General features: G+C 42.8%; 1 long non-coding RNA gene across 4 annotated transcripts; it reads right to left on the bottom strand.

The window, feature by feature from the left end:
• Window positions 1-18,291: 18,291 nt before the first annotated feature.
• On the bottom strand, window positions 18,292-66,455 carry LOC140064897 (uncharacterized). Of its 4 annotated transcripts, none has more exons than XR_011847826.1 (3): window positions 66,270-66,455; window positions 58,480-58,653; window positions 18,292-20,808 (listed from the first exon to the last, which is right to left on the bottom strand). It is a non-coding gene; the product is annotated as an uncharacterized lncRNA (long non-coding RNA). The 4 variants fall into 4 exon arrangements; XR_011847828.1 differs by lacking the exon at window positions 66,270-66,455 and adding an exon at window positions 65,016-65,088; XR_011847825.1 differs by lacking the exon at window positions 66,270-66,455 and adding an exon at window positions 63,003-63,367.
• Window positions 66,456-72,089: the final 5,634 nt, after the last annotated feature.

Genomic DNA, 72,089 nt, shown 5'->3' with positions numbered 1-72,089 from the left:
TGCAGGACCGGTCAGCATGAGGGAGGGGGATGGAGGGAACAGGGAAGAGGGGTAAGAACTGCCAGAGCTGTGATGACCCCGGATTATAACAGACGCCCCCATGGTTCATTACTCTTTGCTGGCAGGGAGCCAGATATACTTTTATATACTTTTAAAACTGAATGCAACTAAGGCTAAATTCACACACACGTGTATCTGCCGTACCGTAGCACGGCGGCACATGTCGGTGCTGGGGAGGGGAGGTATACAGATATATGGAGCACGGTCCCGTAATCCAGGGAGAGATAGGACACGAGTGCGGCACCGTACCGTTTATGTACGGCGCCAGACTCCCATTGCCATCTATGGGGGATGTATATACACCGTATATACTTTGGCCGTATATATACAGCCTCCATACGGCCGTGTTAATGTAGCTAAAGATTGTTAATTATAACAGAAGATTAGTATTTAGTGTTAAACCAGTCATCAGGTCAAAATGTGAAACCCTGATGACAGGTTCCCTTTAATTCACAAAATACTGCTCATCTAAAATCCCCTATAAAGGAAAATCGTGACCTAGCTCTCTACAAGTGAAATGGGGGGTTGTCATTTGTTGCTAAAATTCTCCAACAGATAAGTGAATATGGATACTTTGGATACGAACATTACATCATTATGGAATTCAGACAAATCAGTTGAATGCAGGATGATTGGTATACCCAAATGAATTCTGGGAAATCTTCTTTCACTAATATGAAACAAAAGAAGATGATGGAAATGAGCGAGTCATATTAAGTAATGGCAATATTCAGCAGGAACTGTCACATCCAATTTACCAAAGGTTTCTATTTTGATTTCGCAAAACAATAATGATGGAAAAGAAGAAATTGATCTAGAAACAAAATCGTGGCTTTTAGTCTTTTACTCCGGTTTAAAGGAGACTTAGCAAAGGAAAATGATGGAATCCGGAATGTGCATGGAAAATTACAAAAGAAACATTTTCTATATCTTAGGCCTAGTTCACACCTGTGTCAGGGACTTCTGTTTTAGTCAACAAAGAACTGGAGGGAAAACAGAAGCCCTAACACCTTTCCGGCTCCCCATGGACTTCAATGGATTTTCCATTACCTAGCATTACGCTTCTGATATTTAAAGTAGACATAAAGAGGTACCCCCCCCCCCCCATTAATAACAGAAGGTCTAACAGGACCATGTGTGAACCTTACTTTAGGCTGAGATGTAATTGATAGAAGCTATGGGCCAAAAGCCTGAGAATGCACAACTACCAGTAGAGACGAGCGGACCTAAACCTTCCGTTCCTCCTGTTCAACTATATTTTGGCAGATTGGCTGCTGGACATATTAACACCCCTAGCAAATAGCCATAGCTCTGACTGGCCAGGGGTGTCCCCTTGTTCAATCACAGCCATGGCTGGTAGCTAGGGGCGTTAATTGGCTGGATTGCCTGTTCGGCAACCAATCCTGCAATATGTCCAGGTCACACAAGGTGCACCCGAACCTGGACGGGAACTTTTTTGTCCGCTTCTAAATCTCTAATTATGACATACAGTATGTTAAAGGGAACATGTCAGCAGAGACCTTCTTTTAGACCCCATGCCCCCACAGATACTAAACAGCATATTCCCAAAGGTTTTTTTATAAAAGTTCTGCATTTTTAGTTTATATGATAATTCCTAGGTCCCCAGGGTGTGTTTAGCAAGGAGAAGAGTCCCCCGCCCCACTGCCCAAAAACACTTTGCATCTGGTACTTATAGAGATCAGTGGACCCATTCAGGTTCGGGAGTCTTGAGCCAAACCTGAAAGTTCGGTTTGGAGATTCAAACTAGAATGCTCAGCCCCACAAATATCCTCAATTGGTGGTGTTACCCTTAAAATCACAAAAACAACCATAGGGACCCAAAATCAGTGCCCACATTTCAGTTATGGGTCCGCTTAACACTAGTTATTAAGTTTTCAACGTTTCAATGTTGATTAAATAGAACACGTGACTACAAGAAACTTCAAAATATATATTTCGTCAAAGTGCTTCTTTCTCCACTTACCTTTAATCTTTGCTGAATTCCATCTTGTTAGCAACACGGACAGAAGCCTACAGAGATGTCATCTTACACAGATCTTCTATACCAGTGATGGCGAACCTTTTAGAGGTCGAGTGCCCAAAGTGAGACCCAAAAACCACTAGCTTTTCCCAAAGTGCCAACACAGCAATTTAGGCAGTAACAAACTTATTGCTACCAGAATCTTTGAGCTTCAATCCGAACCTGTCCACATCTTCTCACTCTTCGGACAGGACCATGCAGCACAGGATGGGTCACTTTACAATAGCAGGGCACTACTTGGACTGCCTGAGACTGCAGGAAGATGCCATGTCTGGCAAACTCTGTGCCTGAGAGACAGCCGTGTGCCCACAGAGAGACCTCTGAGTGCCATCTCTGGCACCAGTGCCATAGGTTCGCCACCACTGTTCTATACCAAAGGAAGGGTCTATGTGGTGTTATCAGACAATAACGATAACGAGTACTGAGGACTCTATAGCAAAATTACCACGGAAATATTGGGGCACATTTACTTACCCGGTCCTGTCGCGATCAAACGGCGCTTTCTCCGACGAGGATTCAGGTCTTCCAGCGATTCACTAAGGTCGTGCATCCGATGTCCCCCAGGTGTCGCTGCTGTGCCGAGGGCCCCGATGTCCACCAGGTGTCCCTGCTGTGCCGAGGGTCCCAATGTCCACCAGGTGTCGCTGCTGTGCCGAGGGCCCCGATGTCCACCAGGTGTTGCTGCTGCGCCGAGGGCCCCCCCCCCCCCATTTCTGTCTCGTGAAAGCCGGCGCGTGCGCCAAAATCCTGGTGGAATTCAGTGCAAAACGGAAAAAGTCAGGAAACCCGACGAAAGTGTGGCCGCGGAGCCCTTAGTAAATGAGCCCCACTATCTGTGTAGCTCACTCGGGCTTGTTAGGTTTTCTTGGCTTGTAGTGCTGACAGGGAAGGGAGGGAAAACCACTTGGTACAGTAGTTATACTCCATGAACAGAGGAATGCGTTCCAGCCAGATTGTTAGGACTGTCTCCACCGTAATCACCTGACTTAATACCTGTGGTACTCTAACACATTGCCATACATTTTACAGTGGTTGAGTTTGGTACTGCAGTTCTCTGCAGCTCAGTCTAAATCAAATGTATTGGAATGAATTAGCGAATCTACTGCATTGTGAGTAGTAAACGACGCACAATGCTGGTGGCTCTGTGTGAGACTGTTCTTTCTGTAAAGGCTTTAAAGAAGCTCCATGCAACAAGGAGACAAAACTGTTCTACAAAAAATCCTAAAAAAAAAACAGAAAGCGCCGCCACATATTTCACTTACAAAATAATTTTTTTTAGTCTTTTATTACGACAAAATACAACACTTATATTGTTCCAAAATGTTAAAACCTATGATTGCTGTGAAAGGGAAAGTCAATATTCTTTCTTATTCTGCATGATATAAAGTGAACCAAAAAGTAATCAAATACTTTAATTGTTCCTACCTACAAATGGCAACAATAAAAATAACACATCCTTCTGTTAATGAAAAATAGGATAAGGAGATGACACAAGAGCTTACAGTCTATGAGGATGAGGGGGTGACACAAGAGCTTACAGTCTATGAGGATGAGGGGGTGACACAAGAGCTTACAGTCTATGAGGATGAGGGGGGACACAAGAGCTTACAGTCTATGAGGATGAGGGGCTGACACAAGAGCTTCCAGTCTATGAGGATGAGGGGGTGACACAAGAGCTTACAGTCTATGAGGATGAGGGGGTGACACAAGAGCTTACAGTCTATGAGGATGAGGGGGTGACACAAGAGCTTACAGTCTATGAGGATGAGGGGGTGACACAAGAGCTTACAGTCTATGCGGATGAGGGGGTGACACAAGAGCTTCCAGTCTATGAGGATGAGGGGGTGACACAAGAGCTTCCAGTCTATGAGGATGAGGGGGTGACACAAGAGCTTACAGTCTATGAGGATGAGGGGGTGGCACAAGAGCTTACAGTCTATGAGGATGAGGGGGTGACACAAGAGCTTACAGTCTATGAGGATGAGGGGTGACACAAGAGCTTACAGTCTATGAGGATGAGGGGGTGACACAAGAGCTTACAGTCTATGAGGATGAGGGGGGACACAAGAGCTTACAGTCTATGAGGATGAGGGGGTGACACAAGAGCTTACAGTCTATGAGGATGAGGGGGTGACACAAGAGCTTACAGACTATGAGGATGAAGGGGGTGACACAAGGGCTTACAGTCTATGAGGATGAGGGGGTGACACAAGAGCTTACAGTCTATGAGGATGAGGGGGGACACAAGAGCTTACAGTCTATGAGGATGAGGGGCTGACACAAGAGCTTCCAGTCTATGAGGATGAGGGGGTGACACAAGAGCTTCCAGTCTATGAGGATGAGGGGGTGACACAAGAGCTTCCAGTCTATGAGGATGAGGGGGTGACACAAGAGCTTACAGTCTATGAGGATGAGGGGGTGGCACAAGAGCTTACAGTCTATGAGGATGAGGGGGTGACACAAGAGCTTACAGTCTATGAGGATGAGGGGGTGACACAAGAGCTTACAGTCGATGAGGATGAGGGGGTGACACAAGAGCTTCCAGTCTATGAGGATGAGGGGGTGACACAAGAGCTTACAGTCTATAAGGATGAGGGGGGAGCACAAGAGCTTACAGTCTATGAGGGTGAGGGGGTGACACAAGAGCTTACAGTCTATGAGGATGAGGGGGTGACAGAAGAGCTTACAGTCTATGAGGATAAGGGGGACACAAGAGGTTACAGTCTATGAGGATGAGGGGGGTGACACAATAGCTTATGGTCTATGAGGATGAGGGAGTGACACAATAGCTTACAGTCTATGAGGATGAGGGGGTGGCACAAGAGCTTACAGTCTATGAGGATGAGGTGGTGACACAAGAGCTTATGGTCTATGAGGATGAGGTGGTGACACAAGAGCTTACAGTCTGAGGATGAGGGGATGACACAAGAGCTTACAGTCTATGAGGATGAGGAGATGACACAAGAGCTTACAGTCTATGAGGATGAGGGGGTGACACAAGAGCTTACAGTCTATGAGGATGAGGGGGTGACACAAGAGCTTACAGTCTATGAGGATGAGGGGATGACACAAGAGCTTACAGTTTATGAGGATGAGGGTGTGACACAAGAGCTTACAGTCTATGAGGATGAGGAGATGACACAAGAGCTTCCAGTCTTTGAGGATGAGGGGTGACACAAGAGCTTACAGTCTATGAGGATGAGGGGGGTGACACAAGAGCTTACAGTCTATGAGGATGAGGGGGTGACACAAGAGCTTACAGTCTATGAGGATGAGGGGTGATACAAGAGCTTACAATCTATGAGGATGAGGGGTGATACAAGAGCTTACAATCTATGAGGATGAGGGGGGTGACACAAGAGCTTACAGTCTATGAGGATGAGGGGGTGACAGAAGAGCTTACAGTCTATGAGGATGAGGAGGTGACACAAGAGCTTACAGTCTATGAGGATGAAGGGGTGATACAAGAGCTTACAATCTATGAGGATGAGGGGGATGACACAAGAGCTTACAGTCTACGAGGATGAGGGGGTGACACAAGAGCTTCCAGTCTATGAGGATGAGGGGGGTGACACAAGAACTTACAGTCTACGAGGATGAGGGGGTGACACAAGAGCTTACAGTCTATGAGGATGAGGGGGTTACACAAGAGCTTACAGTCTATGAGGATGAGGGGTGACACAAGAGCTTACAGTCTATGAGGATGAGGGGGTGACACAAGAGCTTACAATCTATGAGGATGAGGGGGTTACACAAGAGCTTACAGTCTATGAGGATGAGGGGTGACACAAGAGCTTACAATCTATGAGGATGAGGGGGTGACACAAGAGCTTACAGTCTATGAGGATGAGGAGGTGACACAAGAGCTTACAGTCTATGAGGATGAGGGGGTGACACAAGAGCTTACAGTCTATGAGGATGATGGGGTGACACAAGAGCTTACAGTCTATGAGGATGAGGGGTGACACAAGAGCTTACAGTCTATGAGGATGATGGGGTGACACAAGAGCTTACAGTCTATGAGGATGAGGGGGTGACACAAGAGCTTACAGTCTATGAGGATGAGGGGGTGACACAAGAGCTTACAGTCTATGAGGATGAGGGTGTGACACAAGATCTTACAGTCTATGAGGATGAGGGGGGACACAAGAGCTTCCAGTCTATAAGGATGAGGGGTGACACAAGAGCTTACAGTCTATGAGGTTAAGGGGGTGACACAAGAGCTTCCAGTCTATGAGGATGAGGGGGTGACACAAGAGCTTACAGTCTATGAAGATGAGGAGGTGACACAAGAGCTTACAGTCTATGAGGATGAGGGGGTGACACAATAGCTTACAGTCTCAACATCTGCAAAGAGTTTAATGATGTTTACTCCAACATGAGGCTGTCTCTAAAATTTTATATTAATAAAGCAAAAAAAACCAAAAAAGCTTGATGGGTCATAATGGCCTAAATAATCTAGTTATTAAGGTGAAAAAAACCCTGAAATATTTTCTTACGATTTCACTGTATTCACTGAATTTTTATGGATTCTGAACTGACTCAAATTAGCCGGCTCCAAGCCTTGAAGAAGTGTTTTACATGAGCTGACACTCTCTTGATGTAGCGCATAATGTAGTCTATTCTTGACCATACTGAGGGTTCAAACAAGCGCCTTCTATCCTAAGAACATAGCGTTAAAAATGAGAGCGTTGGAAATTCGCTAGGGAGACATCCAGGCCGGCTGCTTACCGTTGACAGGCTGAAATAAATAAAAAGCACACATCATTTCTAGAGGTGAAGAGAAGAAAATTGAAGAGAAGAGAGGAAAGAGAGTCAGTGATGAAAACACCTTCTGGCTCACTCTGCTTTCAATTTCCTGCTTTAATTTTGCATTTACACTGTCAGACAAAGTTACATCACGGGAAGGAGCCACCGATCACATCAACATTTTTAAAGATTATTTTTTGGATGGTACCATCACTATCTATTTGGCTGGAGACAGTTCTCATCTACATCATTTGCATAAGCTGTCAAGTCAGTGGAAAATTTACTGCTACTCTCCAAAAATATTAGGGGCAAGGCAAATGGGATTTTTAAAATTTCTTTGTTTTCTTTATGATTGAACTTTTTATAGAATGAAGAAGCTATTGGATTTTATGTTTTAGATATGAGCTATTGCTCTTAAAAGGATTTTCCCACCAAGATCACAAGATTTGGGGGGCGATGGGATCTGAGGTACCTCCATCGGACGCCTCGTCTATCCCCGAGACAAGTGAAGCAGACGGCCGTGCATGTCTGTTCTGCCCCATGCATCTTGATGCTCCGCAATCTTCGTTAGCTCCATAGAGATGAATGGAGCAGAATGGACATGCGCGGGCGGCTGCTCCACTCGTCTTAGTGACCCCATCACCCCCGGTTCTAGTGATCTGTGGGGGTCTCATCACTGATCCGCAAGTTAGACCTTATCCTGTGGATAGGGCCTAACTTGTTTGATAGGAAAACACTTTTAACATAAATCACAGTCAATGGGCGGGGATTTATCAAGTGTAGGTGCTCCCCTGATCTGGCGGATGGCCACACAACCAGACGATTTTATGGCAGGTCCTATTGTACTATGACTTACACCAGGAACTTGCCATCAAAGTGGCAAGAAGGAGGGAAATAGTTGCAATTCCTGGCTTTCCACTTAAGAATGGGAAAACTTGAGTAAGTTGTAATCATTCATGTTGCTAACCAGAAGATATTTCCCTCCAGAATTGGGCTGTGGACACCCTGTACTTGCAGTCCTTGAAAGAAGAGTAGCAACTTCACGGACATCAGTGCAACACAGATCCACTAATAGTGACTGATGAAACCCGATGAGAGGCCATTGAAGACGTGGCATGAAGTTGTCTCTAAGAGAACACTGGTGGACAGGACCTGACTGTGACTTTGAGCACAACTCTTGTGTGATGCACCAACAGATCCTGACTTTGATGATGTGCCATTAACCATGTGAGCATCTATGTACTCTGCCACCACCTTCTTGTAACGCTCAAGTGTATTGTGACACTAAGTGCGTTCTGCAACCCTGAAACATCTATCATTTCTAAGGGTGTTTTTAAATCCCTCTGCAGTGCCACATGACGGAGTAAATTACACTATTAGGCTACATTCACATGATCCCCATGGACTTGCTTGTGGCCGCATATACATCTCCTTTGGCGGCAATAGACTCCTGGCGGCAGTACGTTGCCACACACGTGTGGTGCCATAGAAAGATAGAAAGATTTGTTCTATCTTTCCCCGTGTGCACAGCCGCATGCCATGCGTCGCTCACCCCTCCTCCTCTCTAGCATTCGTACCGTATTCCCGTCAGGCTACGGCCAAGAGAGCATACGTTCATGAGCTTGTAGCCTGTGAAACTTATGGATGAAAGGGTCATGTAGGGCAGTGATGGCTAACCTATGGCACTGGTGCCAGAGGTGCCACTCAGAGCCCTTTCTGTGGGCACCCAGGCCATCACCAGAGAGGACTCCACGTATCTTCCTGCGGTCCCAAACAGCCCAGGACTTGCTGTGCACAGATCTATTTTATAGTGACAGTGCTACCTGGGACTACTGGAGGAGTGGGAAGGTGAGGACAGATCTAGATTATCATTATAGCTCCTTCTCCGGCCCTGACAATTCTTCCTGTTTATGGGACCCTGGAGGGAAGCTACAATGATCCTCCAAATTTTTTTTATTTTCTGCTTTATTGGTGTCCTCAGGAGGATGATATGAATGAAATATGTGACAGAGCAGGGAGTATAAATCACAAATTAAATTTCTGCGTTGGCACTTTGCGATAAATAAGTGGGTCTTGGTTGTAGTTTGGGCACTCTAAAAGTTTCGCCATCACTGATCTAGAGTAAGGAAAACTCTAGATTAAATGTGCCACACAACTACACAGAGGCACATTTGGCTTTTCCTAAGCAATGCCCTACCCCTAAAGCGTATGGCTATGCTTAAAATGGTAGAACAGGGAGCCTATAGCTCCTTTCTCTGGCATCCTGTGGTTGCCGATACAGTTCCAAGCACATAGGTTGACATTCCCATTCTCCTGATCTTGTTTTGACAACTCGTCGGTTAAGAATTGGTTGCATTCCATTGATCTTCAGTGCCCCAGAATTGCATGGGTGCATTATGGGTAAATTCTGGTCTGCAACAAGGTAACAGAAATGAAACAATAATGATAATTGAATGTGTTCCATATGCATGACATATAATACATTATTGTACCAATCGGAGTGGGACCTATTTGCTCTCTTTTGGGTCTTGCATTCACCAGTTTGACTCTGACTTTGCCCAGTAACAAATCACGGCGGGTCGCGCTATTCTGTTGCTGTGCAAATGTAAAGAAATAGGAAATGGGGTTATTTGAAGTTCAGCCTGCAATGTATTCCTTAATAGCCCACCATGGCTTTTATTAGCCACATATACAAATGTACCAGTTTACCCTGTTGAGTCATATCATTTCGCAGCGGGTGCGATTGCATGTGACTTTATTTTTCATACTTACCAGAAAATGACCTTTCCAGTATCTTTCCCTAGTAGAAACATAGCGATGTCATTAAAGCCGTGCCGTATGTGGGACCTGAATACATTTTTAAGCAACGATATTAAAATGGAAATAAATACAGTATATTTATGAATCAGCGGCGGGGACGGCTCTTAAACAAAAGTCATCTAAAATAATGGAAAAAAAAGGATAAGTAGAAAAGCCCTGAACATTTAATACATTGTTTAATAAAGGAAATTCATATATTTTCTTTGGCGCTGTATGAAGCGAATGCAGATCTTGTGAATCTATGAAGGATCACGTCCCATCGGGTGCATGGCTAATGGGGAGAAAGCCCCTGATTACGTAGCTGTGTTGGACCAGAAGCTCCAAGCCAGAGACAACTACATGTATAAGGGGGTTTATTATCCAGAAGACCTGTAATTACCTCTACTGGACCCAATAATCATGTGATTGTCAAGTGTACTAATTTCTCATTTCTATAAGTCTTATGCAAGGTTGTAAAAGATAATCTTAACCTCCAGTGCTACCATACATAACACAGCTTCCTCTTCATCAGTGTCTGACTTTTTGAGAAGCCTATTGACTATCGATGAGCAGGCCAATGCTGAACATTGAGTTTTCGGGTCCCCAAGCCTGGACTTCAGACAGGAGTTCGAGTTCAGCTTTCAGCTAATCCCCCTAATGTTAATACCTGCGATTGGTGCTGGGTGTCCGCTAATACCTTCTAGTGATCTGATGTGGGATAATAGCCAAACCAGTTAGACTTCACCAAAAGGATTAAAACCCAACTGTAGACACCCCCGTTTTGATGTTATTAGGGCTTGTCAGTACCAGTTTGAGGCCATGGACATAGGAATAGTGTTGAGTGGACCTAAACTGCAAAACCGGGGCAACTCGCCCCCCCACCCACAATGTTTGTCATCTACGGTCATTACCCTTTAAATGGTGCTGGAAAAGTCACCTCCATAACTAGTGGGGGTTTTGTGTTTGGTACCCAGATCCAAACAGATTTTTTAAATTCTAGTTTGGCCAAACTCTGCTTCACTGGAGGCATTTAAACAGTTACCACCCGCCATTAGTGCCAGAACTGTTAGCGGGTGTTACTGGTAGGGGATTGGGTCTGGGTTAATTGGTCTGCTCATCACTAGTCAGGAATTAGTTAATTCTCCCACATCATATGACTCGGGTTCTTGAAAGTCAGACATGGATGTAGAGGGAGCTGCCTTATTTAAGGTAACTTTAGAGGAATACTTTATTTCCCATCCTGAAAAAAATATTACCAAATTCCTTACCCAGAATCCTTATTGGAGTGCAAAGCAAATCTCTAAGAAGGATGAATTCTTTCTTGACCAAAAACATTTTGCAACAATATGAAAATCTGCCACTAAAGTCAGCTTAGAATATGAGCAGACTACCCAGATTCTGCAACCTTATGGTGAAAAAACATTTACACATACACCTCATACATATATTTGGGGAGATTTATCAGGGCTTGTACCCCAGTTTTCCCGCCTATGAGTATTGCGATTATTTACCTTCTTACGCCACTTCCACGCCAAGTAGGCGGTCAGTGGTGTGATTTGGGGGCATTTGGGCCAGAGCAAAACGTCCCTGCCCGATGCCCATGCACCTACTATAACCAGCGCCTGTTGAAGCCTGAACGGGAACTTAAGGAAGTTAGGTTAAAATTCTATGCCAGACAGGACCATCCATACAATTGTATGACATGCAGCTGGCCATCAGAGCCTCGTGGTTTATCCTATGTGACAGAGGGGCAGATTTACTTATCCGGTCCATTCGCGATCTCCGACGCTGATTCGGGTCTTCCGGTGATTCACTAAGGTTGTGCGCTCGATGTCCAACAGGTGTCGCTGCTGTGCCGAGGTCCGCCGGAGTCCACCAAGCTAAGCTGGGTGCAGGTAAGTACGTGTCAAGCACATTTTTAAAAAAAAAATACAGCGATTTTTCCGAATCCGTCGGGTTTTCCGACGGCCATGCCCCCCGATTTCTATCGCGTGCATGCCGGCACCGATGCGCCAGAATCCGATCGCATGCACCAAAAACCGGGGCAATTCAGGGAAAAACTGTAATAAAATAATAAAAATTTTTTAGACACTTGTGCATCTAGCACCAGAATATGATAAGTTTCCCCCATTGTTACCTATTCATGTGATTAGTGATTAGGGTCTGATCCCTGGGGGTACTGTAGTAGGGGGTCCCATGTCCCCTGTTTGAATGAGACAATGGTCAGGTAAGTGCTGATCCTCTGTGTGATAGAGATAACTGAGTACAGTACTTGCCTATCTTCGTCAGGCCCATAGACTTGGAAGGATGCATCAGTGCGCATGCGCAATACACTTGGTTTGAGAGTGAAGCTGCCTATAGCTAAGCAATGTATCTCTGATTAGTTATGTAAGGCGCATCCTTTCAACAACATCGCTTTCTCCAAAGGGTACTTAGGCTTTAATATAAGTTTATCTATGGTAATTTAGAGTAAAGCGTAAGTGAAGACGCTCAACATTTATTGAAAATGCCTGATAATGGCTTTCATAGCATTACCCCTGTATTTTTGTTCTATTATTTTATTTGCAATAGGCTTTTACTTGGACCCACGAGTGCCATGATGAGCATTATTATTGCATTATTTTATATTTTTCAGTTATTATCATATTATGAAGTTATTACTTGTTTTTACCGTATACTTTCACAATATAAACTGAGTATATAAACAATTGCAGGTCTGAACGGGATGAGATCATCTTTAAAAATCCTCTTCTCCGCTGAGTCTCTAAAATATGAAATTTCCTGGTTCACTGCAAATATAGAACTTGGGAATTGAGTCGTAGAAGGTCCATGTAACTTGCAGCACTATACTTTGCATGAGGGTTTGTTTTGTACAGAGCTAAAATATTCCACCTATTGAAGAGAATGGAACTTCCTATGTCTCTATCATATGGATTTATATAGATTTCATAGCAAACAAAAAGCATATACTGTAAATTAGCTCCATATAGTATGTGTGTGGTTATTTGTCCCATATGGCACATAAATATGTTTTTATAGTCTGCGTATGAAATATGAGAACATTTTTAAAGACAATATTAAACCAGATATAGAGTTGCACTAGTTTCCTATCGGTACTTTTACCCCTTGGAGTTTTCCTTCCCATGTTGTACAGGATGTCCATATCGTGGCTACCATTACTGAAGGCAACTCGTTTTTATTGTTGATGCCAAAACTTAAAATACTATGGGAACCTTTGCACAAAGAAAATGATAAAATAAAACACCCGCAACTGGTTTCCATAAAACATTCCCTACCACTTTATTTTATAGCGAAGGAGAAAGATATTCTACAGAAGTTTACAATACAGTAAAGGGATCATTCCCAACAGTTTATAGTGTAGTGGTGGGAGAAGAACATCTACAACAGTTTATAGTGTAGTGGTGGGACAAGATCATCTACAACAGTTCACATTACAGTGGAGGGAGAAGATCATCTACAATAGCTCACATTACAGTGAAGGCGGAAGATCATCTACAGCAGATCACAGTACAGTGGAAGGGAATATAATCTACAACAGCTCACAGTACAGTGGCAGGAGAAGATCATCTACAACAGTTCACATTTCAGTGGAGGGAGAAGATCATCTGCAATAGTTCACATTACAGTGAAGGAGAAAGATCATCTACAGCAGCTCATAGTACAGTGGAGGGGGGAGATCACATACTATAGCCCACACCACAGTGAAGGGGGGAGATAATCTATAACAGCTCACCATACAGAAGAGGGGGAATATCGTTCACAGAAATTTAAAGTACAGTGGAAGATCTATAGCAGGGAAGTCTTTTTCACAAAGGCCCATATCAGCTTTATGGTTACTGTGCCAACAATAATGGTAAGACGATGCATGTAACTCACCTAAATGTAGGTGAGTTGTTATGGTATAGTAACATTTATACCATTACCATTACCTCTCATGGCAGTAACATTTCCCACAGTCCATTGATCTACTTTTCAGAATTCAATATCATAAAACTTTCAAACTTATCTTCCAACTTAACCCCCCCCCCCCTTCCCAAACATTAGGAGATCAATAACCTTGCTAAACTGTGGCAATAAAAACAAAATTTTACTTCTCCCTTCTAAGAAAACTTATTTGCATATTCCTCTCCCAGAATCTTTTGTAAATCAGACATGCCATAAAACTCCCAACACACCTGCAAATGCGGTCTCCCCTTTCCCTATATGCAAAGATAAAATCTACGACCTCTCTTGTATCCAAACTTTTGTAGTGTAATCTGAGGATCTCTGGCTATTGCCACCCTACACATCCCAACAGTCATTGATGATCGGGACACGCCAGACTTTGATGGAGAAACTTGAGTTCTTGAGAGAATAATAATAATTCTTTATTTATATAGCACACACAGATTACACAGAGCTTGTCAAATCAGTTCCTGTTCCCATGGGCTCACAATCTAAACAACCTACCAGTATGTTTTTGGAGTGTGGGAGGGAACCGGAGGAAACCCGCGCAAATACGGAGAAAACAGACAAACTTATTGCAGATGTTAACCCGGATGGGACTTGAACCCAGGACCCAAGCGCTGCAAGGCTGTAGTGCTAACCACTGAGCCACTGTTTGTATGTAACATTGATTAACAGTGGTTATCCATGGCAACATATGAGTTAACCCGGATTCTCCCTTACTTTCCCCTTACATCCTCATTTATATTATTCCTAGCGATGAAGTATCCTCCTGACAAATGGGTCTGTTAATGAAATGCAAGCAATTAAACTAAAAGCCATATCAAATGCTCCTCGTCACTCCACGCTGACATTTAATTGAATTTTTTTTCCCTGCCATCCCCTGTTCCCCTCTTCTTCTAGCTCCCGATAAACATACTCCTTCACAACAGATCCTTTTTCACTAAAGCCACAACACGCCGATTCAATCAACTAATTGATGCAACAAAAGCCTGAACGAAAAAAAAAAAAAGTGTAATTAAACCACAAATGAAATGGAATAACACTACGACCGCCCGAGTTATTACTTAATAATTAAAGGCAGGGCTGTCTGTCTGTCCCTTGGTGAAAGTCCGGGATTATGATGAGTATATGAGTGCCCTCCTCATTACCGTTATGGTTTTCCATGGTAACGAGGGCAATGGTTAAGGGGGTTTACTTCCCGTCAGAGGGTTGAATATTCTAATTAACAAAGGAGAGATTCACCCCTGAGATTCATGCAACGTACACTCTAGAAAATCTATAGCTAACCATCCATGTAATAAAAGACAAGATGATGACTAATCGCGCTGGGTTCTTTAAGGGTTTTTTATATTTTTTCCCCAAAACTCCCAAAATACAATATTTGAAGTTACAGATATTTAAAGTATATTCAGAAATGTACATTGTATTAGTAACCCTATAGGCAACGTACAGTAGTAAGAAAAGACATCTTAACAATGGCATTTGTCATTATTGGTTCCTTGGTCTAAGGCTCAAGTACTTGGTTTGTGAAAAACCTCGGACTATCCACAGTGGAGGGGATGGGACTGATGGTGAAATATGATGCATGGTGTCCTTTTTTGCAACAGGACCCCAAATTGTAGACATGATTCCAGTCATGGGTACTGTGACACGTCCATGAAATGAAGTTAAGGGCTACTGGGTTTTAAAAGGTTCTTATTATGGAAAATTACAATTTCTTAGTAGATCCTCCACTAGGTCAGAATGGCTGGTGAACTAGTGGATCCTCTGGTGATCTCAGGCTCCAACACAATAACAAGCAGGGGCGTAACTTGAGGGGGTGCAGAAGTTGCGGTCGTACCTGGGCCCAAGAGGTTTAGGGGCCCTTATGGTGTCACTTTCCCATATGAGAAGACTATTACTATATACCATACATTATAGTCGGGGACCTGGCACAGACTTTGCACTGGGGCCCATCAGCTTCTAGTTACACCACTGATAATAAGTCCCTAGGACCAGCTACAACTACATTTGGAGCAGACCTATTTTTCTTATTGGGTTATTGCCATCTATCATATAAAATGTAATAAATAACACATTGCGGGAGATGTATTCTTAGTGTCTGAGGTAAAACTATGGAAACCAATCAGATCTCAGCTCTAATTTTAGAAACAGCTGTGGAAAAATGAAAACTGAGCTCTGATTGGTTTCCATGGGCAACTAGAACAGCTTTACCTCAGACACTAACAATAAATCTCCCCCTAAATGTGTCTGTGCTATCGGGGTGTAATCATCTAATTCCTGCAAGTTCTTATGATCTAGTGGTTAAAATCTTAAAAAAGATAACAGCATCTGATTTTGTGTGCTCAAACAATTTTTGGAATTGCAACTTAACTACTGGGTGGCCTGGTTTACAAAATCCAATGTCTAATATCTCATTGTACATTTCAGAGTAGTAGTGGGCAGTCCACCATCTAGTATAGAAGAGCTGGAAAGTGCTTTCTCTCTCACTGAAGGTACAGGAATCTCCACACATTAAAATAACAGTCCAAAAATTTCAGTAGGTGTATCAAGGTTTTTCCACACATTAAAGGAAATCTACCACTAGGATGAAGGATTGTAAATCAAGTACATTGACATACTGGTGTGTGCCCCTTCTGGCAAGACCTGCTCTTCTTTAAGCTTCTATTGCTCTGGTTTTTAAGAAAAACTTTAAAACTATGCAAATGAGTCTGAGGGGCTCCAGGATATGGCTCATTCACATTATTTTAAAAGGCCTTTTTTTTGTAAAATCTAGGGCATAAGAAGCTAAGAGAAGAGCGGATCCTGCCAGAGGGGGCACAAACCAGTATGTCAGTGTACTTGGTTTACAATCCTTCATCCTGATGGTAGATGTCGTTTAAGGCCTCATGTACCCAAACTTTGACCAATTGGTGCGCTTTAATTCAATGGATAGCACTACAATGATAGGCAGAATTTGCCCTCCTCCTTTCAACTGCGTTGGTGTCTTTAGGAGGCTGAACGATTGGAGAATAAATTACTGCTTGATTTTCTGGCACTTTACAATATATAAGTGGCTTTTAGTTGAAGTTTGGGCGCTCAGGCTCTAAAAGGTTCACCATCGCTGTTTATAGCCCCTACAAGTCTGGGATCACTTCCTACATGTGGTACTAGAATCAGCTTCTTTGGGAATAGAGGATGCTTCCCACCTGCTGCTTTCAATCTGTGGTTTCAGGACCTTTAGAGGATCTTTAAAGGTCCTGAAATGGCTCTTGTGTACATGTGTATTGAAGGCATGAAAAGGAATAAACACAAAAACAACAACAGCAGAGGCCGTTGTGTGGTAACATCAGGTGGAAAGGGATGTTCAGGTAAGTAAATAGAGGTGCTCATCTGGTTAGCTCTTCTATTATTGCATAAAACTGAGCCCGCTTCGGGGTCTGATTCCATAAAAGCCAGTGTGGGTTCCTTCCAAGAAATGAATGGTTACTTCAGCAGCTCCTAAAGCTCAAAAACCGGTGACCAAAGGGGGACCGTAGACAAGAGTACTCAAAGGAAAATACGGGGGTTAGCTGGTGCGCTGGTAACCTAATGGTACGGGGTCTCCTCATCAGAAAAAACAAGTCAACTCCGTTCCAAATCATTTGATAAAAATAGAAGTAGCTCCAGCTAAGCCCCGTTTTTTTCTTTTGTTTACTATTGAGAGCAGGAACAGATGTGCAATAATTTGATGGGTGAAGGTCCTTCTCAGTATAACATTTGGTGGGTAGTTTGGGTGGCCATGGGCCCCCTAGAAGGCTTGGACCCTGGGCTACTGCCCAAACCACCAGGTGCAGAGGTTGCGATCGCACCTGGGCCCAAGTGGTTTAAGGGGCCCTTATGGTGTCACTTTCCCATATGAGAAGACTATTACTATAAACCATACATTATAGTCGGGGGGGGGGGGGGCGGGCACAGACTTTGCACTGGGGCCCATCAGCTTCTAGTTACGCCACTGCAAACCTTCTTTAGTATAATCCACTACTATACACTACTGATTATGCATCCTTTGCGGCCTGAGTTCAGCAAACAATCACCTACAGGTAGACCAAATGTAATTTAGGGGCCAAGCCACCAGACACCTTCTAGGAGGCTCCTATAATTACATTGAGTAAGAAAAGATTGTTTAAAAAAATTAAGGAAAATATAATGTAAAAAAATCCCATGTGGGAGAAAAATTACTTAATAATAATACTTAAGACAAAAAAAAAGCATAATGGAGCCTCCCACAGGCTCATTACACCAAAATTCATAGAGAGGAATGAATATGATAACCTGCAACTGGAGGAGATGAAAAATAGCTGAACGACAGTCTAAAAGGATTTACGATATGGATTATAAAGGTTTTAATAGCGTAAATGAGAAGATTAAATTGCTTGTTTTAGTCCTTGGAGAAATTATATTATTTACAAAGCGGGGAGGAGCCGGAGACATTAAATGAGTATTTCATTTGTGGGAAACAATCCCCTATGTATTCCATACCTAGAAATAGATTTGTGATTATACTGCTTTATGTGGTTATTATTACTTCCATTATTACATTCTGATACTATAAATTCCAGATACATCCGTTTTCAATGTGTTCAATAGGGGAACATGTTTTTATGTTAGAGGTAGGTAAGTACTGGACGACAATATAATGACATATCTTATAATAATAATTCCTTTATTTATATAGCGCATGCAGATTATGCAGCGCTGCACAGTTTGCCAAATCAGTCCCTGTCCCCATGGGGATCACAATCTAATCATCCTACCAGTATGTTTTTGGAGTGTGGGAGGAAACCAGAAGACCCGGAGGAAACCCATGCAAACACGGAGAGAACAGACCTGGATGGGACTTGAACCCAGGATCCCAGGGCTGCAAGGCTGTAATGCCAACCACTGAGCCATGGTGGTGCCCATGATACAGTAGAAATTGATGTTCACATTTCCGATTGTGGCAACTAAGGCTTGTTTCAGATTTATATGTTTCAGAAAAATGGCCGGCGTTAGGGGATGGCAAACTGGGCATTTGCCCTGGGCACCCTGTAGTTAAGGGGCCCCTGTATGTAGAATTTTGTGGGCAGAGGATGTATTGCTCTTTTTATACCTCTTAGTTGAATTCCAGGGTGCAGATGCTTATCATCTATTTCCTGTCTATATATATATCATCTATCTGTCTAGTTATCTATCTCCTATAATTTGTCTATTCCCTATATATATATATATATCTGTCTAACTATCTATATCTGTCCTATCATGTCCTATCTTTCCCCGTAATACGGTGCCGGTGAGCAGCACTCACCCCTCCTCCTTTTCCTTGCGCCAACATGTGCCCGCCATGCTATGGCACAGCAGCCAGAAGTTAGTGTGAATGTAGCCTTACTGACTGTGACAGTTCATAAAATAGTTTGATTTTTAGTTTTTCTACTTTTAGTTTTGCCCAGGCCCCCACTTTTCCTAAAACTGGCCCTGCTCAGAAGTATGTTTGGTCACATTTCAAAGATCGAATACTTCACCAGGTAAGAGATTCTAAGTATCACAGTTATATATAATTCAAGGAGCCCCAGAAGGTTTGGTTGTCCTGCTTTGGTACGTGCCCTTTGTTCTTTGCATACTATTGATTTTAGTTTATATTAAGCTCCTGGCGTCCTGTACTCCTGTACTTTGTATCCTGGTATTAAGACCATATACTTGTGTTTAGACTATACTTTTGCCTTGTGATTTTGTATTGCATTTTTCATCATGGTTTTGACCAGGCTCTGGCAACTATTCTTCTCTGTTTGTACTGTCTTGTCTTCATCTACGTGTTTAATGCTTTGGCTAAGGAAGAGGGACTGTCAACTAGTAGTTCCTACTGCCAGCTGGGAAGGGGTTTTAGTTGGAGGACCCACTGTGTCTGTCCGTGTCACCTGTCTGCTCCCAGACATGTATCTATTCTTCTCTATAACTGGGGCACATTTATTTGTATAATCAAAGCTAAGTAGCATTTTTCATTGCACTCCATGAGCCAACAACCAGGTAGTGGTCCGGCCTATCTCTATTAGCTAGTACCTAAGTCGTGTAAACCATAGCTGGTTTTCACAACTTAGTTCTTATTAAGCTCCTGGCGTCCTGTACTCCTTTACTTTGTATTCTGATATTAAGACCACATGCCTGTGTTTAGACTATCCTTTTGCCCTGTGATTTTGTACTGCATTTTTCATCTTGGTTTTGACCAGGCTCTGGCAACCATTCTTCTCTGTTTGTACCGTCTTGTCTTCATCTCCGTGTTGTATGCTTTGGCTAAGGAAGAGGGACTGTCTACTAGTAGTTCCTACCTCCTAAGGACAGCTGTGAAGGGTATTTAGCCTCAGGACCCCGTGTCACCTGTCTGCTCCCATTCTTCTCTTTAACTGGAGCACATGTATTTGTATAATCAAATATAAGTTTCTTTCTATTGTACTCCATCAGCCAACAACCAGGTAGTGGCCCGACCTATCTCTATTAGCTACTACCTTTGTATGACATTATATGCAGGCATAATAATATAATAATTCCTCTATATTAGGGTATGGTATAATATTTCTGTGTGGACCCTGTACAAATAAAACTAAAATTCGGCTGCACCTATCATAACGCCTTTGCCTTGTAATCATGGTGATGTGTTGGGTATCCCTTTGCTTAGTATAATCAGTTTATATTGCTTTATATTGTGGTGACAGGGCATATTATTAAAGGGATAACTATGGGCATGAAATCAATTATTGCAGAATTAGTTTCTCCCCAACGATTTTGCAATTACTGTAGGACATCACAATGAGTTAACGGTAAATGATGACAATTAATGAAGATTGCCGAGGCTCACATTCGGCTTTGCAGTATAACACTTGATTTTTTTTTTTCCTTGAATTTTTTTTTTGTCTCTGCCATTGCTGCGAATTCCAGGTTAGTTTTTCTTTCTGGCACATATAAAAACTGAGCACAAATAAACAGATGTACGGAGCACTATTCATCTGTCCACAAAGCTGAAAATAATTGGGTCTGATGCTTTTTCCGCATAATGGTGTGTGTCCCTTTAAGGCGGATTTGCTGATCTCCATCCTTCTAATTGGGTGCAGCGGTTGTTATGGAAACATCTCTCAAAAGCCAGTACTTTGCTCACAAAATAACATCTTCTATATGCACGGGGAAAAATGGAAACGTAGAACCTAGAAAGAGACAGAGAGCGAGAGCAGATTGTGATTACTACCAGATTCCCTCCCGGTACACAGAGCGGGACGCACAGGACAAACTCCTCCGTGACCCCACAAGTTCATACAATGTGAGCGCAAAAGTTTAATGGAATTCACATGTGTGGAAGGAATGGAGCCGCATATTGTAAGATATAGAACAAGGGATAAAAATAAGGAGTAAAAAATACATAATTTTTGGTATAAAAGGGATTTTTTGGATAAACACATTTAGGGGGGGGGGTGTGGCTGATAAATTACAATTGAACTCAATGGGGGGAATTTTAAAAAAAGGAAATCTACCATTTGATTTCATGCATTGTGAACCAAATATGCTGTAGCGACACTGATACAGAAGCATATCTTGTTTAAGCCCTGAACTGAGTAGTTTTGCTAAAAAAATAATAATGAGGCTCTGGCTTGCCCGGCACTCTCCTCTCACCCAAATTATACACTGCTCTAGCCTTGTCCTGACCAGCATAAGCTGACAATAGGGAATCACTGTGTTGTCCCTGACAGGCAGAAGTAATCAATCACTGCACCATCCCCCAGCTGTTGTGTATGAGTCATCCAGCTCAGGTTGATTAGTCCTGTCTGGACAGTTCAGGATGCTAATGTGTAATGTGTTCTTGTCTGTAATGAAGTGTTATTGATATTTCTTATTGCCAGTGCAGCTAAAAAGTTTTGTCTGAAAAAAAAAAATGTCTGAAACTACAATTATAAAATATGCAGTTCCAACTCACATACAAATTCAATTTCAGAACAAACCTTAAGAACCTCACTTGTATCTAACCCGGGGACTGCTTGTATATTGCATAAGCGATCACGCTTCCAAAGGGGCTTGAAAAAATTGAAATATAAAATTGGAAAAAAAACTTGTTTTTTGTTAAAAAAGATAGTTATACTTGCCCCCCATTCCTAAAATTTAAGTAATAAGCGTGATAATTAATATTATTATTAGATTATTATTATTATTATTATTACAGGCGGTCCCCTACTTGAGGACACCCGACTTACAGATGACCCCTAGTTACAGACGGACCCCTCTGCCCACTCTGGTGAAGCTCTCTGGATGTTACTATAGTCCCAGGCTGCAATGATCAGCTGTAATGTGTCTGTAATGAAGCTTTATTGATAATCCTTGGTCCCATTACAGCAAAAAATTTTGAAAATCCTATTGTCACAGGGGCAAAAAAAAAAAATTTGTCTAGAGTTACAATTGTAAAAAATACAGTTCTGACTTACATACAAATTCCACTTAAGTAAGAACCCAAGGAACCTATCTTGTAAGTAACCTGGGGACTGCCTGTATTAGTAAAATATCCAAAATTCCTGGTCTATCAAAATATAAAAATGACTAGGTGATTTGGTGAAAGGCGTAAAAAGGGGGGGGGGGGGGAATGCAAAATGTCTGAATTTACACTTGACATTTTGCCACACATGTTAAAAATGTTGTGCAGTCCAATGGACACCCTACACAACAGTAATAAAAAGTTATGGACTTCATAATATGGTTATAGGGCGAATTTGTTTTGTATTAAAGATTTTACATGTATTATAATGTATAATAAAACCTAAATTTGGCATCTCCATGATTGTACTAACACAAAGAAAAAAGTGGGGGTGGGGGGTGGGGGAGTCATTTGGACCATACAGTGAAAGGCATAAAAACAGAGGCCATCAGAAAATGGAGCAATTGCATTAGACTTTTTGCAAGCTCCCCAGTACCTGGCAGGGAATATTTATATGGTGACACTGATGCCACGGAAAAAAACTATGAAATCTGACACATCATTGGCAAGTAAACTTGTTCTGAAAGTTTTATTTTACTTAGTTTGTGGATGTGGTGTGAGGAGATCCCATCCAGTATTCTGCTGCTTGAGTAATTTTATCATCCACCATAAGTATACAGTCAGGAAGTCCCAGCACACAGACCAGCAGGGGACTGTAGTAACTATGAGACATTTTTGCAAAAAGTCATGTTCTACTACCTCCTTTACACACCGCATGCACTACTAGATCCTCCACACACTGGGTGCACTACTAGATCCTCCACACACCACGTGCACTAGTGCCTCCTCCACACACCACGTGCACTAGTGCCTCCTCCACACACTGGGTGCACTACTAGATCCTCCACACACCACGTGCACTAGTGCCTCCTCCACACACTGGGTGCACTACTAGATCCTCCACACACCACGTGCACTAGTGCCTCCTCCACACACTGGGTGCACTACTAGATCCTCCACACACCACGTGCACTAGTGCCTCCTCCACACACCACGTGCACTAGTGCCTCCTCCACACACTGGGTGCACTACTAGATCCTCCACACACCACGTGCACTAGTGCCTCCTCCACACACGGCGTGCCCTACTACAACCTCAAGAGGTTGTCCTATGGGGACAATACCACCCATTTGTCACATAAAATTTAACTTTTATTTCTGATTTTCTTTAAAAGAAAGGGATGGATCAGAGATCATTCAACTATAAGTGAAATTTTAAAACTAACAGACAGTAGTGCACAGCGAATGAGACATTAGGAATATGGGGCATATAGGGCAAATAGTAGTGGGTCCTATCAGGTATAAGTCTATGTATGAGCCATCCGGATCATCGGTTTGTTTCCCAGCTGGGTAATTTCACTCCAATGTGACCCCTCAAGCCTCCTGTATGTAAGCTATGGTACGGCACATTCAGAGCCCAACATCATTTCTATTACATAGCCTCAACCAGCTAAGGGGAGGAGGGGAGGGGGGAATAAGGGAGGATTCCTATATCTTGCCCTATACTTGGTTTCCAGTCATTCCATCACACATACAACTTGTATAGTCGCTGAATTGCGAAACGCTTTTGCACACTGCTGATCTAAAATGGTAGAGTGCGGACTAGCCCTACTACAACCTCCACACACATCGTGTCCTACTAACTACTTGTACACGGCGTGCACTTCTACCTCCGCCACACACAGCGTGCACTACTGCATCCTCCCCACACGGCGTGCACTACTATATCCTCCACAAATGGTGTGCACTACTACCTCCTCCACAAATGGTGTGCACTACTACCTCCTCCACAAATGGTGTGCACTACTGCCTCCTCCACAAATGGCGTGCACTACTACCTCCTCCACAAATGGTGTGCACTACTACCTCCTGCACAAATGGTGTGCACTACTACCTCCTCCACAAATGGCGTGCACTACTACCTCCTCCACAAATGGCGTGCACTACTACCTCCTCCACAAATGGCGTGCACTACTACTTCCTCCACAAATGGCGTGCACTACTACCTCCTCCACAAATGGCGTGCACTACTACCTCCTCCACAAATGGCGTGCACTACTACCTCCTCCACAAATGGCGTGCACTACTACCTCCTCCACAAATGGCGTGCACTACTACCTCCTCCACAAATGGCGTGCACTACTACTTCCTCCACAAATGGTGTGCACTACTGCCTCCTCCACAAATGGCGTGCACTACTACCTCCTCCACAAATGGCGTGCACTACTACCTCCTCCACAAATGGTGTGCACTACTGCCTCCTCCACAAATGGCGTGCACTACTACCTCCTCCACAAATGGCGTGCACTACTACCTCCTCCACAAATGGCGTGCACTACTACCTCCTCCACAAATGGCGTGCACTACTACCTCCTCCACAAATGGTGTGCACTACTGCCTCCTCCACAAATGGTGTGCACTACTACCTCCTCCACAAATGGCGTGCACTACTACTTTCTCCACAAATGGCGTGCACTACTACCTCCTCCACAAATGGCGTGCACTACTACCTCCTCCACAAATGGTGTGCACTACTACCTCCTCCACAAATGGCATGCACTACTACCTCCTCCACAAATGATGTGCACTACTACCTCCTCCACTTACTGGAAAATTGTACTTACCTTCACTCAGCCCGGCTCGGTGTATTCCAGTGCCTTCCGATGCTCTTCAGCGCAGCAGCGCCACCTGGTGGACGTCGGAGGAACTACCATAATAAATCCCGGCCCGCGCCGCTGGATCGCGAATGGACCGGGTAAGTAAATCTGCCCCAGTGTGCACTACTCATACTATTACTACCTCCTCTGCACACAGCGTGCACCAGTACCTCCTCAACACGGTGTGCACAACTACCTCCTCCATACACCGTGTGCACTACTCTTACTACTACTATCACAACACACTTATAAGTGCAGTTGGGGGGGGGGGACAATGGGGGGCATAATGCAAGGAAAAATCGGTTAATGAAGGGGTGTACATAGTCCGGTGAGACTTTTTAGTCTCAAAAAACCTCAATGTAAATACTTTGAAATTTTTTATGCCAAAAAAGCCCAGAAAAACTAATGATAAATAACCCCCCATGTGTTCAAATCTCCTACTTTACTTTCTATGACCACCATTAATAATATAGTTTCACCACTAGGGGCAGTATAACAATAGAAATATATGCATGTGTTAGAACTGCATAAATTATAGTGGAAAATGATGTGATAGCCCCAAACTTAACCAAGAACGGCTCACATTTCAATCCAAGTGCTAGAGTATAAAAAACAGAAGGAGCAGCATTACATTTCTTTGTCTTTTATGATATTTCTGTACCTTTTTTTCTAATAATGACAGATCTTTTCATATAGAAATTGAGCAGGGATTGTTGGGTAATGGGGCATGGAGTTGCTAGGGGCTTATGTTTAGCATTCATGCTCAGTGTCTGGGCTGACACCAGCTATAAATACAGCTCAGCTTAACATATACAGTAAGAAGAGGTTTAGAAGCTGCAAGGGTTTGCTAAATATTTGTATCACTTATATCCTGTATGCAAATAACACCTACATTACCGCGCGGCTTCTGCTGTGACATTTTCTATGCTTCTCTTAGAATTGCAGATTTGATGTAAATTGCATTACTATTTGCATCATTTTTGCACCTCTTTTGCATTCAAGTTGTGCTTAGTGTAATTGAGACGTAACTGCAAATGTGAAAGATTGTCCAGTGATGAGCTGGAAAATACGGCGGCAATACGGGGTTAATATCTAATGCTCTGGGACCTTTGCCAGCTGGAACATATAGGGGTTAATGAAGTAATGGACTATATTTGAGGCAGATATTATCATGTTCACCATGCAGGCTGTGAAATCAATATGCAAATAAGATTCCCTGGTTGAAAAAAGGGAATACTGTTCCTCAAACGGCAAACAACAGCAGAAGGAAGAGGAGAACTACAAGCTACAGGCAGATAAGTTCTTTATCCAGGGGAAATGGAATGGAGGTACATCCAAGAGAGCAGAGATGTAGCAGAGCTGAGAGTGTCATTGTGTGCAATATGCATCTCATGGATCTCATCATCTCATCTGTGATCTGTCTCATCTCTCTTTCTATGTGTCAGATGCTAGTACAATGTTCAGAAGGTAAATGAATGTGTATATAATCCTTGTACCCTGATGATCTAAGCACATTGTCAACACATAGATATAGAGGAATCATGAAGTGTCTGCTTATAGAGTCCTGACACACCCTGGAATCTTACACTGACCATCACTGTTATAAGAGCTAAAACAGTAATAAAACTGATAAAAATAGTAAAATAAGCGCTTAAAATTTATCTTAATTGTGTAAATATTATTAGGCGATTGAAATTTGCGAATTTTCTTTTGTGGGCAAACCCCTTTAACTGGCAAACTTTTAGTTCCTGACCATAATTCATAAAAGAGCATGGTGAATTCTGTTGTCTCAATGGGGTGACCATATCAGTCACTAGTTACTCATAGAGATGAGGGAATAATCAAAAATGTTACTTTTGATGATGCGTATTTTAAAAGGTGCTGTTCGGTCCAAATATGTTTAGTCCAATGCTGCCCAAGAATCTGAATCATAAAATACTTAGATTGCATTTATTACTAAAAAATGAACATACAGCATTTCTGAAATCAAATGAATAGATTTTCTCATCTCTGGTGTATCACATAGGTTCTCCACTGTTTCATAGTCACTTCTGGTGATTAAAGGGAACCTGTCACCAGGAGACCCATTTTTCGCCCTCCTCCGGTCCCCACAGAGCATAGTACATACACTGCCAAAGTGTTTTTGTATAAAAAATAGGTTTTACAGAAAAAAAGATTTGTTATATTGTACCTTTCATTAGCATCTGCTGTGTGACTAGGCAGTTGCCAAAAGGGAGGGTCTGGAAAGGAGCAGTTTCCCCCCCACCCTTGGGGAACAGCTACTCCATGTGACCTTTTCAAATAAATGAAAACACCCATCACTTGGCTTAGCGACGCCCCCTGCTCCTCTACAGCTAATCCTCTGTGTGTGTGGGGGGGGGGGGGGGGAAACTGCTCCTTTCCAGACCCTCCCTTTTGGCAACTGCCTAGTCACACAGCAGATGCTAATGAAAGGTACAATATAACATCTTTTTTTCTGTAAAACCAATTTTTTAGACAAAAACACTTTGGCAGAGTATGTACTATGCTCTGTGGAGACTGGGGGAGTGCTAAAAATGGGTCTCCTGGTGACAGGTTCCCTTGAAAGTAGCTCTTGGTGCATAGTTATTATATAGCCTCCCTGTATGTATACTTATGCATACCTCACAACTTGTATGTTGCTAAAACAATGCATTACAGAATATGTTCAGTACCAAAGCCCCACCCTCTGATCCTCTTATAACTGTACAAAGTGCTGTATATACTCGAGCATAAGCCAACCTGAATATAAGTCGAGGCTCCTAATTTTACACAAAAAACTATGAAAACCTAATGACTCCAATATAAGCCCTTGCCCCAGTATATAGTTATCCATCCCCCAGTATATAGCTAGCCGGCCCATGCCCCCAAGCATATAGCCAGCCAGCCCTTGCTCCCCAGTATATAGCCAGCACCAGCCCCCATACATAGCCAGCCCCTGCCCAGTATATAGCCAGCCCCTGCCCCAGTATATAGCCAACATGTAAAAAAGAAAAGTCAATATTCCCCCCCCCCCCACCGCAGCTCTTCTCTTCTTCATGCTGGCAGCCGCCGGTCCGTGTGACTTTGTGGTGCATTCAACTTCCTTTTCTATCTTATATACATAAGGTGCAGCGTTGGGCCGGATGTATGGAGAGGGCTGATGGGCTAAGTTTTCTTCATAAAGGTGGATATTTGCTGTAAACTGCAACAAACACCCACCACTAACACCTACAGTCAGAGCTGGCAACAATCACCAGTGTTAACCATTAAAAATCACAACGCCATCTTGGTTTGGGGTCTCCAGGAGCAGCTATTGGTTGCTGTGTCATTCAGCCTCAGAGTTATACGGTAGGTGCAATCAGATCCCCATGGGTACAAATACTCTAGGGGTTACTAAGGCTAAATGTAAATTCATTCAATCAGTTTGTCTGGCGGCACAGATAGCGATAGCTAGGGCGTGGAAATCTCCATCTACACCTATGGTGTACTTGGAGACAAAACTTACCTGGATTAACCACAGATAAACTTGGGGGCTACAATCTTGGGGGCCAGGACACTCTTCTCTCACTGACCCTTGCTGGACTTGGGCTGACGGTCTTCGTGATGCACATGGCCATGATTACACTTTTTAGTCGGTCACCCTCCTTTCCTTGTCTTCTGTGTTCAATTGAATTGGCGTACCATCCATAAGGCTATCTGCTTTCTTTTCATATACAGTAAAATATAAGATACCACTTATACCTGGATATTGCTATTCTGTAAGGTTTTTCCTCCATCTCTACATGTGAAGTCTCTTCGAGAGTCGTGAAGAGTTGGACTCATGCTATTTTTTGCCATTGGTGTAACATGGACTTCCTCCTCCCCTTGTTGTGGATACCGCTGTGCTGTTTAATGTTGGATGTTTCGGGCCTAAATAAAGAGCTATTGGCTTTTGTAAACTTTTATCAATGATATTTCTCCAGTGATCTGGAGACCAATAAAAGTCAGTTGAACACAAATATGGGGCCTAAAAAAGGTGTAAAAAATATTTAAAGGGCACCTACCACCACAAATCTACCTATAAAGGTAGATTGGGTGGTAGGTGGATCAATGGGACGTGAGGATAGCCCTTTTAAGGGCTAATCCTCACGTCCCCACACTTTTTTGATAACTTTTATTACACATATATTCAAATTTACTTATGCGGCTACTGGGGCGTGGAGTAGCCGCATCTGAGGTTACACGAGGCGGCTACTCCACGCCCCGGTAGCCACTTTACCCCTCCTACTCACCCATCTTCGGCGCGCAGCTCCGCGTAGCTGCGCGCCCTCGTCCGGCGATCCTGCCGTCTGCGCATGCGCAGAAGAACAGGCCTGCGCAGTCACTGCTCCGAAACAGGCGCGGGCCGACAGGCGGGACCACATGTTTTCTCTCCAGAAAAATCTTCCAAATGGAAGCACCACACCTCATCATCTCCAAACCTTACACCGGCTGCATTGAGAATGACGTAATGAAGGAACTGCCTGTACCTGCCCATAAAACAGTCCAGGAGTCAACACTCCCTTTAAAAACAGGGTGACACATATGAAGGAGCTGAATATCCTAAAATCTTCATCTAGTTTTAATGTGGATAGCCTTAAATGAAATCTGAATATCTGGACTTTTTGTCCAGGTCCATTATATAATTAGAACTTTAATATGTTTCAATAAACAAGTGAAATAAAATGGACTAAATGTAAATAAACAAACAAAAAAAAAATTAAAAACATCTAAAACGTCCAAAAAATTTTAACTCAAAATTATAATATAAAAATGATTACAGGCGGTCCCCTACCTAAGAACACTCGACTTACATACGACCCCTAGTTACAAACAGACCTCTGGATTTTGTTGTGCTTTAGTCCTAGGCTACAATGATCAGCTGTAACAGTTATCACAGGCGTCTGTAATGAAGCTTTATTGTTAATATTGATTCTTATGGCAATCCAACATTTTTAAAATCCAATTGTCACAGAGACCAAAAAAGTTCTGGCTGGGGTTACAATGATAAAATATACAGTTCTGACTTACATACAAATTCAACTTAAGAACAAACCTACAGACCCTATCTTGTATGTAACCCGGGGACTGCCTGTATTCCATAATGGAAAATAGCCCCAAATACCCAAATCAAAACACAACAATGAAAATATCAGCTCATTCTGCAAAAATGACACTGTACACAGCTCCGTAGACACTAAAGTATGAAAAAGTTATTGGCTTCAGAATTAAGAGAAATTGATTTATTTTTTTTTATCACAAATTTGAATTGTTTGAAATGCATTAAAATATAATAAGACCTGAGATTGTACCGACCCAGAGAATAAAGGGGAGGTGTCATTTGGAGAGCAAAGTATAAGCTGTAATTACGGAGCCCACAAACAATGACACAAATGCGTTTTTGTACGTCAATTTTCCACCATTTGTAATTTTTTTCCAGCTTTCTAATACAGGACATGGAATATTAAATACTGACACAAGGAAGTACAATTTGTCATGCAAAAAACAAGTCCTCATAGAGTTCTTCACACAGAAAAATAAAAAGCTTTTGGTGATTTTTGATGGTGGGGAGTGAAAAATGGAAACATAAAATGGCCAAGTCACTACCCACTGCACCTCACGGTCTGTTCTCTCTTAGTTGTTTGTTTCAAAACATCTTCTATTCACAGTTACAGACATAAGTGCTTAGATGTGAAATGAAGCCACATGATGGTCTGGTAATAAAGTTACTACTGACATGTGTAGTCACCTCATCTATAGGATGCAATGCTCTGCGCCCATTGCCTATAGTAAGGGGACAAATTCATAGTGGCAGCTTGTGCTATTATCATGTGATGTGAGAGCTCAAAAGAATCAGCGTTCATTGACATCTCTGTCACATCTGGTTACTGTGAAGTCTGCAGCAATGCCCCATCATCACCCAGCGGGTGTATCGTCATCAAAATATTACTAAAATAGAAAAAATGTCAATGGGGGAGATCTATCAGAAGTGTCTGAGGTAAAACTGTTTCAGTTGCCCATGGAAACCAATCAGAGCTCAGCTTTCATTTTCCCACAGCTGTGTATAAAATCTTAGCTGAGCTCTGATTGGTTGTCATGGGCAAGTAGAACAGTTCTGCTCTCAGACACTTCTGATAAATCTCCCCTGATATGTATAAAATGTGTTCAATTAGCAATAAAAACTATCATCCGGATTTGAGCTTATGGTTCAGAGGTCTGAGGTATTTGGCTGCTGACTCTACATATAGTATATGATGCAGCTATACATGATCTGAATAATGATTTTGGAAGAAATTGTCCAACCAGCACCAGTATGTAGTGAGTGGAGTCATTGTATACCGATCAGCTGAGTGTGATACTCCAGTGTGATACTCCAGTGTGATACTCCAGTATCAAGTATCACCACAGTAATATGCAGACGCCAGCCCTAGACTGACCCCTTGGGAGAAACCTCTATACATCAGCATTGTCTGATCTGATTTTCCCCAATAAATAATGATCATAACTCAGTATTTTCTATAAATGGGAAAATTAAAAAAAATACAGACAGTTACATACAAGATCGGTTTCTTGGGTTTGTACTTAAATTGAATTTGTATGTAAGTTGGAACTGTATCTTTTAACATCACAGCTGATCATTGCAGCCTGGGACTAAAGTGAAGCATCCAGAGACATCACCAGAGGTCACAGGGGACAGAGGGGTTCGTCTGCAAGATGCTTGTCCTTAAGTAGGGGACTTCAAAAATTTTTTCACTCACATACAAAAAACATTTCTGCACCTTCTCAGAGCTACAGCTGCACGTGCTTGTATGTAGGTGATAGATGTTTATTTTTTTCTGTCCATTCCTTTATTTACTTCCTTTTTTTTTCCTTTATTCTATTATTTTTATCCCTTTGTTTCTTTCTTTATTCAATTTCCTTTCCTTCTATTTTTCTACTTTGTCTTTCCTCTCCTTTCATGCTTTCTTTTCTATCCCTTCTTTCATCTTTCATTTGATTTATTTTCCTATATTCCTTTATTTCTTTTCTGTTCCTTCTTTTGTTTTTTCTTTCCTTAGTTCCTTTTCTTCTTTCTTTTCTATTCCTTCCTTCCTTTCTTCTTTCCTTTTTTCTTTTCTATTCCTTCCCTTTTTTATTTCCTTAGTTCCTTCATTCCTTTCTTTCTTCTTTCATGTATTTCTTTTCTATTACCTCCATTGTTTTTCCTACCTTCATTTATTCTTTCCTAGTCCTTATTTAATTTTTCCTTCTTTCTTTTCTATTCCTTTCTTTCTTTTCCATTGCATACATCCATCCATACTTCCTGTTATTTCTTTCTTTTATATTCCTTTCTTAGTTTTTTTTTTCTTCCTTCCTTCCTCCATTCCTTTCTTTATTTCTGTCCATTATAATAACTTTGTAAGTCTCATAGACTTTGGCTACTGTAGCAGCACTCTCCATTAATGCAGATTAAACAGGCCCCTATTCTTATGGGAATCCCAGCAATGAGACCCCCTGCAGCCAGACATATCACTGACCCAAAAATAATTATTGTGGTACCTTATCCTTACCTTGTATGAAATGCTAAATCCAAGCTCCAGCTCCAGAAGTAGATAAAACATCAACATTTATTCAACCAATTAAGATAAAAGCATAGCAATGACAAGAAGGATACATGACAGTGATGGAAAAGGCAGCCTCCTTACAGCATGTATCGGACAATCTCGCCCTTACTTGTGGTTCAAGAAATCTCGTTCTTACTCATGGTTCAAGAAATCTCGTCCTTACTCATGGTTCAAGAAATCTCGTCCTTACTCATAGTTCAAGAAATCTCGTCCTTACTCATGGTTTTAGGAGATCTCGTCCTTACTCATAGTTCAAGAAATCTCGTCCTTATTCATGGTTCAAGATATCTCATCCTTACTCATGGTGCAAAAAGTAGCCTTTTGAACCACCAGTAAGGACGAGATTGTCTGATACGAGCAGTAGGGAGACTGCCTTTTCCATCACTGCCCTCATTCTTGCCATCTCTATGCTTTTATCTTTATTGGCTGAAAATATTTTGATGTTTTATGGACTTCTGGAGCTGGAGCTTGGATTTCAAGATTTTGCATTTCATACTGTTATCCGTCACCCGGACCGGCATTCTACTCTCATATCACTCCCTGCGCTAATATATCAGGTGAGCTGTGGTTGTGTCCTTTGTGTGGTTTTATACAGTTTATCCTTAACTTATACTGTATTCACAAATTTCTCCATTGTTCAAATGAACAATGGAAAAGAGAATTTTAAGAGAGAGATTGTAAAAACACAAAGATTTACCGGAAGTCTGTCGGCTTCTCTTTAACCTATAAAATACTCAGGCTCATTTACTAAGGGTCGCGCTGCTCACTTTTGTCGGACTGAGCACCGTTTTTGGGGCTAAAACAGCTTGCACAGGAATTTAAGAAATGCCTGTGCTGGGATCGTGGCACATGTGACCCTATTTTGGCGCAGCTGCGCTGGCTTCCATGCAACACAATTTGGGAGGCATGCCGTCGGACGATTGGACTGATTCGGACTGAGCGCGGGATTTAACCTTTTAAATTGGGGCTTATCGGGGCTTATCGGATCACACTTTCGTCTGACTGTTCACGGTTTTCGGGATTTGCGCAGCTAAGACAGGTATTTAACAGGGGATTGCACTGGAATTGTTTCGCACGCATCGAATTGTGCTAGCTTCCATGCGACAGAAATCGGGGGCCGGGCCATCGGACGATGGGATTTAAGATTTAAATTGGGTCGCAAGACAATGCACTTACATGCACCAGGAAGAAGAAGGTGAACTCCGGCGGACCTGAGCAGGGAAGCGACACATGCAGGATATCGGGCGCACGATCTTAGTGAATCGTGGCTCATTGCATTATCATAGGACAATGCAATTTCGTCGAACTCCGGTGACCCTGTAAGTAAATGAGCCCCAATGTTTCTGGCAGAATTCCTTATCCTCATATAGATACTATATTGTTAGATAGTGTTCCCATCAAAGAAACACATCTACAAGTTATCCAACTTCTTCTCCAGGACCAATGAAGATGTTAATCCACTGTAACATGTACAATTTTGTGTATGGTTATTTTTATAAGGTCAGTATGGTTACGTTTACCGTAAAAAGAATCAAAGGTTCAATGTAGGGGGGTGGGGTGCCTGAAAAAAAAAAAACTTAGAGTCAACTTCTGGTTGCCATAGCAACTAAATGCACTCTTAAATTCTGCATTATGCCTGGTACAGACCCTTATGTCAAGCATCCTTTAGATAGAATAATGCACCGCGGAGCTAAAGAGCAGAGAATAACTGAGTTAAAATAGGTTAATGCATTTCAGGACCTTCGCTGAAAGGCCACAAATAATATTTCTAATATTGCATTCAGAAAAGTGCAGAAATCCAGATTAATAAGTGCTGCCGGCCTTTATTCTTTTGGGGGCTTTCATGCTGATTCTGTATGCGGTGAGCTCCATTATGTACATTATATAATGTAGATTATACCTGTTCTTTCTTTTTTTCCCCCCATTGATATTAGACCTGCTGAATACATATTTAATGCATAGATGTGACATTGTTTTCCATGGCTGTACTTGACAATTCTGTATTCTACGCCTGAAAAGAGATGTTCTCTTCCTACCAATGAAACTAGGCTTATTATAGTCTTTTACATATAATCATTTTTAAGAACCTTTTTTTTTTTTTTTTAAAGAGGACAGGTTACCTTTCCCAACATTTCAGGTTTAGTAATTGTGTTTGGGCCATATTTTCTGTGTTGTACTATTTCTTGGTTTTTCCTTACAGTATTGTGTGAGTATTTAGCCAAGTGGGTGTTACCAGTGTGTGGGGGGGTTGTCTTTGCATGGCCTAATAACAGCAGCACTGATTGGACAAGACTTTGCAGGGACACACCCCTATATGATTACTCCCCACTTTAGCAAAAAAAAAATTTAGCAAAGATAATTCAGAATTAGGGATTAGAAGAACTGAACAGCAATATTTTGGTTCATGCCAAACATTGCAGATCCGGGTGTTAACCCTACAAAAGGTGCAGACATTGATGGTGATCGTGGTCACACTGATCCTGGTTGTTAAATAGGGATGGGTGGACCACCCTGCCACCAATTAAATGCTGTCAGCGACTTTGCCGACAGAATTTAAATAGTTAACACCCGCAATCAGGATGTTAACAGTGCGCCTAGGTTTGGGTACGGGTTCTAGGTTCAGCTAAACCCGAGCCCTCCTGCGTCCACTCATCGCTATTCAGGACTTATTTAATTAATTTATTTCATTTAAAACAGTCAGAAAAGAGGACTGATCCTACACGCTAAACGGTTCTTTAAAGGAAATCTACCACCAGGATGAAGGATTGTACACCAAGCACACTGACATACTGGTGTGTGCCCCCTGTGGCAGGAACCGCTCTTCCTTTATCGCCTTATTCTCTGTTTTTTAAGAAAAAATTATGCAAATGAACATTAGGGGCTCAGATCAGATCCAGAGAGGGCACACACCTGTATGTCAGTGTGCTTGGTTTACAATGATAGTGGCATATTTCCTTTAAAGGGGAGCAAGGGAACATTGTAAATATGGAGCAATCGGAAGCTGTAGAGGTGATAAGCCATTGTTATAGTCATGGCAGCCATTAATTTTCAATGGAAACTGCTGTTATGGTGATGGCACAGATATACTGGGCAAGTTGCTTTGGACTCCCTACCATATGTTAGCATTGGACTGAACATCTGATAGGTCTGGGTCCAGATATTAGTCCCCATGGACTTAACATCTTAACATTAAAGATGTCTCACTGTCTCATCTGTCTATCTTTGTAAGAGGTAGGAGGGTGACAAATTAATCATTGCTAAAAGTTTTATTTTGAACCACAACAAACTTTCAGGGTTGTATAGGGTTGGCTCTAGAGTCACCTTCAGAAGAATTGTCTTACGATCCTTGGAATTTCAAATTTTTGGAAGATTGTTTTGACTCCCTACAATGGGGCAGATTTACTTACCCGGTCCGTTCGCGATCCAGCGGCGCGTTCTCTGCGCTGGATTCGGGTCCGGCCGGGATTCATCAAGGTAGTTCCTCCGCCGTCCACCAGGTGGCGCTGCTGCGCTGAAAAGCATCTGAACGCACTGGAGTTCACCGGGCCGGACCAAGTGAAGGTAAGTGCGTCCCAAGCGACACATTTCTTTTTTTAAATGCGGCGGTTTTTCCGAATCCGTCGGGTTTTCGCTCGGCCACGCCCCCCGATTTCTGTCGCGTGCATGCCAGCGCCGATGCGCCACAATCCGATCGCGTGCGCCAAAATTCCGGGGCAATTCAGGGAAAATCGGCGCAAATCGGAAATATTCGGTTAACACTTCGGGAAACCGCGAATTGGGCTCTTTGTAAATGACCCCCATTATGTTAGTATTCTGAACAGCTGATTGATCTGGGGGCCAGATGTTAGTCCCCATGATCAGATATTTATGGATAAGCTATCAATATAAAATATTACCCAACACCTTTAACGAATTTTAAGTTTATAGGAGTAACATCCATTACCATAGACTTCATCATCCAGAATGGAATCTGGTTATAACATTTTACAGTGTAATATTACATTTTACCTGAGGGGGCACTACAGGGAAACTGAACACTTGCAGACAGGTTCTGCCTTTCCTTACAGCTTAGGAATTGAAAACGCAGCACGTAGTTCATTTTTGAGAAACGAATTGTCCAAACTGGTCCTCCCCTTTCATAACAAATTTCTTGAAGAATTTGCGCTACTTCTATAACAAGGGAAGGGACTACTTTAATCTAATACTGTAGGGAGACAGGCCCTTTGAAGTGAGCACAGAGCATCATCTATAGAGAGGATCGGACTAGTGTTACACAGTTATACAACAAGATAATGTATTATTTGGGAGTCGGCAGAGAAAAACTGAGATGAGCCCAATTTATCGTCTCTGTGATGAGTCTGAGTCGCTGTGGTCCGCTCAGTCGCCGGCTTCATTTGATACCGGTTTGTCTGTGTGTGGTACTCTCTTGTCCATGGGAAGATAGAAGGCAAAACCCTTTTGATCTCGGTTACATGAAAGCGCTCCCACCAGGAGCATTGTATCTCATTTGTAGCAAACATCTCTTCCATCTCGCAGAATTGAAGTGGCTTCAAATGCAATATAAAGTGGATGCCTCTGTTCACTCTGATTACACAGAATCCATTTCCTCATGTCCCATTTCTTTCAATACAATTTTATGTAGAGGGAGATAAAACCCTCTTACACTAAGTAACTCCCATATCTTGGTAAACATAGTACAAAACATGCCCGCTGCTTAGTAGGGAGGAGGCTGTGAGAGAGTTCACCGCCACTTACTTTTTTGAGTTTCAAGTATTTTCTATTATCGGAGATGTTGGATCAAACCTGTATTGACTTGTTATTGCGTTATCTTATACAAAGTAGTAGCCATTGGCATCTCCCATATCATGGGACATCTTGTGGCCATACCACCAAGAGAATGAAGGCATACCTGATAGATATGTAGACTTGCTGGGTCAAGGACTCTTACTCCATGACGTCTTGATTAGCTCCCACTAATGGGTGATGTTGGCCGTCTGACCTGATATGTAGCCAGCCCCTTCCTTTGACCCCTGTCGGATCTTTGTGCCTTGTGATTCTGAGAAAGCTTCCCCTGTGTTATTCTTGTGATTATTGTGATTTCCCATTGTGACCTCGATTCATGTTCCTGACTCTGATTCTATGCTACCTGTCCTGACCTCCTACATGACCACGACAGGGCCTTACGATTCTGTACCTCGCCTTGACCAGCACTGCAAGCAAAGTCGCGCCTGTGGAGTGACCCGGTGGTATCCCGTAGCAGGCTTACGTCATCGCTCGTGGTAGTTCAGTGGGTCCACTACCCATGATCCTGACCCTTCTATTGTGTAAATCTCTCATGCCAGACAGTAAATCTGATGTAGTTAGAGATTATCTAGTCTGACTTCACCTCTTATTAGTCGGCTTAATTCCATGCCAGAAAATGGTCTAAAATGTTACACATCTTTTGATACATGGAGGCATATTTATCAGGACCTGAAACAATTGCAAATGCTAGCCTATTGCTAGCTCTTGCGACTATTTAGCCCTCTCCGCCACCTTCACGCCAGTGGGGGCGTTACTGTCCCCGCGTCAGCACACTCGCTGCCGCCTCTTGATGTATCCCGCTGCGACTATGCTAAATAGTCCCCCATTGTTTCTCGAAACAAGCCACATCCACTTTCATTGAGGCTACACTCATTTTCCTAAAAACGTATACATCCTTTTGTACTACTGTGACGGTCTCGAAAGCCTCTAAGTGGTGCATTTTGCTTTTGTAAGTTTTTCTCCACCCTTATGTGTCTATAGTAGAGGGTACACAAAAATACATATCTTAGTAAATAAAGTTAGAAAAAGACATCAGTCCATCAAGTCCAACCTACTGTATATACTCGAGTATTAGCCAGATTTTCAGCACAATTTTTGTTCTGAAAAAGACCCACTCAGCATATAGCTGAACCGAGTGTAGACCAAGGCACCTAATTTTGCCAACAAAAACTGGGAAAACCCATTGATTCGAGTATAAGTTGAGGGTGGGAAATGCATTGGTCACAGCCTCCCAGTACATAGCCAGCCAGGCCCATGTAGTATGTAGCCAGGCCCCTGTAGTATATAGCCAGCGATCCCCCTTTAGTATATAGCCATTCCCCTTTATTATATAGCCAGCCAGCCCCCTTAATTATATAGCCAACACCCTTTAGTATATAGCCAGCCCCCTTTAGTATATAGCCAGCCAGCCATCATTAGTGTATAGCCAGCCCCCTATAGTATATAGCCAGCCACTTTCCTTTATTATATAGCCATCTATTTCCCTTTAGCATATAGCCAGCCAGTCCCCTTTAGTATATAGCCATCCAGCCACCTTTGGTATATAGCCAGCCCTGTGTACTCAGCAACGGGTCCATGCACGCCCTTGTTAGCAGCGGCTGACATCAGCAGATCGCGTAGACGTGCATCTGCTGGGAACCCAAAGACGTTCCTTGGGAAGAAGAGGACTCTGGGTGTAAAAGGAGGGTGAGTACTAACTTTATTTTACTTTGCTGGATACTACATTAATGAGGGTACTCTATTGGACATGATATTAATTGGAGGGACTGCTGTTGCCATTTTATTGATAAGGGGAGACTACTAGACATTTTATTAGAGAGTAGTGGCTATATTTCCCACCCTAGTCTTATACTCGAGTCAATACATGTTCACAGGTTTTTGTGGTAAAATTAGGTGCCTCGGCTTATACGGTATTAAATTATACCGTGTTGATCCAGAAAAAGGCAAAAACCCTGCAAGATTGATGTCAATTGGCCCAAAGCAGTGAAAAATTCCTTCCCGACTACTAATATGGTGGTTAGAATAACTCCCTGGATAAATAGAAACTACTAACGAAAAGTTTTATTCCCATACAATGTGATATCATTGCTCTCCAGAAAGACATCCAGGTCCCTATTGTTCAAATTATCAGCCTTTTGATAAATGGACATAGAAACGGTCCATTCATCTAACACTTATTGAAGGTGATGTTCTACCAATAAACTTATCGCCTATCCACCCTAGAGGGGGCAAGAATTGGCTGGATGTGCCCTATGGGCTGTACAAATTCCTAGATCTACAATGGACGATTGTCTTTGGTTGGCCAACCTCTTTAAGACACCCATTGATGTTGAATATCTCATGGTCAAACACCTCACACCTCCCTTGTACATGTGTATGTAGTGGAGTGGTGCAAATGGGCATATTGGTGGACAACACTGCCAGGATGACAGACCAAGGTCCTGGCCGGGACAAGTGCTCATGGACAAATAGAGATCACATGACCACCCATCAGCGGCCATTTTGTGGACAAGAATGTCCGGCTGATGAGGTAAAAGACAGGAGGCTGCACATATATCAAGAACGCTGTACAGAACCTGTAATAGATCTCCTACCCCCCACACTTACACATATATCACAAAAAAGGTAACATGGCCAACCCCTTTAAGATTTTTTCTAGACACATTTCAATCACATTTTAGAAGTGAACTATTGATCCAAGTAAGTATATGAGTTCTTAATGCCTTATAAAGCTGTGAATGAGATTATACACGGTAATAATATAATGCGGGTAAAGGGCTGTCTGGTTTGGGAAGCTTTTAAGAAATGTCCTATTGGTTATCAGAGTTAACAGAAAGGAACAGCATTTTCAGGAACATCATCTACTTATTAGACCAGAGAATAGCGATAAAAGCTATAAAAGCTATAATACTGTAGCTGTAAAAAGCATCTTGCATATCGGATGACTTGGCGTGTGTAATACCTTGTTTGTCCTGTGGTTGTGCTGTAGGGTTACTGAAAGCTTTTGATGGGTTTACACACAAGTTTTAACTGATTGCTGAAGGTTTCTGATACATAATGGGGCTCATTTAGTAAGGGTCGTGCGCTGCACTTTTGTCGGACTTTGCACCTTTTTCGGGGATTGCACGGCTTGGACAGGTATTTAACAGGTGTCTGCGCTGGGATTGTGTTGCACAGATTTTGCCAGAGCTGCGCTGACTTTCATGCGACAAAAGTTAGGGGGCGTGATGTTGGACGATCCAACAAGACAATGCACTTCCATGCACCAGGAAGAAGAAGGTGAACTCTGTCGGACCTGAGCGGGGAAGTGACACATGCAGGATATCGGGCGCACGATCTTAGTGAATCGCAGCTGAGTGCATTATCGTTCGACAATGCACTTTCTGTGAACTTCGTCGGACGGATAAGTAAATGTGCCCCAATGTCCTTCCATACATTCCCTTTTGTCTAAATATGGGTTGTGTGATTGCCAGCTTTTGAAGACAATTCTGGTTTGTGACCAATATTGCTATTGCTCGGAATAACGGTGCCTTGGTGACACTTCCAGGTGTTCCGGAAGTAAGTGGGGTCATGTGATTATAGTGAGAATGGTCACATGACTGCAGAATATCAATGCCTCCTCTTGTTCTTCCTCTTGGCTTGTTACTGATTACCTTCTTGCCAAGGCTTTGAACACACGGTCTATATAAATAAAGAATTATTATTATTATTTTATTAGTCTGGCCCCATTATGTTCCATCCTTTGGCTTGTTTCTGGCCAGATATCTACTCAATCCTTGAACATCAGTCCTCATATTTGTAGTGCTCATGTTTGATCTGATCTCTGGCTTGTTTCTGAATAAGCTTATCCCTCACCCTAGGTCAGTGGTGGAGAACCTACACCATGGGTTCCAAGTCTGGCACTGAGAGCCCTCTCTATTGGTAAGTGAGCTGTTGCCCCAGTGAACTTCAGACAGGAATCAAGGCATTTTCCTGTACTCCAAGAATATGCCATGTCCTAGCGCCAATTGAAAGCATCACATCCTGAGAGGCCTAAGACTGCAGGAAGATCAAGGAGGTGCAGACAGACTGGATTAGCATTGAAGCATCTTTTTGGGGTGCGCTTGAAAGGGGCTACAATGATAATCCACATCCTCCTCCTTCTTTCAACAGTATTGGTGTTCTCAAGGTGCCAATTCGGTTGAAAGATTTGGCAGATAAAGGAGCAATAAGTTACTGTTTAAAGGAAATCTACTATCAAAATCCATCATGATAAACCAGGGACATTACTCATAGATCCAGGCACCGTGAATGTGGTAATAATCTTATATACGTTATCTATGGCCTCCTATCTTCTAAAATAACCTTTTAAAATTAGTCTGAGCCAGAGAGGCTCCTTTGGGTTGTTCCTAGAACCACTCATGCTGCAGCTTCACAGGCTGCTACACTGTACAGGAACACTTTCCCCCCTCCCACTTGTTCTGAAACTTCATCTGCTGCCTAAGATAACAGTTGGCAGAGGGAGGGGGGAAATGCTGAGGGAGCAGAGTGGGAGGTTGTTACAGTGGTAAAGCCCACCCCCCCCAGAGCTCTTCTGGCTCATTGGCATAATTATAAAAGTTGATATTAGAAGGAAGGAGGCGATGGATAAGAAAAATAAGACGATTACCTGGATCTATGAGTAATGTCCCTGGTTTATCAGGATGGATTTCGATGGTAGATTTTCTTGGAAATTGCCATGTTGGCAGTTTGCAATAAAAAGTGGGTTGTCAGGGTTGCATTTTGGGCATGAGGAGAAGATTTATCAGAACCATCTGAGAGCAGGACTGTTCTAGTTCCCATCGAAACCAATGAGTGCTCAGCTTTCATTTTTCCACAGCTGTTTACAAAATTAAAACTGATCTCTGATTGGTTTCAATGGGCAACTAGATCAGTTAACCTCAGACACCACTAATAAATCCCCCCATTAGTCTCTAAGAGGTTTGCCTTCACTGCTCTAGAAATTCTTGTATGGTATTACTGCCTTCCTGGTGATTGTTCTTCACCTTCTCCCAAAAAATTACTGCATCATTTACTATCAGTTGGCAGCTACTCTGTGAACCGCAACTCGAGCTTTCTGTTTTGGAGGAAAGGTTACATCGTCCATAGTGGACAACTCAGTAAAGATCATGTTTTCGCTTTATATGGGGACGGGTGGGCATGGCGTTCCACTTGGCCAGCCGGAAGCCCAACCCAGCAGAGCTTCTCTGTCCTGGTAAACAAACAGGGGCACGGACCAGCGAGACGGTGGCGTAGGACACCGGAAGTGAGGGAGGAGATGAGTACAGCTTAAAACTTACCTCCTCCTAAAGAGTTGTACAACCCCTTTAATATCTATGGTTATTCCATTTTTTTTCACCAATGCAATTAATGTGCATCCTATCAATATCACTCCATAACCTATTTGGATAAATTATATGAATGATACCACACAACGACCTTGCAGGATGTCTACGCGTCTTTCATTGTTGCCAAAGGTTTAATCATTTTTTTATTTAGTCCTTCCAAGTCAGGTTTGCCTTCAGCCACAGCGAGCCGTCCAGCCTGCCAGTACTCACTGTTGTGATGTTCTTAAATACAGGTAAGTCTCCATTGTTCACAACAGCCCACAGTTTAAATACTGATGATAAGAAAGTGTCTCCTGGGGCACCGGGGGCAGCGCAGCCAGATGGTGCTCCGCAAATGGAGAGAATCCAAAGCAGAAAAGCCATAATTAAAAGCAAATTACGAGAACACACAGGGCACGGTATTTAGCCTTGGGAACGCAGTCAAAAGCCGTATTTAAGCACAATGTTTACAGGAGGTATCTCACAGTTTGGAAATGTGTTCTTGGATGTTAAAATAATCTATAGCAAGGATTTGTAAAATGTTTTACCTACAGCTCAGACTGAAGCAGTGAGAAGTGTGAGATTGTAGCTAAGCAAAAAATGCTTATTCTGCATAAGGGAAAGGCACCAATTCTTCACAATGGAGGCAGAACATTTACCCTTCTATAGGAGAACTGGATATATTACATATTTGCTCATTAAAAAAAATCACTCAGCCCCAAAAAATGAAGTAGAGGTATAGACATATTGGGGCTCATTTACTAAGAACAGTGCAGTGTGTACTATGTGCAGCTTGCCTGTGTATAGTGCAGGGGGCGCCAGATTTAGAATTTATGGCACACGTTCTTCATAAATTTGGCACCCCCTGCACTGCCCCAACAGAGTGCACCAACTTTTTTTGGTGCACATACAACATAAGGCGTGCAACACAATTCTGTCAGACTTTGCATGTTAAATCTGGCACATGCTCAGACTGAGTTCCGGAACACCCCCTAATTTGTGTTGCATGATGACTAGTGTAGCCGCGCTACAAAAGGTTCGCCTGTGACACAAATGTGGCGCGGACACTTCTTAAAAACCTGTGCAAGCAGTTTGCACCTAAAAGAATGTGAAAAGTCAGACAGAAAACTGGCGTAATGGCGTAAATGTGCCCCATTATCTTTCAGAGCTTCAAAGATCTTTAGCATCAAGAATATAATCTTCCAAAAAATGTTAAAAACATTAGACACTGACATATGTTAAAAAGAATTACTTCAAAAAGAATTTATATAAATAGCATATTTTTAAATCTTTATTTGCAGGTACTGGTCGTGTCAAGATTAACTAAGATAAGTCCCGGCATTGGGGAGAAGAAGCCGTATATGTATACAGGCAGTCCCCGGGTTACATACAAGATAGGGTCTGTAGGTTTGTTCTTAAGTTGAATTTGTATGTAAGTCAGAACTGTATATTTTATCATTGTAATCCCAGACAAAACTTTTTTGGTCTCTGTGACAATTCGATTTTTAAAATGTTGGGTTGTCATAAGAACCAGGATTAACAATAAATCTTCATTACAGACACCTCTGATAACTGTTACAGCTGATTATTGTAGCCTAGGACTAAAGTACAATAAATTACCAATATCAAGAGGTCCGTTTGTAACTAGGGGTTGTATGTAAGTCGAGTGTTGTTAAGTAGGGGACCGCCTGTAGTTTAATTTATAGGTACGTATAGTTTAGTGTAAATTAGCAAACATTTTAAAGGTTGATTTCCTTTAAGTTGCGCTTTGAATTGGTAACTTTATTTCATGACCACGCCATCGTGCATACAGTGCAACTTGGATTATGAGCATTTGTTTCGGAAAAAATGCTTGTGATCCATGTTTCCTGTATATCAATTTTTCCATAGGAAATCATTGAAATCCAGATGATTGGTTCCACAGTGACAGAATACCTTGGATTACAGGGGGAATTTGTGCTCAAAATCCAAATCACTCTTACGTCAAAGCAAGTCTTCTGATAGGAAATCATTAAAACCAAGACGATTGGTTTCACAATGACTGAATACCTTGGATTTCAAACAGAATTTGTGCTAGTAATTCAAAGCAAGTTATTCTATAGGACAGTGGTGGCGAACCTATGGCACGGGTGCCAGAGGTGGCACTCGGAGCCCTTTCTGTGGGCACCCAGGCCTTCACCCCAACACAGAGTTTGCCAGCTAGGACTCAAGGTTTTCTCCTGTGATCCAATACAGGATGTGCCATGTTCAGCACTATTTGGCTGCTAGGACTACAGGAGGAGCAAGAAGGGCTGGATAGAGATGGATTGTCATTGGAGATCCTGCTTTGAGTCCCCTGATCCTACCTCTTCATGGGGACCCTGGTGGGAAGCTACAATCCAAATTTCTCCATCATCTTTCTATTGTATTGGTGAACTCAGGATGCCAATACGATTAAAACCTGTGATACAACAGGGATCAATAAGTTACTGCTTAAATTGTCATGTTGGCACTTTGTGACATATAAGTGGGTTTTGGTTGTAGCTTGGGCACTCTGTCTCCAAAAGGTTCGCCATCACTGCTATAGGACATCATTGAAACACAGACAATTCGTTCCACACCCCAAAATCTGCAGTCCAACATCTAGCCCCTTTATTTCTTTGTCTTTAATATTGTGCCAAAAAATTTTGTTCTCTAAAATATCTCTAAAATGCAAGTTATTTTTGTAAAAAGCTTGTTGCCAAAGTTACTTGTAATCCAAGGTTCCACTGTATATTATGACTTTGTTTCATTCCTTTTTGGTCTAAAATAAAGGTCTCTCCAAAAATTTGTAATATTTGAACATATTTGAAAAACACAATTCTAGGCATATTTTGTGTCTGATGAAAAACCATATATATATTAAATATATCTAGTGCCATTGTTTATCTGGGATTGAAAAAAATCGAAACCTAATCCAAATAATTAATTTCCCCCCGGGAAGATCAATAAAGTTGTATTGTATTGTAAATCCATGGATGACTTCTTCCAAACGGATTGCCCCTGAACCGGAGAAGTTTTATAATCCCTACATTCCTATTCTATATTGTGTAAATTAGAGCCATTTAGATTAACTGGGCCTTTCTATATGACTATATATTTCCCATTTTATCCATATCTGATTGCACCAGAAGTGGTGAAGTGGGCTACCTTCATATTTACGGATTTCCTCTTTGTCAGGCTTCTGGGGTAGTGAACCCCCTGGACCACCGTGGACGATGACACAAGCCGACACCTGGGACCAGAATGTAAGTGGAACCTGGTCTTCACCAGAGCCCGCCACAGTGTGGTTTGGTCTTGCTGCGGCGTGGTGCCACCAGGTTGTTCCACAGGGGCGACTTGTCCATGGTGGCAGCCAAGGCGAGGTACAAAGTCAGCAGGCAATCTCGTAGTTGGGGACAGGCAGGAGGTCAAGACAGGCGCCAAAGGTTCAGGGTCTGGGAGCAGGATGACAGGGCTGGCAGCGGAGTAGCGTAATCAGGAACAGGTCCGGGGTCAAATCAGGAGATCAATACACAGGAACAGGTCACAGGAAACAGCTTTCTCTTAGGCATTGAGTGCAAAGATCCATCAGGGAATGCTGGGAGAAGCCAGCTTTAACCTGGAAGTGGCCAGCGCCAATCAGCAGAGCCCTGGCCCTTTAAGTTTACGAGTGCCGACGCGCCGCCCTAGGGGACGGGGGTGCACGCGCTGGTAAGTCTGAACTGGAGCAGGAACGTGGAGAGGTGAGTGACAATGGGTAGAGCTGGAGCTGTGGAGAGGGGCACGGGTGGGCCTACGACCTGGGACGTGGGTCGCAGGAGCACCTGTGACATTGGCCAATTGTATCTGAAAAATGTTACATGCCACTACCACATACCACATATTGTTAGCATTTCATCATCTAACACTACAGGTATTTCTCTCGCTTCCGATGTATAATATACAGATAAGTCAGACTGTAGTTAACTGCAGGTCTTGGTTGGAATCCAGGCAAAAACAACATCTGAGTGGAGCTTGTATTTTCATTATTGTATTGGTTTCCTCTCTTTAAAGCACATAAAGTAGGTTATTCAGACTATGATCCCTATTAATGATAGTAATAGACAAAGGGGGGTATTGATCGAACCCTGTATGTTTGTTTTCTGGCATATAAGCCATGAAATAGTCGCAATTCCTGGAATACGGCTAGAGATTGCGACTATTTTACTCCTTAAAGAACATCTACCACCAGGATGAAGGACTGTATACCAAGCAGAGTGACATACTGGTGTGTGCACCATGTGTCAGGATCAGCTTCTTTTAGCTTTTTAGGACCCCGTTTTTACAAAAAAAAAGATTTTAAAAATCATACAAATAAACCATAGGTGATAATGGGGGCTCATTTGCATAATTTTTAAAGGCAAAGGCATAAGAAGCTAAAATAAGATTGGATCCTGGACAGCTGTATGTAAGCGTGCTTGGTTTACAATCCTTCATCCTGGTGGTAGATTAACACCAATTCCATGCCAAGTGGGTTTGGAAGACCTTGAAGGGGACTGTAATCCCTACTAATGATGTTAAGAAATGATGTGGGGGAATTATTGAAGCTTGTTAGTTTTCTGTCGTAAGAGCTATGAAATAGTCACAATTCCTTGAGCACAGCCAGGAATTGTGACTATTTTCCCCTTTAACACTAACTAGATGCCAAGTAGGTATGGAGGGCTGCGAAGGGGGTATAGGCTATAGAGCAATTCTACATCAGACAGGACATAGCTTCAAACTGCCGGATGCCAGATATATCCAGAGCAGCAGTAGGGTTGGGGTTTGCATCATATGCTGGCACACTATGCACCAGCATGTAATAACCCCACCCCAATGTCTGCAGAATGCTACAGAATATGCTATTATGTAAGATTTCAGAATGTAAAGGTAATTGTCGTGTTGGTCACTACTTCTTTCTCCGGCAACTTATTTAGCTTTGATGCCCATTGGAATATTTGCCAACTTTTCAAGTATTCTTCAGAGCCAATTGTCACCATGGCATCCATTGGGGATTATTGCTTGCAGGATTGTTGCAGCAGAGCGCAACAGTAGAGATGAGGGGACCTGATGGGGTTTAGGGGTAGGGTTTGGGGGTAGGGTTTGGGCTGTGCAAAACAGAAATGTTGCCGGGTTGGCGGTCGAACAGCCAATCCGGCAAATTGACACTCTTAACTACTAGCCATGGCTATGCATGACCAAGGAGACACCTCTTTGCCAATCATAGCCATGGCTAGTTACTAGAGGCATCAATTGGGCAAATTGATGATTTGATTGCACGGCCTGAAACCAATTGCAAACATTGGGGCAAATTTACTTACCCGGCCACAGGAGTTCCCGAGTGTCCAACGATCATGCACTCCGGCGCGATGCACAATGATCGTGCGCCCGATTTCCTGCATGTGTCACTTCCCCGGAGTTCACCATCTTCTTCCCGGTGTATGTAAGTTCTTGTATTGCGACACAATTTTGGGTTGGTCCGAATCCATCGGATCGTCTCACGGGCCTGCCCCCGATTTGTGTCGCATGAAAGTCGTCATGATTGCCACACTATCCGATCGCGACACAATCCCCTTTTAAATGCCTGTCCCGACGGCACGATCCCTGAAAAGTTGGAAAACCCGACGGAAATGCGGCCGCGGGACCCTTAGTTAATAAACCCAATTGGGTCCACCCATCTCTACCCAACCAATGTGGCTACTTTCAATGGCACAATTCAGTCATAACACATATTGTAGGTTCTTAGTCATCATGTTATGTACACAAGAAGATGCCTAATCTTCCCTACATGGAATCGGAGATGATTCTGCAGTTCTTCCGTCACCATTATCTACTCTTCCATCATATCCTGGTAATGTGCCATATGCTACCTACTGCTTTGTTCCTACTGATACATACATCACATCTCCAAGGAAATGGTTAACATGCTTCCTACCTATATGTTTTCCCAGAAACTCATTATGATTTAACTCCACAACATGTCATCTGAGATATATGACCATTCGCACAGCATTATGATTGAAATCCCAGGCAAGACCATGATTGATTGTCCTCACCACTCATGACTCCTATGCTGATTTCATAGTCGGGGTGTCTCTCATGGTCCACGTCTTTCAATTATATATCTGTAATGAATTGGCTGACATAGTTTACTCCTGGTAGTATAATATTAAATAATTATGTATATTGTAGTTTGGGGTTAGTTGACAAAATATCAGAATTTTACACAATTTTTAAAAAAATTTTCAATGATTTCTGGTCAATTAAAGGGTTTGTCCACTTTCAGAAAATAATTGATATTGTTTGTTTAATTAAAAGTTACACAATTTTCCAATTTACTTTCAGTATCAATTCCTGGAACTTTGTTTACTCTGATTTTTCTCTGTTATAATGACGTCTCGTGCACTTGCCTGTCCATCACATGACCATGGACAGATTTCTATCCATTGGGGTAAACACAGAAGCTTTCTATAATATGACAGCAAGCAGAGATCCAGAAAACCGTGAGGAATTGACACAGAAAGTAAATTGTGTAATTACACAAACAATATCAATCATTTTGTGAACGTGGACAAGCCCTTTAAGGTGTTCATAGTGTTCTCATCTCAGAAAAAGTGGATCCCTCATAAAGCTTCTCAAACAGTTGGGGCACACAATTTGGAAGGTAACTTTTTCCTTAAAAATTAGCCAAATAATGTTATGAATATTAATGTTGCCGGAGAAAGGCCTGTACAGCTCATGACATATCCCCTGACTGTACTGAACCCACAACTAAAGACACATGCTCTACAATTTAGGAAGAACCATACTAGAGCAATGGACTATACTTGTGTTTGGTGCCCAAAATTCATCCCAAAACCCACGTATTTATTGCAAAATGTCAAAATGGAAAGTTAAACTGTTGATTATTAACTCCCAGCTCTGCCACAGCTTTTAATGGTGTCCTGAGGACTAATACAATAAATTTGGTTTATCATTGTAGCTTCGCTCCAGGCCCCCCCCCCCAACACAGGGAACTGTAGGGGCCCAGTGCTGGTGCTCCAGAGATAATCCAGCCCTGTCCACACCTGCTAAGGCCTCATACCTACCTGGATCTATGAGTAAGTGTCCCTGGTTTATCATAATGGATTTTGAGGCAAAAACCATCAGATCAAAGTGGTTTAAGTGTCAGGCTGGCTTATGGTATTACATGGTAATGGCACAAGGGCTTTGCATTAGTCTTTGTACTTTTTAAACCCCCATAGAAGGGTCATTATAGCAAAGGGAAGGGGACAAAATCGGACAGGGCCCCTTTATTCTAAGGTCCCAAAATTGCGGCATCTATGTGGTGTATGATATATGTCTCTTATTATCAATGATAGGATCTCATGTACCAACTTGAATTCATTAAAAATGAGCATATTTTTTGATCCTTGCAGGTTTTCTTTACAGGTGATGCTTATTGTACTGCAGTCTATTGTATGTAAATAACTTAGAAGAGATTTTGATGGGACAAGACAGCAACATTTGTAGAAGTGAAAAAAATGCAGAATCATGACAAGTGATTGACGCAGTAATTTTGTCAAAGCGGATAAGCAGGAACACAGAGAGATTAAATGGGTCAGATACTCGAAGTATGAGGTACACATAGGTCCGGACTCAGAATTGGGGTATGCATGTCTCTGGCTCTGTATGGGGTTAGGTAGGGTTAGATACAAAGCACAGTACACACTGGGTGACAGAATACTAGCTAGATACTGGATTCCAGAGGCTGGCAGGATACAGAGTTCTAGACACTGGCAGGATACAAAGTTCTAGACACTGGCAGGATACAAAGTTCTAGACACTGGCAGGATACAAAGTTCTAGACACTGGCAGGATACAAAGTTCTAGACACTGGCAGGATACAAAGTTCTAGACACTGGCAGGATACTGAGTTCCAGAGCTGGCAGGATACAGACTTCCAGAGCCGGCAGGATACAGAGTTCTAGACACTGGCAGGATACAAAGTTCTAGACACTGGCAGGATACAAAGTTCTAGACACTGGCAGGATACAAAGTTCTAGACACTGGCAGGATACAAAGTTCTAGACACTGGCAGGATACTGAGTTCCAGAGCTGGCAGGATACAGACTTCCAGAGCCGGCAGGATACAGAGTTCCAGAGCTGGCAGGATACAGACCTCCAGAGCTGGCAGGATACAGAGTTCCAGGCACTAGCAGGATACAGACTTCCAGAGCTGACAGGATACAGACTTCCAGAGCCGGCAGGATACAGACTTCCAGGCGCTAGCAGGATACAGAGTTCCAGAGCTGACAGGATTCAAGGTTCCAAAACTGGCAGGATACAGAGATCCAGACACTGGCAGGATACAGAGTTCCAGAACTGTCATGATACAGAGTTCCAGGGCTGACAGGATTCAAGGTTCCAAAACTGGCAGGATACAGAGTTCCAGAGCTGACAGGATTCAAGGTTCCAAAACTGGCATGATACAGAGTTCCAGGCGCTAGAAGGATACAGACCTCCAGAGCTGGCATGATACAGAGTTCCAGGCACTAGCAGGATACAGAGTTCCAGAGCTGACAGGATACAGACTTCCAGAGCTGACAGGATACAGACTTCCAGAGCTGGCAGGATACAGACTTCCAGAGCTGGCAGAATACAGACTTCCAGAGCTGACAGGATACAGACTTCCAGAGCTGGCAGGATACAGACTTCCTGAGCTGGCAGGATACAGACTTCCTGAGCTGGCAGGATACAGACTTCCAGAGCTGGCAGGATACAGATTTCCAGAGCTGACAGGATTCAAGGTTCCAAAACTGGCAGGATACAGAGTTCCAACTCAGTTTCAGTTTCAGGCTCAGGTAACAGGGAAACAAGCTGGAGTCCCAGAAGTGATGTATCAGACTTAGGCTCACAGACAAAGTAACCTGTAACACGCAGGTGTACCAGATGTCTTAACAGTTCCAAGTCAGGCAGAGGTGCACAGAGTCTGGTACAGAAGGAATAATAACCAGCCCTGAGTCACCTGAGCTGCAGCCATCTATCTAGCCCCAGGATGCCGCCCCCAGCAGCTGACTGCTCAGGCAATGCATTGCTCAACCCCCAGCTGATACAGCACTGAGGTCCATAATGAACTACCCAACTTTCCCGGATTCTGAAAGGCAGTGGGAGGGATTTTGGTCACAAGCTCAGTAGCCTGCAAGTGGAGTCCATACAAAGGATCCTGAAAGCATGAAGTATAGACAGATCCCTCAACATTACCTTGCTCTTATTTATATAGAAGCATGGGGGACCCAAGGCAAAATTACAAGTGTTACCACAATGGCACAAGGGCTTTAGTCTTTGTACTTTTTAATAGCCCTGTAGAAGGGTCATTATAGCAAAGGGAAGGGGAACAAATCGGACAGGGCCCCTTTATTCTAAGGTCCCAAAATAGCGGCATCTATGTGGTGTATGGTCTCTCATTATCAATGACAGAATCTCACGTTGAATATCCAATTTAATGAGTAATTCTAATTGCTATCTCACTATTGTGAAGACATCTTGATTTGGAGGATTCTTTTATAAAGTGTATATGATATAATATGTAATTATCGCCAGTAAGTATGATGGAAGCGAAGACCATCAATAATTTACATCAATTACAGATTCTTTGCAGACTATAAATATTCAGCTAATGGAAGGCGGCAAGGAAAAGGTAGTAGAAGAATATATAGACGCGGATGTTGTGGTTTAAGGTAAGTTGGATCTTTTGTTTGCCCATTATCTATTCAATGAATGCCGGCATTTTGGGAGCTATATCATTATACATCGGGATGAAGATCTTCTGAAAATTCAATAGATCATAAATAAAGAATAAAATTACTATATTATTATAACATTTTTCTATCATTCTGTAGTTCATAAATGCACAATGTTGAAGATTTAGAGAACTTGCACAGTAATGTAACCTAAGATTATCTACATATAATGGGACTTTTCTTCCAGGACATATCTAGAAAGTTGTGCCCCTAGATAATAAGCAAATCTTGTTGTCTAGGATTAGCGGAGCCAGGTCCTAATTTTGAGAGGCAGTCCGGGTAAGTTTAGACATGTCCCAAGTAGGGATTGGATCATCTGGACTGGAGGCAGGACCATGGTTATTTAAAGGACATCTATCACCAGATCACTGCTCGTTCTGTCTAGGGCAGTGATGGCGAACCTTTCAGAGATCGAGTGCCCAATGGACCCATTAGCTTTTCCCCAAGTGCCAACACGGCAATTTAGGCAGAAACAAACTTATTGCTACCAGAATCTTTGAGCCTTTTTACTCTTCAGACAGGACCATGCAGCACAGGATGGGTCACTTTAAAATATCAGGGCACTACTTGGACTGCCTGAGACTGCAGGAAGATGCCATGTCTGGCAAACTCTGTTTGCCTGGGAGACAGCCCGTGTGCCCACAGAGATGCCTCCGAGTGCCATCTCTGTGCCATCGCCACCACTGGTCTAGGGGAGGCTGCTTTTTAGACCTTTTCTTGCCTCTTTATTAACGAAATGAACTTTGTAAAAGTGCCAGAGGCCCTCAGGCAGATGGCACCAGAGCGCCCCTCGTCTTCCCCGAATTTATGCAAGTCCCTGCTGTCCTGGAATTAGAATCCGGCGAGGGAGGTCAGAGAGTCGGTGCGTGGAGAAAACAGGGTGTGTGCTCTCTCCTAGTTCCCTGGTCGGGAGTAGGCTAGCAGCAGGAGGAGGCGTGCATAAATTAAAGTCCGGGTAAGCCGAGAGGTGATGTTTGCCTGAGCGCCTCCGGCACTTTTACAAAGTTCATATTTTGTTAATAAAGAGGAAAGAAAACATCTATAAAACAGTCCCAAGGCAAACGGATGAAGCAGCACTCCAGGAAAGGTAAAGTGAAAATATTTTTTATTCCACCATAGATGCGACGTTTCGTCTTTTCTATAAAGACATTCTCAAGCATTCTCATGCTTGAGAATGTCTTTATAGAAAAGACGAAACGTCGCATCTATGGTGGAATAAAAAATATTTTCACTTTACCTTTCCTGGAGTGCTGCTTCATCCGTTTGCCTTGTACTTCTGTTGGAGGGGTTGTCGGACCCCGTCGAAGACCTGCACCCGATGATCTTTTCACGGTGCCACTCCACCGCTATAAAACAGTCCCCATATCCCCTAGACATAAAGAGTAGTAAATTAGGACACTCTACCACCAGTAATCCAGTAATCTGGTGATAGATGTCCTTTAAAGGGGTAAGATTTAAATGCCCCTATTCTACCAACTCTAAAGTTGGGTAGCACAACTGTCTAATGTGGTCTAATGAGGCCACCCAATGGTTGGATGTGATTAAGGGTGTTTATGAAATTGCATTGAAATAAAGTTCTTCACAAGATTTTTTAACCTGCACTGTTGCGGAGATTCGTTTTTTCTTCTCCTGTGGACTGCACAGACACAAGTGTGAACCTCCTGCACGTGTAGCATAAGGAAGCGGTGAGCTGTACAATTTCTTTTCTCTTTCCTTGGACGTGAGTTGTAGCCAGTTATGAGTTTGCTAATATGATATTATATTAAATTTTGTTTCATGGAAAAATGTTGGCATCTTTACTCTTTCAAAAATCTTTACACAAGACGGCAATGGACGGCCCGGAGGCAGAACGGTGCCATGTGTGCCGCACACAGAGAAAAGATAGAGCATGCTCTATCTTTCCCTGTGGGTGCGGCCGTTTCCACGCTTTTCTCTATGAAGGGTGGAGGGGTCACCTCCTCCTCCTCTCAAGTGCACAGCAGTATGCCCGCCCGGCTGCGAGGGGACGGACATACAGCTTTTGTGAATGTACCCCTAGATAAATGACTTATTACTCATTTATTAATATATTATCTATGTATTATTTTTCGTACTTGCAGGCTGGCTTAGGAGTCTAAATGAGGCCTCTTTGCTGCTATTAGGGGGTGTCAACGTCTTATAGATAGCGCCATCCTCTCCATTACCTCTTAGAAGGTATGTTCACCATCGACCACAGCATTTATGGGATTGGCTGCTTAAAGGAAATCTACCATCAAAATCCATCATGATAAACCAGGGACATTACTCATAGATCCAGGCACCGTGACTGTGGTATCTTCTTATATTTTTTATCCATGGCCTCCTTTGATTCTAAAATCAAAGTTAAAAATTATGCTAATGAGCCAGAAGGGCTCTGGTGGGTATTTCTTGGACCTCGTAAAGCTGCAGATTCAAAAGCTGTTACAATGAGCAGAGCAGGTATCACCCAACCCCCTGCTTTCTCCCTCCTCCCTCTCTCTGTTTTATCTAGCAGCACCAGGAAAATTTTGAAAATCCAATTGTTACAAGGAGCTATGGAGCTACAATTATAAAATATACCGGTCCCTACTTACATACAAATTCAACTTAACAACAAACCTAAAGAAACTATCCTGTACATATTGGGTTCCCTATAATTTCCAACATTGGAGGGCATCAGCAATTGTACAGGTAGGGATCACTGATCTTCAAGAAAATTGGTTGATGGGTGGGAAAAATCTTCTTCTGGTTTGGAGTTTGAGGTGTTTGATCATCTTAGATGTTTTTATTGCCAATAATCTTTAATAAATGCCCCCACACAACTCCCTGGTCACCACTTTTTGAATCCATGATGGTTGTATATAAATAAGCAGAGTATATAGGTGAGGCAAGAGTTAATACAAGAGCCGGCAGCTGATTTAATTCCATGGACCAAAACATTTCATTCTTGAATATCTTATTTTTTTTGTTTCCCTTTTATTTCAGCAATGCATTTCTCAGAAATAGTCTGTTTGCATTCATTATTAAGAGGGCAACAGATGGTGAGTGTTTAGTTTAAAATAATTTGTCCATTAAAATATGCTGCTGATTCTTCACAGTAATGAATTTACTGCCTTTGAAATATCGAGGAAAGGACTGAGAGATCTTACTGGGAAGGAATTGTTATTTATAAGTCTAGTGGCCTCAGTATATGGAATCCGAACTACAATGATGGGTAATGGAGAGAAGATGGATAGAAAGAGGGATAATCAACTGGAAATAGATAGTAGATGGACGGATACAAGTGAAGTAGATAGTAAAAACAAGACAAAATAGATTAAAAATGACAGCACTTCAATCTAAACAATATAATAATAAAACTGGGTAATTTATGCAAAGTGTGACACTGCGGCTCCATTCACAGATTCTGGGGCTTATTTAACCTCACTATCTGGATCTACGAGTAAGTCTCCCTGGTTTACGATACTGGATTTTGATGGTGGATTTACATTAAAGGAAATTTACCATTTGCTTTTATGCATTGTGAACCAAATATACTTTGAGAATGCTATAGCTACACGGATGCAGAAACGTATCTTGTTTAGTCCCTGAACCGAGTGGTTTTGCAGAAAAAATAATAAAATTATGACAATGAGGCTCTGGCACTCCTGTGGCCTCCTCTTACCCTGATTATGCACTGCTCCAGCATAAGCCTAGAACGCTGTATTCCCTGCGTAGTCCCTGACAGGCAGAAGTAATCAATCGCTGCACCATCCCCCTACCGCTGTGTATGAGTCATCCAGCTCATGTTGATTAGTCCTGTCTGGAGAGTTTAGGAAGCTTCTGTGTATGTGGAAGTAATTGGGCAGATTTACTTACCCGGTCCATTCGCCATCCAGCGGCGTGTTTTCTGCGGTGGATTCGGGTCCGGCCGGGATTTATTAAGGCAGTTCCTCCAACGTCCACCAGGTGGCGCTGCTGCGCTGAAGAGCATCAGAACGCGCTCAAATTCACCGACCTATTCCTAGTGAAGGTAAGTGCAAGCTCCGCGACACATTTTTCTTTTTAAATGTGACGGTTTTTCCAAATACGTCGGGTTTTCGTTCGGCCACGCCCCCCGATTTCCGTCGCGTGCATGCCAGCGCCGATGCGCCACAATCCGATCGCGTGCGCCAAAATCCTGGGGCAATTCAGGGAAAATCTGCGCAAATCAGAAATATTCGGGTAACACGTCGGGAAAACGCGAATCGGGCCCTTAGTAAATGACCCCCAATGTGCTTATGTATGCACCAAGTTTTTCCCAATTTCCTGAATGACATTGCAGAGTAATGATCTGCAGGATACTGGGAAAGCTACATAATGTCACAAGCTCTTGGGAAGGCTTATGGGGTCGGGATGAGGCAGTCTCATGCATGCTGGAGGAGTGCATAATTAGGGTAAGACCCTCATTATCACAATCTTATAATAGTTATTTCAGAAAAAAAAATTCCGTTTAGGGATTAAACAAGATATATTTCTGCATCAATGTAGCTACAGCATTCTTAAGGTATGTTTGGTTCATAAAGGAAATCTACAATTTGTTTTTATGCGTTAAGTAAAGCAGTTTCTCTCTGCCTTTTTTCTGCTTCTTTCTCCTGCAGTGAACAGTGTATCTTAAAGCCTTCTCAGTGTGTCCACTTCCGAAAGATAAGAGAGGCTGATGATTAAATCTTTCCATATCTTTAGTATTATTTCTCTTGATGATTTATATTTCTTGATGATTTGGACTTCCAAGAACTGTCTTTAAGACGTTAAGTCATTAGACACTTTATCAGGCTCCTTTATCTCTCAGCTGTCAGTGGATACAGGACAGATAGAGGATTTACACAAACTGCTTAATATAAGAAGAAAGGAGGGACCAGAGAAGGACATGCAGAGTTCTCGAATAGAGCATATAATAAGATTTGTCATTATCAGTTGCACTAGTTATTTATAACATTTTGCCAAAAGCAACATAACAATATATTATCAAAATGATTGAACGGCTGTCACCCCCAACCATTGGATGCTCTTTGATAGGACAACATCCTGTAAAAGCATAGATCTGCAGATCTGTTTGCATTTGTGACACATCTGTATGCACCCAGCCATATAACTAGATAGATAATAATAATAATTCCTTTATTTATATAGTGCACACAGATACGTAGTGTTGCACAGAATTTACCAAATCGGTTCCTGTCCCCAATTGGGCTCACAATCTAATCACTACTAGTATGTTTTGGAGTGTAGGAGGAAACCGGAGGACCCAGAGGAAACCCATGCAAACATGCAAACTGTATTGCTACTATAGGCCACATTTATATAGTGTAAGTCGTTAAAGGGGTTGGCTACTTTACCTCATGTTTTTATGTAACATGTGTGTAAGTGTGGGGGGCAGGATATTGGGTAATTTACCAATATACATCTATTAATAGTTCTGCTCTGCTTTCTTGATATGTAAAGTGAAGCCTCCTGTCTTTTACCTCATCAGCCGGACATTCCTGTCCATAAAATGGCCGCAGATGGAGGGTCATGTGATCTCGATCTGTCCATGAACAATGGCCCTCCCAGGAAATCAATCTTATATTCATTAATACTATAATACGTTCTGGCAGGGCGATTGCTCATGGTAGGAGAACATGGTAGGAGAACAATCTGCGGCCATTTTATGGACAGGAATCTCTGGCTGATGAGGTAAAAGACAGGAGGCTTCACTTTACATATCAAGAAAGTGAAACAGAACGTTTAAAAGATGAATTTTGGTAAATTACCTATTATCCCGCCCCCCCCCCCCCCCCAAACATTTACACACACATTACAAAAAAACATGAGTTAAAGAGGCCAACCCATTTAATGTGTGGTCCACTTAGCCCTCCAAACACTTAAAGGGATGAAATGTCCTTTCTAGAACTCCCTCTCTTGTGTTTACAATCATCCATTTAAAAAAAGAACACTGTCAAGGCCATATGCAAATGAGATGAGAAGAGTCACTTTTAGAGGCTGAAAAAGAAACGTCACTTCACTTCATATCTTTTCATATCTTGGTAGCAGAAGGTTGAGATCATCAGAAACCAAAAGAAATGCACACAAATCCTACTCACACAACAGGGAGGTCCTAAATTATAGGGTTCTTACCAGATATGTATAGGAATCTTGATTTTCGGAGCAATACATGTTCCCCCCAGAGGGATATCACTGCACATTATTCTGTTTTTACAGCATGTGAGTTGTCTTGTTCCACATGGACAAATCCTAATGAACAGCAGCGCTTGTAGGATCTCCACGTGAGAGGGTCCCTCAGCATTAAACCTGCATTAGATGAATGGTGTAAGTAACGGAGCTCAATCCCCCGCGGCTTTGTACTGAGCACAGTCACCTCCGGATTACACACAATACAACATGCAGGCCAAGATCCTAAACGCCCGGCGCATCTCCCCCACTGAAATATAAGGTAATCACCTGAAACCTTGAGATCCTGACATCTTAAGAGGTCTGAGTAAGATTTGTATGTGGCAGGGAGCCAGGCTGCTTCACTGTGGTTTCCACATATTACAATTGTTTCACCATAAAATCAGATAAAAGCAAAGTGCGACATTTATCACCAGAGCAAAAAGAACAGGAAATCTGTGGACCAGACCATTTAAAGGCCAAATATATTCATTGCCGGCCTTCAAAATACTCATAATACACAGAAGCACCTGCAAAATATACAAGAAAACAAGGACTTAAAGGGGTTGTCCACTTTACCTCATGTGTTATGTTATGGAAAAATATATATATATACACTCACCGGCCACTTTATTAGGTACACCTGTCCAACTGCTCGTTAACACTTAATTTCTAATCAGCCAATCACATTCCGGCAACTCAGTGCATTTAGGCATGTAGACATGGTCAAGACAATCTCCTGCAGTTCAAACCGAGCATCAGTATGGGGAAGAAAGGTGATTTGTGGCCTTTGAACGTGGCTGGTTGTTGGTGCCAGAAGGGCTGGTCTGAGTATTTCAGAAACTGCTGATCTACTGGTATTTTCACGCACAACCATCTCTAGGGTTTACAGAGAATGGTCTGAAAAAGAAAAAACATCCAGTGAGCGGCAGTTCTGTGGGCGGAAATGCCTTGTTGATGCCAGAGGTCAGAGGAGAATGGGCAGACTGGTTCGAGCTGATAGAAAGGCAACAGTGACTCAAATCGCCACCCGTTACAACCAAGGTAGGCAGAAGAGCATCTCTGAACGCACAGTACGTCGAACTTTGAGGCAGATGGGCTACAGCAGCAGAAGACCACACCAGGTGCCACTCCTTTCAGCTAAGAACAGGAAACTGAGGCTACAATTTGCACAAGCTCATCGAAATTGGACAGTAGAAGATTGGAAAAACGTTGCCTGGTCTGATGAGTCTCGATTTCTGCTGCGACATTCGGATGGTAGGGTCAGAATTTGGCGTCAACAACATGAAAGCATGGATCCATCCTGCCTTGTATCAACGGTTCAGGCTGGTGGTGGTGGTGTCTTGGTGTGGGGAATATTTTCTTGGCACTCTTTGGGCCCCTTGGTACCAATTGATCATCGTTGCAATGCCACAGCCTACCTGAGTATTGTTGCTGACCATGTCCATCCCTTTATGACCACAATGTACCCTGTAACATCTGATTGCTACTTTCAGCAGGATAGTGCGCCATGTCATAAAGCTGGAATCATCTCAGACTGGTTTCTTGAACATGACAATGAGGTCACTGGACTCAAATGGCCTCCACAGTCACCAGATCTCAATCCAATAGAGCATCTATGGGATGTGGTGGAACGGGAGATTCACATCATGGATGTGCAGCCGACAAATCTGCGGCAACTGTGTGATGCCATCATGTCAATATGGACCAAAATCTCTGAGGAATGCTTCCAGCACCTTGTTGTATCTATGCCACGAAGAATTGAGGCAGTTCTGAAGGCAAAAGGGGGTCCAACCCGTTACTAGCATGGTGTACCTAATAAAGTGGCCGGTGAGTGTATATATATATATATATATATATATATATATATATATATATATATACATATATATATATATATATACATATATATATATATATATATATATATAAAAAATATATACCGTATTTTTCGGACTACAAGGCGCACCGGGTTATAAGGCGCACCTGATTATAAGGATGTATGACCAGCAGGTGGCAGACCTGTGCACAGTTCATGGCAGCTGTTGTCTGTAAGTAGGGTTCATATATAAGGCGCAATGGACTATAAGGCGCACCTTTGATTTCTGAGAAAATCAAAGGATTTTTTGTGTGCCTTATAGTCCAAAAAATACGGTATATAAAATATATAATCTAAAATATATATATTTATATATCCCTTTATCATTTCCAAAACTCTATGGTCATGACATTATGGATCACAAAAGAACATCTGCATAACGGGTAGATACAAGTACAGGTGGTCCCCTACTTAAGGACACCCGACTTACAGACGACCCCTAGTTACAGATGGACCCCTCTGCCCCCTGTGACCTCTGGTGAAGCTCTCTGGATGTTACTATAGTCCCAGATTGCAATAATCAGCTGTAAGGTGTCTGTAATGAAGCTTTATTGATAATCCTTGGTCCCATTACAGCAAAAAATTTCGAAACTCCAATTGTCACTGGGGCCAAAAAAAATGTCTGGAGCTACAATTATAAAATATACAGTTTCGACTTACATACAAATTCAACTTAAGAACAAATCTATGGAACCGATCTTGAACGTAACCCAGAGACTGCCTGTATTATAAATGGTAGATTTACAGATCTAAAAACTTCTAGTTATACCTTTTACACTCAGCACATTCCTACATTTATGAGTGTGACCAAGTTTGGAAGTTTTTCACTTATGCACAGACTGGGCTGTATGGATATTAAAGCCCCTACAAGTCTGGAATCACTTCCTACATCTGGTACTAGAATCAGCTTTTTGGGGAATGGAAGATGTGGCCCTTCTGCTGCTTTCAATCTGCGGTTTAAGGACCTTTGGAGGACCTTTAACGTTCCTGAAATGGGATTTGTGCTCATGTGTATTGAGAGGAGGAACAGAAGTACGAGGATTTCATACGTGCAGCTCCTTGTCCTTTGGTGGGCAGTTTGAGAGGCCATGGGCCTGGTAGAATACCTGGGCCCCGGGCCAAAACTGCACAGCTGTTTGTGCCCAGCTCCCGGCACCGAACCAGGACCCCAGTAACACTGCGATCACTGCTGGTACCGTTAACGGGTGTTAACTTTTTAAATGGCGCCGGCAAATTCACCACTGGCATTAAATTACTGCGACCGCGTGCGCACCTGCACTAACGCGCCCCATTTTGGGGAAAGCTGTCACTCTCCATGACCGACCATCATGGAGGGTCATCTCTGGGGAGTGCCACAGTGCTGTCTTGTGCATCCACCTGCCGCTAGTGACTTTGCCAGAGGTATTTGAAGAGTTGATGATGTTAATGTTGGGGAGGGGGCGTTCAACACTAATGGGGACCAGGGAATCCCTATTGTAATTTGTGATAGTACTATCAAACCCTGCAAGTACAATGAACATGCCAATGTAATGTTTATCTTCCCAAAGAGTCTTTATGGCTTAAGAACTTTTTGTTTGCTTGTGAACAATTTTGGGGGTAAAATAGGTGGACAAGACTTAATTTATCATTAAAATTTTAAAATATATTAAAGGAAATCTACCATTTGCTTTCATGCACTATGACCCAAACATACCATGAGAATGCTGTAGCTTCACTGATGCAGAAACATATCTTGTTTAATCCCTGAACTGAGTTTTTTTGCTGAAAAAACTATTTTAAAATTGCGATAATGAGGCTCTCTCGCTCATGTGGTTGCCCGGCTCTCTCCTCTTACTCTTATTTTGCACTGCTCCAGCCTTGTCCTGCCCAGCATAAGCCGAATATATGTCATCACTGTGTTGACCCTGACAGGCAGAAGTAATCAATCACTGCACCAGCTGATGCATATGAGTCATCCAGCTAAGGTTGATTAGTCCTGTCTGGGCAGCTCAGGCAGCTTTTTTATTTACGGCAGCCAGTCTGCATCCAGCTTTCCTAAGGTCCTGAATTTTATAATAGTTTTTTATAGAAAAATCACTCGGATCAGGGATTAAACAAGATATGTTTCTGCATCAGTGTTGCTACAGCATTCTCAAGGTATGTTTGTTTCCCAATGCATATAAACAAATTTTAGATTTACTTTAAAATATACATTAAATATAATAAAATATACACTTATACTAGTACTGAGCTCATAGGAGACCCATTCCCTCCCAAATCTCTCCCGTCCTGTGCAGGCATTACAGACACACGCTCTTACATCTATTATTATACATTCCCTCTCCAGTTACTGTGCAGATATACATCGCCATCTGACAGGTGAAAAATATAGCCCGGCTAATTGTAAAATCTATTAAGTACTCCGAGACTTAAAAGGAACTTCTCACCAAAGGTTTTTAGCGTGAAGCGATTTCTATTAAAACCAAAAGCTCCACTCTGGACGTGAGCAGGAAAAAAAAAAACGGAAAAGAGGAAGAAAAACATTGTCACTTTAATTGCAATAGCATAAATATTTGATATTCAGTAAATTAGATCTCTAGCTAGGAAAACATCCTTGCAAATGGATTTTTACCTGTAGCACACTGCCATTAGCAGGAGAAAGTCAGCACAGCCCTGGGCCCTGTAATTAACTCCATCCATGCAGAACTAAACATTTTTGACAGTTTCCCTGGTCTGGAATTAACTGTCATAGGAAAAAAAGAAAGAAACTGCATTGTCACATCGTGTTTGCGTAAAGTCGGTAAAATGCTGCGTATCTGTATTTCTCTTCTCGTTCCAGCTAGGTTTCATGCCCCATTATCTTCCCCTTGTTAGGGATCAGACCCATGCCCTTTTAATGATGTCCTATAAAAAAATATTCCGAAGGGGGGTGTTGTCTGTATGTCTGTAATGTCTGTATTCGTACCCCACCCCTGTACCGTTTACCGTCTATATCCAACCCCCCCCCCCCCCCCCGCCACGACTCCGAGCTCTTTCACAAATTTAGATATATAACATTCAGTCCCTCCTCCTGAAATCTAATAAGCAATAACTGTGTCACCGACTGGATCCTGCGTCATTAGGAAAATTACCTAGCGATCAATCTCTGCAAATGCTTAGATATCAAGGCAAATTTTACTAAGAGCGTTACTGGATAGAACAACATGTTCATTTCCTCTTGGAAACCAGGTCAGAGCTGAAAGCACAAAAAAAAAAAAAAAAAAAGCTTTGATGGTTTTTATAACCAGATGATGCATCCAGACCCTAGTAGAGCGAGAGGCAAGGTTATGCAAGAATAGGATCACCGACAAAGACACCATGTTGTTAGAAGCCAAGCCGGACCCAAAATGCGTCGTAAGTTACCTTATAAAACAAACAATAAATTGTGTAAGTGATATTCCCATAACTTGGCATTAACAGGTTCTGAATTTGTGGATGATCTCCTAAATACAGGCAGTCCTCTACTTAAGAACACCCAACTTACATACGACCCCTAGTTACAAACGGACTTCTGGATTTTGGTAATTTACTGTTCTATAGTCCAAGGCTACAATAATCAGCTGTAACAGTTATCACATGTGTCTGTAATTCAGATTTATTGATAATCCTGGTTCTTATGGGAATCCAACATTTTTAAAATCCAATTGTCACAGAGACCAAAAAATTTTTGACTGGGGTTACAATAATAAAGAATACGGTTCCGACTTACATACAAACTCAACTTAAGAACAAACCTACAGAACCTATCTTGTATGTAACCCAAGGACTGCCTGTATGTTACTAGCCTGAGGAATGATCCCTTGAAAAAATTCTCCAAATTGATTGGATTTTTAAAATTTCCGCTCCTGGTAAATTATTATCTTGCAGATGCAATTGCGATTCGTTAGAATTTTGAGGTTATTTTATAGTGCAAAAAAATTATTCAATTTTTTGGGGACATCAATCCTCAGGGTCTCCAGCGGCTTTTTGTTATGATTATGTTCTGATGTCTAATGCCTCATAGTTGTTGGAACCAATAGGTTGAGGTGACACCGTCTGTAGCGATTCTTGTAGCCGGGATTGCACGGCTTGGACAGGTATTTTCAGGTGTCTACGCTGGGATTGTGTCGCATGGAAACGTTTTTTGGTGCAGCTGCGTTGGCTTCCATGGGAGGCGGACCGTCGCATGATCCGACTGATTCAAACTGAGCGCAGGATTTAACTTTAAATTTTTATCGCAAGACAATGCACTTGCACTTGCACAATCGCAAGACAATGCACTTGCATGACATGCACCACGGAGAAGAAGGTGAACTCTGTCGGACCTGAGCGGGGAGGTGACACATGCAGGATATCGGGCGCACGATCATAGTGAATCGCGGCAGAGTTCATGATTGTTGGACAATGCACTTTCTGTGAATGGATGGGTAAGTAAATGTGCCCCATTGTCTGTTTTTTTTGTACACCTACAGTTTTGTCTGAAACCCCTTTAAAGTGAACCTGTCACCAGGAATATAACTTTTAGCTGGTGACAGGTTGAAATAGATTATGCAATGCTGATATTAAAAATGTCTTTGTCAGCATTCTGAATCATTTCACTACTTTATATAAGTTTATTTCACATTACCTGGCTCCCTGCCTGCAGCATGTGGTGAGTCCTGGGGGAGAGGGGGCTGCAGGTTGTGTGTGCCTGTGTCTCCTCTTTCTCTACTACACACCATGCCCCTCCCTCCACTACATGCCAAATGCACATGACAGGAAGTGGGAAGGGAGAGGGAGCAACATGAGTATGTAGGAGAGATTGACACAGACTGCATCTGACCCTCCCCCAGGGACTCACTACATGCTGGCAGGGAGCCAGGTAATGTGAATTAAACGTATATAAAGTACTGAAATGATTCAGAAGGCATTGCAAATATCAGAATAGCATAGGTTGTTGGAACCTGTTACCAGCTAAAAACGACATTCTTGGGGACAGGTTTGCTAGTCCACTCACATGATCCCAACCATAATATTGTGGTTCTTTCACGGTGAGACCCCATTGTTCTCTAGATGTGCTAATCCTTGGTTTTCTCTGATCACGGTACAGTCTTTTTAGAAGGGTACAATGCTTAGATGGATACACTGATGCACAGGGAATGGAAACCTCAAGGTATTTGCAAAGTGGCCGGCCAGATTACTGTAGACCATCGAGACCTGGCTGAGGGAGCCCATTGATCAATGTCACATATTCATAGACTTTGTTTCCTCCCATTTTCCTCCACTTATCTCTTTTGGTAAATTTTCTGAAACCTTTCACTTCAGGGGGAGTTTGGGTTCACTTAGATTTGGGCTTATAGGTAAACACTGGGAGGGATGTCTGAATGGAAGCCGGAAAATACACAGGTTCTTCTGAAGCTCTGACGAATGGATCCCAGGACCTCTCTTTCTGATTTGGACCCCTGGATCGCTGGACCAGGTCTTTCTGATTTGAAGTGGTGTGGATCATTGGGGCCCTTTTTAATTTAGGAAGATATGGGAGAGAGGTAATAGGCCACCCCATGGTCTAAAATGTATTGAGAAACAAACTTGTATTACCGATAACTACATTCCAGGTCATAGATGCCAAGATGGGAAGACTGAGCTCTAGAGGTCATCATGTGCTCGGAACTATAACCATGAGACACTTGACAAAAAGTTACGGACAAGGTTTTTAAAGCTTTTAAAGTTTAAGAAGTGCTCTACTGCTTGGGGCACCCTGAGCATAGTGACCGTTAGAATTAGGGCAGTGACTTAACAGCAGACCAACAAAAATTTCCTACCTAAATCGTATTTTTTTAATGATCTGGTTAATTTCCTGATCTAATAATAATAACACGGGAAGCAGGACCAAGATATTTACCTTCGGTGACTCGGAGAAGGAAGCAGCACTCAGTTGACAGCTGTTCCTGTTAGTCCCAACAGATGGCTGCATTCTATCCTCTCCTTCCCACAGCAATCTCATATATAGGGATTAATGCAGTAATTGGCAGTTTTATGTAATCCACCGGCCATTGGAAGATTGCATGGAGCTTCCCATTACTAGACTAGCAACAGATTTCACCCACTAGGTACAAAATAATTCCAGCAATGTGCACTTGAATGACCGCTGGCTATGAGAGTCCTGATTACACAGCAGAAAGATTGAGTGTGTGTGTTTCAGACAGAGAAAATAGATTGGGGGCCATTACTGAGGACAGGACTGATGTGAATTTCTGTGCCGTGCCATGGTGTATGATGGTGCTATGCAAGGGACATAATAAATACTGCATAATAGTATAAAATACTGTTACATGTGCCAGAAGATGTTGAGATGGCTGATGGCGGCCGAACCCGAATTTCAAACTCCTGCTCACAGCGATTGTGGGTTTTTAAGGTGTTTGCCCGTGAAAGAAAGTTCTCAAATTTAACCCCCTAGTGATGTTTACACAGTAAACATCATTTTTACCCTCCTAATTTTTACTCAAATTTACTCTGAGTTATTAGATGCTGTGAGCTGACAATGTGCTTAGATTATCAGGGTATAGGTTTATCTACACTTTTATTTAGCTTCTGAACATTCACTAGTTTATGATACATAGAAAGAGAGAGGTGACAGATCAGAGATGAGACATGATGGGATGCATATAACACACAGTGACACTTTCAGCTATATCACACACACAGTCACCTCTGCTGTACCTCCTTCCATTAATATAAAGATCTCATCTTGCCTGTAGCTTGTAGATTTAGTCTCATCAGGCTGCTGTTTGCAGGCAGGAAATGTGAGAGTCTGTGTGTGAGCTGGTCTTGTAATGCAGGGGGAGGGTGTAGCAGAGAGCTCTGAAGTGTGCAGATAGGAGAAGATATTCATGAGAAAAATCTGTTCTGCCCGACCCTGAAGTGAGAAGATTAACGGTCGAATCCGAGGGCAACCGAATTTGTGTACACCAGGACTAATAGAGGCATGTTGGATCCGGGGGATCGGTACCTGGATAGTTCGCTACAAACCTGAACTTTGTGGTTTACTTCCACTTAACACTAGTTAACACTGTTGATCCAAGGAGTTATTCTGACCACTAAATTAGGGGTTGGGAAGGAATGTAGCACTACTTTGGGACAATTGGCATGAGCAGGGCTGCCTGCCTTCCCCCCTCCCTCCACCTCATCACTGATCAACACTGTATAATGTAGAATTAAAAGGTTGGAGATTTTTGGAAGTTTTCCAGCCTTATTTACTACTAATATGATACCTTAGATTCCAAGATGGAACATTAATATAGAAAACAGTTTCCTGCCACAAAATCCCATCTAGGATATAATAATAATAATTGTGATCACTGCCGTGATCTATGATTGCCTTGAACTATGTGTAAATAGTAAAACACATATTTGTTTTTTAATAAAAAGCTCCTATTATGTGTAGAGAATTTTTTTAAATATTTTTTATATTTTCTCTCACCCTTTATCCCTTTTGATGGTAGTTTGCTTGTGGCAGGTTACCTTTAAGACCCAGTAACTTGTACCACCTTGTCGTCTCCATCAGTTCTCCTGGTTTCCCACCAGACATCAGCACCAGGGAACCTGTCATCAGAAATTGGCCTAATAAACCATTACCAGTATGTTGTTAAGCAGCTGAACACCTCCCAGATCATCTTTCTTTCATGGCCCAGTGTGGTGGCATCATCCAGAAAATGATCTTTGATATATAGATATATAAAGTCAGGGAGGCGGAGAGTTTAACATTGAAGTCAAGCTCTCCCTGACTTTGAACACCTTCTCCCATGTGCCGGACTGCAGGAGATCTGATCAATGATGTCCCTGGACGCAAGACTATCAATTACAGTAAAGGGGGCATTTTAAGGCTTGACTTCAGTGTAAAACTCTCCGCCTCCTTGACTTGAAGCTGCTCAGCTATTTGACAAAATACTACTAGTGTTTTTTTAGGCCAATTTCTGATGACAGCATATAAAGATGTAAAGATGTAAAGCATATAGAGAACATGGGACACACCAAAATGATTTTTTTATAATTTTATTCCAGTGAATATATCACATAGCATAGCCATCACCGTAGTATGTGAATACAAGATATATATTATACAGAGCACAAATAGTTTACGACTAGAGATGAGCGAACACTAAAATGCTCGGGTACTCGTTATTCGAGACGAACTTTTCCCGATGCTCGAGTGCTCGTCTCGAATAACGAACCCCATTGAAGTCAATGGGAGACTCGAGCATTTTTCAAGGGGACCAAGGCTCTGCACAGGGAAGCTTGGCCAAACACCTGGGAACCTCAGAAAAGGATGGAAACACCACGGAAATGGACAGGAAACAGCAGGGGCAGCATGCATGGATGCCTCTGAGGCTGCATAATCGCACCATTATGCCAAAATTATGGCCAACAGCATGGCCATGACAGAGTGACAGAATGAAGCTAGATAGCATCTAAAACATCCAATAATTGACCCTGACACTATAGGGGACGGCATGCAGAGGCAGCGGCAGCAGCGGCAGGCTAGAGAGTGGCATGGCGACATACCCTAAATGGACTCAGGCTTCAAACCAATGGGTGGCAGAGAGGAACCAAAGGAGGTGAGCAAGAAGCGCTCAAATAATATCGGTACATGATAAAAGTTTGCCAGTATATTTTGTGGATTACACAGCAGGGTGGCGACAAAGTTAACATGGAAGCCATGAAAACAACCCAAAATTCTGCCTGACACAGCTCGTTTGATAAGGGGACCATGTATGGAGGCAGTGAACTAGTAGTAGATTAAAGGTGCTGCAGTTAAAACTATGTTAGTTGGATCTTGGCATGGAGCTGGCGCTCCGCTGCCAGGCGAGCTTTCGCCAATCCAAGCCCCTGTCTATAGGCTACTCCCCAAACAGCACTTCTAAGAACCTTTTGTATAAGATCAAGTGTAGTAGCGTTCTTATAAGTTTAGGATATGGCGGGTGAGGGGAATGTAAACAGATGCGCAAGAAGCGCTGAAATAATATCCCTAAATGGTAAAAGTTTGCAAGTATATTTTGGGGATTACACAGCAGGGTGGCGACAAAGTTAACAACTTTGATGTGGAATGCCCTGTAATAGCTCTTGGGCGGTGTGCCTTTTATCGCCTAGGCTCAGCAGTTTCAGCACCGCCTGCTGTCGCTTAGCGACGGCACTGCTGCTGTGCCTAGAGCTACCGACTGATGGCGCCATGCCCACGGATGGTAATTCGGAGGAGGAGGAGGTGGAGGAGGGGTGGGAGGAGGTATAGTAGGCCTTTGAGACCTGGACCGAGGTAGGCCCCGCAATTCTCTGCGTCGGCAGTATATGACCAGCCCCAGGGTCAGACTCGGTCCCAGCCTGCACCAAGTTAAGTGTAGTAGCGTTCTTATAAGTTTGGGATATGGCGGGTGAGGGGAATGTAAACAGATGCGCAAGAAGCGCATGATGCGCATGGAGCTGGCGTTCCGCTGCCAGGCGAGCTTTCGCCAATCCAAGCCCCTGTCTCTAGGCTACTCCCCAAACAGCACTTCTAAGAACCTTTTGTATAAGATCAAGTGTAGTAGCGTTCTTATAAGTTTAGGATATGCCGGGTGAGGGGAATGTAAACAGATGCGCAAGAAGCGCTGAAATAATATCCCTAAATGGTAAAAGTTTGCCAGTATATTTTATGGATAACACAGCAGGGTGGCGACAAAGTTAACAACTTTGATGTGGAATCCATGAAAACAACCCAAATTTCTGCCTGACACACCTCGTTTGATAAAGGGACGATGTATGGAGGCAGCTATATGGACGACTTTTGGAGGTAGCAATGGAGACAACGTGTGGAGGCTGCTATGGAGACAATTTAATTTGGATAGTGCCTGTATGTGGCAGTCCCAAACATTTTTCAAACCAGAGGAGCAGGTAGGTGGCCCTCCAGTAAAATGGGATAGATTGAGTGCCTGTATGTGGCAGTCCCAAAAATGTTTCAAACCAGAGGAGCAGGTAGGTGGCCCTCCAGTAAAATGGAATAGATTGAGTGCCTGTATGTGGCAGTCCCAAAAATTGTTCAAACCAGAGGAGCAGGTAGGTGGCCCTGCAGTAAAATGGAATAGATTGAGTGCCTGTATGTGACAGTCCCAAAAATTGTTCAAACCAGAGGAGCAGGTAGGTGGCCCTGCAGTAAAATGGAATAGATTGAGTGCCTGTATGTGGCAGTCCCAAAAATGTTTCAAACCAGAGGAGCAGGTAGGTGGCCCTCCAGTAAAATGGAATAGATTGAGTGCCTGTATGTGGCAGTCCCAAAAATTGTTCAAACCAGAGGAGCAGGTAGGTGGCCCTGCAGTAAAATGGAATAGATTGAGTGCCTGTATGTGGCAGTCCCAAAAATGTTTCAAACCAGAGGAGCAGGTAGGTGGCCCTCCAGTAAAATGGAATAGATTGAGTGCCTGTATGTGGCAGTCCCAAAAATTTTTTAAAACAGAGGACCGGGTAGGTGGCCCTCCAGAAAAATGGAATAGATTGAGTGCCTGTATGTGGCACTCACAAAAATTGTTTCAAACAGAGGACCGGGTAGGTGGCCCTCCAGAAAAATTAAATGCATGAAGTACTATAGCAAGAGCCAGTGGGCCCTGTCAAAAAGTAGCCATTTTCCTCTGCTTTACTGTACAAAGAGGAGGAGAAGGAGGAAAATGAGGAGGAGGAGGAGGAGTGGATCAATTATTCAGGTTGAGCTTCCTTCACCTGGTGGAGATTGGAAATTCTGAGAAATCCAGCCTTTATTCATTTTAATAAGCGTCAGCCTGTCAGCGCTGTCAGTCGACAGGCGTGTACGCTTATCGGTGATGATGCCACCAGCTGCACTGAAAACCCGCTCGGACAAGACGCTAGCGGCAGGGCAGGCAAGAACCTCCAAGGCGTACAGCGCCAGTTCGTGCCACATGTCCAGCTTTGAAACCCAGTAGTTGTAGGGAGCTGTGTGATCATTTAGGACGATGGTATGGTCAGCTACGTACTCCCTCACCATCTTTCTGTAAAGATCAGCCCTACTCTGCCGAGACTGGGGACAGGTGACAGTGTCTTGCTGGGGTGACATAAAGCTGGCAAAAGCCTTGTAAAGCGTACCCTTGCCAGTGCTGGACAAGCTGCCTGCTCGCCTACTCTCCCTCGCTACTTGTCCCGCAGAACTACGCACTCTGCCGCTAGCGCTGTCAGAAGGGAAATACTGTTTCAGCTTGTGCACCAGGGCCTGCTGGTATTCATGCATTCTCACACTCCTTTCCTCTCCAGGGATGAGAGTGGGAAGATTTTGCTTGTACCGTGGGTCCAGGAGAGTGAACACCCAGTAATCGGTGCTGGAATAAATTCTTTGAACGCGAGGGTCACGGGATAGGCAGCCTAGCATGAAATCTGCCATATGCGCCAGAGTACCAACGCGTAAGAATTCACTCCCCTCACTGGCCTGACTGTCCATTTCCTCCTCCTCCAACTCCTCCAACTCCTCTTCTTCTGCCCATACACGCTGAACAGTGAAGGACTCAACAATGGTCCCCTCTTGTGTCTCGCCAACATTCTCCTCCTCTTCCTCCTCATCCTCCTCCACCTCCACCTCCTCCGATATGCGCTGAGAAACAGACCTCAGGGTGCTTTGGCTATCAACAAGGGAATATTCTTCCCCCGTCTCTTGTGACGAGCGCAAAGCTTCCGACTTCATGCTGACCAG

Source organism: Engystomops pustulosus, chromosome 6, assembly GCF_040894005.1.
Source record: "Engystomops pustulosus chromosome 6, aEngPut4.maternal, whole genome shotgun sequence".
Lineage (NCBI taxonomy): Eukaryota > Metazoa > Chordata > Amphibia > Anura > Leptodactylidae > Engystomops > Engystomops pustulosus.
Note: the sequence above shows the minus strand (reverse complement) of the source record. Positions and strands in the feature narration are given on the sequence as shown.